Genomic DNA, 72,089 nt, shown 5'->3' on the forward strand with positions numbered 1-72,089 from the left:
AACTTTACTGCTTCGGTTAAGGCTGAATCGAGGCAAAATCCTCTCTTTTTATGCCTCGGTTCTCAACCGAGGCCAAAATATTAGACTTTTTGCCTCGCCTGAATATGCCTCGGTTCGAAAACCGCTGCCTATAGACCAAAATAACCGCTGTCGTTTCCCCTGACTGTACTAGTGAAGGGAAGAAAATCTTTGAAACAGAAATGCATAACAGAAGCAGAACCTAAATATAAAAGAATGCATTAACAATCAACATATATTTCTAAACTAAGCATCAAATCTGAATTAAAATGTAAAACATAAAACCTAAAATGAATCATCAAATCCTACTCTAAACAGAAGTAACTAATAACAAACATGCCAATATTATTCTCAAATAAAACTAAAATCAAATGAGTAAACACCTAAACTAATGAGTAGAAATAGATTGGTTGATTGGAATCATGAATCAGAATAAAAAGTGCCAATTTTAGTGTAGAAAAGCATTCATTTACCACTCAGGAAGACATCCTGGATAGTCATACCCACTGTGTGGTATTTAAGTTCCAAATCAGAACCTAGATTGGGTAAATGTCTACTTACTATACCAAATCACAACAAGTTCAATTCCTAAATCATGTTTCTAATCATCACCAGATGCAAAACCTAATCTAAATGCAATTGAAACATGTAATATACTCTAAAACATGCAAAACTCTAATCAAAATGAAATAACAGAAACAAAATACTAATTACAATGTTTTTCTTTCATTAGACGCATCTCCAAACTCGAGAAGACATCTCGCTATGTCATGCTCACTGTGGAGTCATGTAATTCCCTAAGGAATTTTATCTGTGTGTAGCCACAGGGTCCAAATCAAATTTTTCTCAAATCGAAATAACACAAGAAAGACGCTGACATCATCAAACAAGAACACAAAATAAATGGAAAAATCAAAATGAAAAAAATCACCGAACGTACAATACATAGAAACATCAGAGAAGAAATTTTACTAACAAAGAAGAAGGAATACACGAAAATGTACCAAACAAAATGCGAGCGGGAACGCAAGAATCTCGAAGCCGAAAGCGCAATAAAACCCTAAGCTCTCACGTTCGCTTTATCTATTCCTAAGACTAAAAACGTAAATTGAAAAATATATGTCTCCGTGAAAGTCTCTCCATTTACATGGCAAAAGAACCCCCCTTTTATAGGGTTGAAGAAAATAGAATAGAGAAAGAAAGAAAAAAAAATAAAACCTTCATCGTATCTTCTTCTTCATCGAACGGTTATCTTCACTTTGCTAATTAGGTCGCTTCTGCACCCTTTGATCACTTCAGTACTCTCGCCGATTGGACATTCGGTCAGCTTCTCCGGGAAGGTGCCTAGCTTGAACAATGGGAGCTTTCCTCTCGCCTTTCGCTTTGCTCTTTGCCCTAACTTGCGGGTTCCTCTTTCTCCCGAGTGAATGTGCATGCAAGATTGTGTTTTCTCAAAATGAGTTGCTACTCAAATGACCCGCAAAGGCTGCAGTCAGACATTCTCCAAAACGGCGTCGTCACACTAAGACGCAGGCCTAATCCAGCGCCCCAACTCTTCTGATACAATCAGCTCCAGGCAGCGGCCCAATCTCCACATCTTTATCAGAATCAACCAACTAAATTGTTGAAGCACAACAGATTTCCAGTGCAGGCAGACCAACCCAATTAATCAGCCAATGGCCCAATGTACTTCAGCCCAAAAACCTACAAAAATAAAATGAATTAAAGAATTAAAACAAAAAATTACTAAAAAAAATAACCTATTCTAAAAGTTATTTTTACTTTGTTTTCTAAAATATTTTTCTAAAAAATAAATCTAATTACTTAAAAACCTATTTTATTTGCATAAAAATAGAAAATTAACCAAATTTTTATTTAAAAGCTATTTTTACCATTTTACACTAAACTATTATATTTCTAAAAAATTAAAAGCTAAAGAACCTTAAGAAAAGAGTTTTATCCTAGAAAAATATGCAAATACTGAGAGTTATCAAAGAGATTCCCTAGATCTAGATTTTCCCGTATGTGTCCATATTGACAAAATCAATTATCATGCTATGAATGAGTTAAATAAAGCAAGTATAGAGTATAGAGGAAAAACTCTAATAATTAATGAACAAAGCATTTAAAATAAGAATCAATTCAATATATGAGAGTTTCAAAGGATTACGTCGTTTCCCCAACAACAATTGAAGTTTAGTTCACCATAGACATGGTGAAACTAGATGAATAATGGAAAAGAATGAAATAGAAAAATCCTAAAAGTTGAATATAGGAGCTTCCACCTCCAAATCCACCTCCAAGAGAGTGTTTCTGCGCCTCTTCTGTCAAAAGATACCAAGCCTAGGAAATCCAAATCCTTAAATAGAGCACAGAAAAAGTCTAAGCCCACGAGACTGGCGCTCAGCGCCCCAACTTAGGATGCTCAGGAGTGACTACGAAAGCATCTGCGCTCAGTGATAAACAAATTTTTAATCCTCGGCAACGACGCCAAAAACTTGTTAGCACTCGGCAAGTGTACTGAATTGTATCAATTAATAATAAAATTGTAAGACCAAGTATCATTTCCCAAAGGACTCACAGCCTAAATCCTAATCACTAGTTTACAATGTCTTCATTAATGTTAATGCCACTTTCTAATTTACTTTAAACCCGATGTCTCGGTGAAGAAAGCCTAATCCTAATCACTAGTTTACAATGTCTTGTCTCCCTAGCAATTATTCATGCATTACATTCGCACAGAAGCTTAAAGGCAACAAATCCTCCTATTCCTATGTCTAGGTAATATTGCTTCCGGGAGAATTTCCCCAGTTCTAGATTTACCTATATGTGTCCATATAGATAACATCAATGATCATGCAATTGAATGAGTTAAACAAAGCATGCATAGAGTGTAGAAGAAAAACCCTAACAATTAATGAAGCAAAGCATATAAAATATAGAACTAATTCAATACATGAGAGTTTCAAAGGATTACAACGGTTCCCGAACAACAATGCAGGATTAGTTCACCATAGACATGGTGAAACTAGATGAAAATAATGAAAAGAATGAAAGATAGAACCCTATAATTTGAAGAAAGGAGCTTTCGCATCCAAAATCCGCCTCCAAGGGGTGAAGAAAGTGTGATTTCGCCTCTTTCTGTCCAAAGATACCAATCCTAGGTCGACTAAACCCTTATATAGTTTATTAAAAATTAAAGAAAATAGGCCCAAGCCCAATTAAATGGCCCTCAACGACATTTTTGGCGTTCAACAGTAAGTGCGGCTCTTCAAGATGACACTAAGCTGTAGTTTTGGCCCTAGGCGGTGACTGCAGTGCTTCAGAATGTCGCTCAGCGGTAAAACTTCCGCTCAGCGGTGACTGCGACTCTTCTTTTGTACACTTTTACTTCCCTTTCTGAGTCCAGCTCCTTACTACTTCAACTTTTTTCATGTAATTCATCTTAATTCCTGCCAAAACAAGGAAAACCAAGCATAAAACCCATCCAACTCTCTTATTTCCAAAACTTAAGCAAAAACATGATTCCAAGCTAGTTTCTAAGTCATAAAGGTTGTTTTTAATATGAAAATTAAGTATAAAAGTAACGGTTTTTCAACCGTTATCACAACCCCAAACTTAGAACTTTGCTTGTCCTCAAACAAACAAGATGTAACTCAGTCTTCCACCATTCCATATAATGGTTCACCACATTCAAAAACTCTTTCTTTCAAAACAAGTAATTACTCAAATCAGCTCATAAAAAAGAATTCACTTAAGATGCACACATGCTTTGATTCAATTAAGCTCATTGTGGTATTCACATAGTCAGATAGTATCCAACAAATGCTATTCTCATGAATGATCAATTAACTAAGCATAGATGTAATCCTATGCTCATGAAATTATTCCTCACTAGATAAAGTGTCTCACTCAATCACACAAGTGTATATAGAGGTCACTCATTCACTCTACTATCACAATGTCACATGAATCAACTTTGCCTTTCATTTAACCACAATTAAACACACTCACAAGCAAGCATCATCACAAGGACTTTTCTATGGCTTATAATGTGGATGGGCTAAGAAGAAAATTGGTTTTTCTAGATCACAAAATCCTTGAGTTAAGAGAATCATCATTTAAACACAACCATTCTTTCTTATTCCCAACTTTCCTTTGCATTGAGCTTTTTGGAGGGCACTTTGGAGAACTCTTTAGAGAGTGCTTGAGAGCGTGTGGGGAGAGGGAGATCTGAAAGTGGCGGCCAAGACGCACCCTAGGGTATAAAAATGACCTAATGGGCCAAATCCCACTAAGCCTAATTAACAGAAGACCAGTCAACAAAACTGCAGCGTTCACGCTCAACGGTAATTCCCGTTAAGCGGCATACACGACACCAAGTCCCCTTCTTCCTAGCTTGCCCTAGGTGTCCTTTACCAATACCTTTCACTTACTCAATGCATTTAGTCTCTCACATAACTCAAACAATCAATCCCTATAATGCAACTAGAGCAGAATCAAAACAAACAAACAAAGATAAATTCAATCAACTTGGTTGCCTCCCAAGTAGCACTTGTTTAACGTCATGAGCCTGACCCAAAATCCTCCAGCACCCATCAGTAGGTGCAAATCTTACCATCACCCTTCAGTAGGTGTACCTTCTTAATATCCTTCAGTAAATACTCACCAACCTAGCATCCACCAATAGATGCTAAACCCAAATATAACAATGCTCAAGTTTCATATTACATCATCAAAATAAATAAATTCAAAGAAATTAATGTTTTCAAATCACTAGGGTGTCTCCTAGCAAGCGCTCTTTTAACGTCACTAGCTTGACCCAATAAAGCTCAAGTTCCTTCTTCAATGTTGGTGTTCCTCTTGCTTTCATCACACCAACTCATCAATTTCTTTTGGTCCACCTTTTTGACTCTCCTTGAATATGGAGCTTCAATCTATATCACTCCATTCTCTTTGAAATCTTTCACAACCCACAACTTGTTCTTGAATCTTACCGGTGTGCCAAGTTTGAATTGTGCATCCATCAAGTCATCATGAACCTTCCTTCCTTTGTCATCTTTTTCTTCTTCCCTAACCTGTGACAAGAAACAATTTTTACCTTTGATGATCGGCTTTGCAGCTTTCGAGCTAATCACTTGTGCATCCTTACATGCAGCTTTGTGACTAGCCTCCTTCTCTTGAATTTGCGACTCCACTTTGAAGACATTAAAGATCACCTTTTCTTCTCGATCTTGAAGAACTATCAACCCATCATCCACATTGATGATTACCTTTGCCCTTTTCATAAACGGTCTTCCAAGAATAATTGGGATCTTCTCATCTTCCTTCATCTCTATCACCACAAAATCCACCAGGAATTTAAGTTTGTCTATGCAAACCACCACATCTTCCACTACACCATAGGGTTTCTTGGAAGATCCATCCGCCATGAGCAAAGTCACCTTGGTTGGATTGACTTCAAGATCACCAATCCTTTGAAGCATAGATAAGGGCATCAAATTAATGTTTGACCCTAAATCAATTAAGGCTTCCCTTATATTTTCCTTCCCAATGACGCAAGGAATAGTAAAACTTCCTGGATCTTTCACTTTTGGTGGAAGTGGTTTCTCCAAAATAGCTCTGCATTTTCCCTGTTTATCACTAGTTTCCTCCTCTAGATATCTCTTCTTTGCGGGGATTTGCTTCATGTGCTTTGCATAAGCAGGAATTTGTTGCATAGCTTCAGTCAAATGTATCTTAATCTCCAATTGCTTGAAGATCTCTTTAAAATGCTTATATTGTCTCTCTTTATCAAATTTTTCACTCCCCTTAGGATAAGGAAGAACTCTCACTTTTCTCACAATTTTTCACTCCCCTCTTCTTTTCTTTGTCTTTTTTCTCATCCTCACCTTTTCTCTCTTCTTTTTCGTCTCTCTTTTCTAACTTAACTCTCTCTTTTTCATTCACCCTCTCATCACATATACTCACAATAGCTTTACACTCTTCCTTAGGGTTAACTTCAGTATTAGCCCCAAAACTCCTGTCAGGCATATCCTCCAACTTCTTAGCCATTTTGCCAACCTGGATCTCCAGATTTCTAATTGTGCTTCAGTGCTCTTGTGATTGGAGATAATCACTTGAATAAATTGTTGAAAAGTTTCTTCAAGCTTTGTTGATCTCTCATTTAGCGTAGATACTTGTTGCCATAGTGATGGTTGCTGTTGTGGTCTATTAACTTGTCTTGCTTGTCCAGCTTGTCCATTTTGACCTTGACCCATGCTTGGGTGAGGTTTCCACCCTTGGTTAAAGTTCCCTTAGCGGTATTGGGATTGATTTTGAAATTGATTGGCCATAAAATTGACATCTTCTAAGGCCTCCACTAGAAAAGCACATTGACCATTAATATGGTCACCACCACACAATTCACAGAGTTGTTGTTGAACCTGTGAAACGTTCTTCAACTCCTTTGGCAACTGAGCAAGTGTCTTTGTCAAATTCTCCAATTGTTGAGTTATGATTTTATTTTGTGAAGTAAGGCATCTTGAGATTGCAACTGTAGGACTCCCTTCTGTTGAGGTGGAGCTCCTCTTTCACTATGCATCTCGTTGTCATTAGTAGCCATGTTGTCTATCAATTCAAAAACTTCCTCTAGAGTCTTGCATTTAATATTACCTCCAGCTGAGGCATCTAGCATCAATTTGGTTTGTGAACCAAGACCTCCAAGGAAAAGAATGACTATTGTTGCTTCGTCAAAGCCATGAGTGGGCGTCTTTCTTAATAATTGTATTTATCCCATGCTTGACCTAGCGTCTCCTCCATGCCTTATCTAAACGAAGAAATTTCTTGCTTCCTTTTGTTAATTTTGGATTGTGGGAAGTACTTGTTTAGAAACTTTGAAACCACGGCTTCCCATTCACTAAAGTTGTACTCCGGGAAAGAATTCAAGCATAGCTTAGCATTGCCTCCCAATGAGAAAGGAAACAAACTAAGCTTTATAGCATCATCCAGCACACCATTGATCTTTACAGTGTTGCAAATCTCGTTGAATGTGGTTAGATGCTCATATGGACTTTCATGTGACAGTCCATTAAATTGGTTGCTCTGCACCAATTGTATCAATGCCGGTTTCACCTCCATGTTTGCAGCATTGACCCTCGGCCTAGCAATGCTGTTAAAGTGATCAGGGCCAACAACATTGGTGTAATCCGCCAGAGTACGTCTCCCATTGTTTTCTCCAGCCATCTCTTCAGTACTTTGGTTAGATCTTTGTGGTGAGGGTTGTAAAAGTGTTTCCGGAGAAGGAAATAATTATCTAGATGTTTGAATTCTCCTCCTCCTTTTACTTTCGTCTAATCCTTCAAGAAGAGGTTTCGTTGTTTTCTTGCTCCTAGTCCGAATTGTATCTTGCATACACAAGAAAACAAGACCCTAGAAACAATTCTTAGCACAAAAAGATAGAAAAGATAAAAAAAAAATAAAAAGATAAAACAAAAAGATAGAAAAGATAAAAAGAAAAATAAAAAAATAAAACAAAAAGATAAAAAGATAAAACAAAAAGATAAAAAAATAAAAAGATAAAAAATCATAAATAGTGTCAAAGTTAATCAATAATCACACAAATAGAATAGTTAAACCAGGAGTCCCCGGCAATGGCGCCAAAAACTTGTTAACACTCGGCAAGTGTACTGAATCGTATCAAGTAATAATAAAATGGTAAGACGAAGTATCATTTCCCAAAGAACTCACGACCTAGACAGTTATGTGATTTCTTCATTAAATTAGACTTGTGAACAAAATCATTGTGTTTGAATTTTAGAAAATAAAGATGAATGCAAGTTTTGATCAATTGGATTGAAAGATGCAAAAGCGATTGATGTAGAATATGAATGATTATGTTGGTGGGGTTTCCGACTTATCCTATCCACTCTCATGTATTCAAAAATTCATCTTTCTTCATTAATGTTAATGTCACTTTCTAATTTACCTTAAACCCGATGTCTCGGTGAAGAAAGCCTAATCCTAATCACTAGTTTACAATGTCTTGTCTCCCTAGCAATTATTCATGCATTACATTCGCACAGAGGCTTAAAGGCAACCGATTCGCCTATTCCTATGTCTAGGTAATATTGCTTGCGGGAGAATTTCCCCAGTTCTAGATTTACCTATATGTGTCCATATAGATAACATCAATGATCATGCAATTGAATGAGTTAAACAAAGCATGCATAGAGTGTAGAAGAAAAACCCTAACAATTAATGAAGCAAAGCATATAAAATATAGAACCAATTCAATACATGAGAGTTTCAAAGGATTACATCGGTTCCCCAACAATAATGCAGGGTTAGTTCACCATAGACATGGTGAAACTAGATGAAAATAATGAAAAAAATGAAAGATAGGACCCTAGAATTTGAAGAAAAGAGCTTCCACATCCAAAATCCGCCTCCAAGAGGTGAAGAAAGTGTGATTTCGCCTCTTTTTGTCCAAAGATATCAACCCTAGGTCGACTAAACCCTTATATAGTTTATTAAAAATTAAAGAAAATAGGCCCAAGCCCAATTAAATGGCGCTCAGCGGCACTTTTGGCGCTCGGCGGTAAGTGCGGCTCTTCAAGATGACGCTCAGCTGCAGTTTTGGCCCTGAGCGGTGACTGCGGTGCTTCAGAATGCCGCTCAACGATAAAAGTTCCGCTCAACGGTAAAAGTTCCGCTCAGCGGTGACTGCGGCTCTTCTTTTAACACCTGAAAAATCCCCTGGAAAAAGTTGCGTTGGTAAATAATTACTGGCGGTTTTTTCTCAAAATCGCTGAGAATGGCAAGGGTTTTGCAAAAACCACCGGTAGAGGTTTCGTAAAAACCGTCGAGAATGGCAGGGATTTTCCAAAAACCGCCCGGAATGGCAGAGTTTTCAAAAACCGCCGGAAATGCATGTCAAATTGTTTTTTTTATATATTATTTAGTTTATTATGATAAAAAAAGCTATAATAAAGAAAAACACGTAATAAAAATAGTAACATTTTTCAAATATACATTAAAGAGAAACATGTTCACCGAATGAAAAATGTTCATTAAAGAGAAACATGTTCACCGAATGAAAATGTTCATCTAGAAGCTTATGCACTTCTTCCATGTTCTGAATAGAGCTTTCTAAGCAGCTTTCCTGAGTCAGAGTTTTCCTGAGTAAGAGAGCACCGAAGTAGTCAAATAGTAAAAAACAAAAACTCAAAGGGCACGGTGACTAACAGAGAGCGAAGAAATATTTGATCCTTTAACCATTTTATTTTTCAACTTTGGACACTGATTATAGAAATATAAATTATAAATTTAATATCAGACTGAATTTAACCTAATAAATCAAAACTAAAATGAACAAATGATATATAAGATAATAGATGTTATACGTACTATGTAAGTGTATGAACCAGCAACTACAATTGGAAGTCGAGTTCCAAACAAGGATTGAAGAAATGTGCTTATTCTAGAAACAAACGAGTGTCTGAAACACTCGTGTCTTCTCATCCTACATTAATCAAAGCATTCAATTTCATTTCTATATTCAAAATCTCTAAAGCAAACAATAAAAATGAAAAAAGTTCTTACAACTCCTCCACCCATTTAAGGAACAAGTATAGCTGGAATCAGAACCATAACTCCAAACATTAATATTTTGTGCTTCACATTACCATGTTTTTCAAAAGAGAACCCTCTGCAGAGAGCAACTGGTGGTCATTTGTTTCATTTAGACCATCATAGGCATGCCACCACTCTAAATGACCATTTGAAACATTGCCTCATTCAAGGATGCTGCAATTGGACCAAAATTTTGACCATTGAAATCTGACTAATGTTCCAGAGCCAACTTCCCAAAGCTTTACGGTAGAATCCTTCTCGTAAGAGAGAAGAAACCTAGAAATCAGACAGTTAAATCACTACATGTCTACAAGCTAAGAGATAAGCTAAAAATCCTTCTCGCATACTATATTTCATAATTTCTTTTTAAATATGTTGATAATAAAGCTAAGAGATAATTTCCTATATATTATCTTCATTCAGGTTTTCATGTACACAACTTAAAATAATAGAGTAAGCACACACATATAATTACTTGCTGGAATATTTATGAAAATAGAATGTTTACCTGCAATGAATTAAGAACCACTATATAGAGCAAACTTTATTGTATGTCTGCATTGAAACAAAGAAGAGGTGCATATTCAATAAACATATATAACGTTAATTGTAGGATCCAGTTCCTATCACTAAACTAAAACACTTAGTTGAAGTACAGGTGTAACTTTATTAGTATAATAATTCTAATAATAAGAATAATAGAAAAGAACGCACTGCAGGTTTAAAAAGAGAGATGGTGATTGAGTAATTAAAAAGAGAATCTACACTCAAAATCAACCAAACAACAAAAGTAATAACCTCAATCTAGGCCAATACCATGTTGAAACCCATATAAACAAACAACACAATCCACTGTTCACAACCTTCCCACTGCCACCGGTAAGCGCCGACTCATCTCCAAGTAAAGCAGCATGAAAGTTATGAGCAATAGCATCTTTGCCAGTGTAATTCTACCATAAAAAACAGTCCCCACATATTAGATCCTATCAAACTAGATATAGCAAGAAGATATTGGATAGTGAAAAACCTAACATAATATCTTTGGAACTCCTTCATAAAACCGCCGAAAACTATTCGGGGTTATTAAAGCCGCAGGTAGAAAAACCCCTAATAAAATTAATTCTTTTTGTAGTGCTAATTCTAGTTCAATAAGAATAAAAGTGTGTAAGACTTTATTTTCATATTTAGTAGGGATGGTTCTAAAGAAAATATGGATTAAAATTCTAAATTATATATATATATATATATATATATATATATATATATGAGAATTTTCATTATTTAGTTCCATTTGTAAAACTTCATCATCTATGTAACCTTATTTTCTTACATTGTCTTTAAAATTTTGAAATAATTTCTCATGTAGAATAATAATGATACAAAACTTTTACTTAACACCAAATAATTAAGTGATATATATATATATATATATATATATATATATTATTAATATTTTCATCTATAAAGGGAAGTTTGAGTTATATATAAGGATTGGATTATCACTTGCTCATGAATAAAATTATTAATACAAAAGAAGAATAACTTCTAATATATTAAAATTTGAACAAAAAATTCATTATTTTATCCTTGATAAAATTAGTTTAAAGTCACGTCGCTTGTTAAAATGTTTTTAAATTACATTCATTATACGTGTCGCGTTGTTTATTGACTTTAATAGCAGTTTCTAAGAAGTCATAAGTATTACTTTCTATAATTAAACCTATCAAATTAGATTAGTTATAAAGTAAATTCTATTATTATTATTATTATTATTATTATTATTATTATTATTATTACAATTATTATTACTTTATTTTTAGGTACGTACTTGTCAGTAAGACAATGCATTAATTCTTGGATGGCGCACGTATAATAAGGAAATAATGGTAGCAGAGCCTACTACCTGCAAAGCAGAGTCTTGTAATAAAATTTGGAAAGTGGAGGTAGGTTCCTATCGTTTTATCGATATTAATACGTTCATTAGAACAAAATCAATATCAATATATTAATTGTAAGACACAGTTAGGTCACCATTCTATTAACTGCGGACATAACCCTATCCTCTTCACCCTCAAAATACACAGCTTCCAATATTCTTATCAATAGATTTTTTAAAATATCATTGCACATTGCTAATAGCTTTTACTGGAGCTTGCCACATATCTTGAAAATTAAGAGAAAACATGCAGAAACATGTTCTAATAAAAATGCCAAAAATAAAGTAAAAAAAGAATAAGAATGAAAATAGGTTCAACCTTTGACAGTCTACAACATTGTACACGAAGCAAGTGTGTGTAATTAATCCATAGTATTAATAATATTGTGGTGATAGGTATATATGCAGGTACACCATCATTGATTGATCTTTATACCTTACCATTACACTCCCTTTGGTCTGAAACGAAAAAGTAATTAAGACAACCTAACTACATTATTCACTAGGGTCTTATTTACAAATACGTGGAGGGCACGGGTTAATTTTGTTTGCATACTGTTCACTATTCAAGCTGTGGTCTCTGATGGATGAACAGAATATAAATAGTGAAGGACATGTTTTATAGTATGGAAGAGTACGTTGAGTGGGTCTACAGTGAAGAACAACAGAATGAATGAGTATAGCTTTGATGTTTCATTATGAAAAAAAAAAAATCGATTGATAGATTTTACTCCCTATTTAGTGCAGGATCATGAAACAGAAGAAGAAAACCCATTTGGGTCCCACCTTTTCTTTGCAGATTTACCAACCTTGGAAGATGATGGGGCCTGTACTGAAGACTCTGGATTAAAACACGACACAGGTGATTAATATATACCAAAATTTAGGTTTTCGTTTGGTATGTAGTTACCTATCTACTTATTTATTTTATTCAAAATTCCACTCTCACCATCTTCTCTAATTTTTAATTCAGTTTCAATTCATTATTTTTCGTATGTTTCACTTTTATACTTTTTTTTTAAATATCAATTTAATTTATGGCTTTTTAAATTTTAATCCTTCTAAATTATATTTGCTTATTATCAACTACTCGTGAGATATGATAATAATCATGCTATTGTCGGCCAGTAACGTTGTATATTAAAGAAGATTTAATTTCTAAAAATACATCATGATTTATTTTTAGTTTTAGTTCTTATATGTAACATCCCAAAAATACAGATAAATTATATGATAGAATGATTATATTTAATAATAATTCAGATCAGTCTTAAAATTTAAAAGGGCGTACAGTTATGGCCGACCGGCCTTACATAAAGAGTTACAATTAAACTATACAACAATTACAAGTCTGACCGAACATTCTATTGTTCGGTCTTAACTTCTACTTCTACCAAATTTTCTTCTTCCAGCGCCTCTTCCAGCAGCTCGTCTCCTTCTGCAACGACAAGGACGGACGTACAAAACCAGACAACACAGGAAATACAGGGTAAGCTTATGTAATTTAATTCAAGTATACACATACATTTCGCATATTCAAACACATCAAATACATTTCAACATACGTTTCAAGCAAGGCCTATTACTAGACTGACTGTCCGGACTGTATGAAATCTGTGTAGCTACGACGTTCGTCCACCCGGGTAGTGTAGTAACTAGAATACTTTCATCAGCTGCCACCTGAGGTTAGTCCTATCTGTCCAAAGTACCCCTAAGGACTAGGACCTCCTGTCGTTCCCACACATGACCTACCTTCCTCTACGTGAGGACGAGTACTCACGGAACATCAGGATGAACCGCCAGCTAAGCATTACCACATTCATACTTTACAAATTCAGTAATCATCCAAGAGTCGTTCCTCCCCGGAACGCTCGTTCAATATTCACAACATTTCATCCAACTCTTGTACTCTTCATCTTTTATTATCCATCATTTTAATTTCATCTTTATCACCAATTCCAAGAACATCCAATACCGAACGTTCAGTCCTCACTCAGAATGAGGATGAACACTAGGAACGAGACTGAGAAGTATCCCGTTCCAGAATAGAATAAGACCTAGAGGGTTACTGCTAGATTTAGGAATAAACCGAATACAATTATATAATATATGACGAACGTTATTTGCAACCTGAATCAATTAAATGAACTGCTCTCGTGAGCTCAAACCAACACTCAAAGAATATATCAAGTACGGTGGCTCTAAGCCGAAGACAATGAATGTAGACACGTCAAGACGTTAAATAACCATACTTAGCATAATTCACATATAGAAACCCAATGCCAGTCAATGACCGAACACGGTAAAAGGAAATTCTACTGAAGTTGGACAAACGCTATTTTATCAAGATTGATCAACTCTAAACGAGTACAGGCGCTTGGTATAAGACCGAGCACCACTCATTACGAGTGCTTGGTGTGAGACCGAGCACTAATTAAACTTATAATAAAAACATTAATAACAATAAATATAATAAGATACGATGGAGATAGTGTTTAAGAATAACTAAATATACAAATACATATATTTACAATAATGAAGTTTATCACTGAATACTTAGATGCAACTACGTTTGACCGAACGCTCAAGCACAATATTATCTCAAGAAGACGCTCGTCCTCAATTAGTATTCTTTCCAAATGAAAGAATCAAATTTCAAACAAGATTACTAGAAACACCGAACGGTCAAGGACCGTTCAATGACGAACGTACATTATCATAGGGAAAGTTCATATTCAGAATTCATTTACATTCAAACTCATTTCTCAGCATATCATAGCACATTTCATACATTCATATCATAGCACATTTCATATTCCTCATACATCAGCTCACCATAATTATCATATATCAAATAATCAAATATCACAAAATCATGCTTCATGCAACTCAAAGAACGTCCATGCAGCACAGTAAAACATACAAAATTAAATTAAATAAGCTTCCCTTACCTCTAGCGTGAACGATCGTCCTAGAGGCAGAAGTATGGTTTGCCTGACTACAATTTCTTCTACCATCAACGCTCAACCAACTCTTCAAACTAAAACAAATAACAGAAACCATGATTGGTTCAGGCAAGATGACAGCATGCAACCAGAACTTGAGTTGCATGTTCTAGAGAACGGACGGCTAAAGACAAGAAAACTTACCAGTTTCAGAACTTGAAACTGTTGGATTCAATTTGAAGCTTGGGACGCCGGGAGTATTCCTACGGTGCCTGAACGGAGATCGGAGTAAAGAATTGGTGAGTTTTAGTAGAGAGAAGGAAGAACTTTTAGAGAGAAGGAGGAGAAATTGAGAAGTTCAGAGTCTGGGAAGAAGGGTGCATGCAGAAGAGAGTGAGACGGAAGTTTCAGAAAAATCATTTTCTTCCCACGTCAAAACGAGCGTCCGCTCTTCTGCTGACACCTGCATCCCACTATCTGATTTCTGATCCTCGTTACTTGACATCTGACGTCCGTTCGGAGGGGTTTTGGGTGCGTTTTAATGATTCTGACAAGAGGGGTTTTGGGTGCGTTTAACGAGATCTGACATTATATCTTTCATACTTTGACATTTATATATTTTTAATCAACTTTTAATTTACTTATACATTTACTTCTTATTATAATTGATAAACTTTTGATTACAATTATTTGTATTGAAAGTATTTTTTTGAGTTAACAATAATTTTAGTTCTTGAATTTTAATTCAAAATTAGAATTCTTGTAAAAAACATTGATATATTTTAATTGACAAATTTTAAAAATTATGGATATAATCTTTTTTAATTTAATTATTTAAATCTTCCTAACGTATATTTAAGTAGATATTAAAGTATAAATGTGTTATAAAATGTAAACAATTTAAATGTTAATAAGAATTGTGTTTGATACGTAAAAAAAATTTAACTTTAAATTTAATATATTTTATTAATTTATTTTTAAAGTTTGAAATCAAAATATAAAAAGGAAGAAATAAAAAAATAAGTTTCAATTTTGGATCAAAGTTCAAAATCTGAAAAATATATTTAACTTGTTTTCTTGTAGTCATCCAAATATAGCGTCTAATATTTTTTGTTTTGACAGAGAAAAGACTAAAGAATTATACGTTTAACCTTTATAAGGAATGTTTTTAAACATTGGAATTATTAAAAGATGTATCTACGCACACATGTATTCGTCATTACTTATTATAATGTTTCTTAAATATTCTTTTATATACATACATACGTGTGTGTGTATATATATATATATATATATATATATATATATATATATATATCAACATTTTGCTATTATTTTGAAATTTTTTACTTATTTATTTCAGTCCTTTGTTGTTAAGTTATTTTTATCTATTATTAATTAATGAATAATTTCGTGTGTCTTTTATTTTCTTTTAACTTTAATCTATTTTAAAAGTAAAATAGTTAAAATATAACTTAATTTTGTTTTTGTTTTAGTAAATTATTGATGAAATATTCGAGTATCCACTTAAGAGAAAACTACAAACAGTCGTTTTAAATGTGGATAGGATCAACGAAGTTGACAAGACCAAAGGATCCACATAAAATAGTCAATAGGACCTTAAGGGCTGGGACCAACTCTCTAATGGGCCTTAGAAGTTAAAATTTTGGGAATTTCTTCCTACATGCCCATGTTTTCTTCCTGCACTTTATAATTTTTTAAATTCCAACTATGCTCTTGCTGAAATTAATAGAAAGGGAAAGTGAGGGGAATGATTTAGGTTTGTTCGGTGGTGGTGAGTGAGTATGGGTGGTGGTTGGTAGCTGGTTAGAGTGTGTTAATTGTGATCTTGGTAGTGATTGGAGGAGGTTGTTCGACTCGTTGTAATTCATTCTGTGTAAGTTTTCTTTCATGTTTGAATTATATTTTCATGTTTGAATTATTATAGTTGCGGAATGTGCAGTTCATTGATATTTTGGATCACACAATTCTATATTGAAAATATTAATTTTAGATATTTTAGACTTTTTATTTTAAAATTTAAATTTTCATTATGCAACTTAGAATATATAAACTAAAATATAAATTTGGAAAACAATCAAGAGATATTATCTTCGAGATTATAAAATTCAGAATATAAATTGACATTCTGAATTGTGAAATCTGTATTGCATGTTATGTCATGGATTGCACAATTAAGAATGAAGTTATACCTTTTAATTAGGATTAAATATGTTTTTAATAATTAAATTTTGACACAAACTTGAAATTTTTCTGTGTTCAAAATTTTTATATATTTAAGTTCTTAAACTAAAAAAATATATGGATAAAACATTTTAGTCTAATCATGTTAATTTTTTTTAATGTGTCAAGTGTGTTTTTTAAGTAACATTAAAACAAACATGTATCCAATAACGTAAATAACTCAAATATTCATATGAAACGTGTTTGACGTGTTAAAAAAAACTTAATACAATTGAATTAAAAAATTATATTTATTTACTTTTAAAGTTTGGAGATCAAAATATATTAAAGTTTTGGAAAAAAATAAATTCTAATTTCTGGTAAAAGTTCAAGAACTATAGAAACCAATTTAACCCTTTTAGATTATATAATATATAATGTAAAACGAGGAGGTGCATGAGTGAACGAGGAGCTTCAAATGAGTGAGAGTGAGGGAAATGTAATACCAACACTAATGTTGTGCTCGCTTGGAAGGAAAATGTTGTCAATAAAGAGCATTGATGTTTTGAAGAGATTTTTGATGATGATGCACTTGAAAACCTCAATAAACTTTCACATACTTTGTCGAAGTAATTTTTTTAGAAATTTTTTTATTAGGTTTATCTTTCAAATGTAAGTACTTAGAAGACATGTAACTTAATCATTTATATTGATTTCTTGCGGCAATAATCGATTATCATAGGAGATAATCGATTATCATAGGAGATAATCGATTATCATAAGTAGAAAATGCTTCGTCTCGACAATAATTAATTATCCCTAGAGATAATCGATTATCCTCTCAAAGTTAAAATTGTCCAGAGCTCAACAATAATTGATTATCACGTTTTCCAAAACTCATAACGACCTGAAATAATTGATTATCACTTAGGACAATCGATTATCTCTGGTAGTTGAGAGTTGTCTTCTCATTTTCTAACCCCTGGCCTATAAATAAAAGTCTCTTAAACCTTTCCAAGGTGATCTAAACTCTTGAGAGCACAAAATTGGTTTTGAGAAAGTTCTTAAGTTTAAGTCTTAGCTTGATCAAGTCTTGAGAAAGGAGAAGCTTGGTTTTAGTGTGTCTAAAGGTGCAAGCGGTTCTCTACAAGTTGATTAAGCTTGTGTCCATTTTGGGACGATTTAATCACTTAGTTTCCACTTGAAGACCGAGGTCATGAACAACGATGAATGAACATCTTGTCAGACCGTAATGGTGGCATCAAACCACGATCTTTAGTTAAACATTTCTACCTTACCTTTTTTATCTTGACAATACAATTGTGTCTGTGGAGATATTTGTTATCGACATACGATTCCTCATGCATCATAAAGGCTTTCTACAAAACAAAACTAAGCTAATAGTAGGCTAGCCCAAGCCCATTATAAATCAATTACAAAAAACAAATTCAAAGAAACAAACTATGTTACTACTCTGGTCTTAGTTCCACTATGCAGAAAAATCACGTGCCCAAATCTTGTTTTCAACTCTTTCTTGGTCTAAATCAAGAATTTGGTGAAGGTCCGTTCTTACAAACACATTTGATAACTTGGATCAGTGTTTAGTCGAATAGATTGCAAGAGAAAAAATATGCATTATAAAAGAAGCTTCCCTTTCTTGGGCTTGTGCCCTTGATGCAATTAAAAAGAAACTCTCTTTTGCTCTCTAGGAATAAACTGCAAGAGAAGTCACACCCAATTCAGCAAATCACAACATCCAACAAATTGCAAGTTATAACAAAAATAGTTTAAACAAATAGAAGCAAGATAGCTAAACAACTTCCCTATTAATGTTATTTCTAGCTGCTGGTTTTAGTGGACTTTGTTGTAGGTTCCTCCTTGTGCTCAACAACTCAACAAATCCATTCTTCACTTGTAGACATCCTACACTGCATTCTTGTAAACTGATGCACTAGCTATATGACACCAATTAAATCAGACTTGCACAACTACACCAAAAACAACATATACACCAAATGATAACATTGGCAGGTGGAAAGTAAAAGGTAGTCACAAAGAGACTTAGATTTAATTGCAGAGTCTATTTTAAAAAAATGATACAATTCAGGGAAAATGAAGAACAAGTTGGTTCACAATTAAATATGACTAGTACAACTTGCACAACAAATCAATGAGTTAAACTGGTCAGAATCAATGGACCAAGCTGGTTAAAACAATGTTCTAGACTAATCCAAAGTAGCAGGCCAATCTGATCAAACCAATGAAAACAATGTGCAGCAGTATGTGTAGTGACAATTTTTAAAAACCAAGCAAGAACAAGTCAAATAAGTAGCTCATGAAATCCGAAATTAGTAATTAAAACAATGTTGATGTAGAAATGAAGAAGCTCAAACTCAATCAGAACAGTGTTGGCAACTTTCTATCTCATCTAACAAGTTCAACTAGATCTTTTCAAATAAAAGTCAGCATTCAACAAGTTCAATTAAACCATGAAATCAACAATCCTTTTCAAAACACTTAATATACCAATGATTCAGCAGACAATTTATAAATTGAATGCAACAGAATGCAATAATCAGATTCAATGCAAGAAAACTTTCTCTCTTGGTCTAATCGAGTACATCCGAGCTTAATCAATATGAACAATGATCAGTCAACAAATAGTTAGATGAACTACAAATTCTTTCTCTCAAATACCAAGGAATTAGGCTCTAGCAGCCTCACAAAACTCACAACATCAGGTTTCTCTCTAGAAGCTTAAAGCACTCAAAAATGGAAATGTTTGGAAGGGAGATTCTCCCTTGGCAGTTCAAAGCTGGAGAATCTTTCAAACCACCACCATCTAAGATGCTACCAAGCACATAAACCTTCTTTCAAATTCTAGAAACTAGAGTGAAATAGCTTCTCTATCAAGAAAAGGCTAGGCTAAGATCAATGTTATGGACAAACAGGACACCCACAAAAGCAAAGGAATTGAAAGCACAGTACAACAACCCTCTAGATTAGATGAAGAAAGAAATTAAAGCTATATTAGGAACAACAGAAAAATTGCACATATGATAGACAAAATTAGATATATCAATCAAGGCAAGCAATAAACAAAGCTATCAAGAACAACTGGCACACAAATTAAACCTACCAATAGCTCTAGATCAGATTTTAAAAGCAAGAAAAAAACCAAACAAGTTGCATTTGCACCAAATTTAAACTCAGTTCAGAATTGGTTGAAACTGTCCAATAAAATGCCTAAGAGAAAAGGCAGTTTTGCTAATGCATCAGATTTCATAAAAGTCAATTGCACCGATCTTTTAGCCTTTTAGAACTATGTAAATCTTTCTTTTGAATTGTTGTACATGTAAAATAAAGGTTTAATACCTATTTTGGTCCCTCTTTTTGTAGGGTATGTTCCACGTTGTCCTCCTATTTTTCAAAAGTTCACTAACATCCTACTTCTCCCAAAAACGATGCACGTTAGTCCTTTTTGGTTACGGCGTTAAAAAGACTAACGGCACAGCTGCCCAGCTGGCAAAAACCTGATGAGTTGTACAGTTTTGGTTGACGTGTTAAATTGAATTGCTGATTCATCCTGAAAGCAAAGTGATTCATGGTTGTTTTTCCCAAATTTAAAAGCAAAGTTAGGGTTGTTGGTGATTCGTGCTACATTTGTTCTCAAATCTAAAAGCAAAGGTTAGGGTTCTTGGAGATTCATGCTACTGTTGTTCCCAAATTTAAAAGCAAAGGGTTAGGGTTAGGGGTGACTTCATCACAAAGTTGTTCTTCCTGTTCGAAGGCAACGTCCAAAGGATTTTCGCAATCCTCACACGGTGTTGTTTCGAGGGGAGTTGGGATAACCCCTATTTGCCACTGTGGTGATATTGCTGTAATGAAAGTTGCCAAAACTTCAAGGAATGTTGGGAGGAAACTTTGGGGATGTCATCATTACAAGGTCTTTTGAATACCGTAGTGACTTTTATGTCTATTGGATTTTATGTGTTCATACATTTTTGTGTTCTTGGTGAATAATAGGGTGGATTTTCAACTGGGATGTCATGTAATTTTTCAAGTGGTGTTCTGAGGACAACGCTAATGATAGAGATGGTACAATTGTGGGACAAAGCAACAGGATATGTGATCTGGAAAATAATGTCAAAGAGTTGCAGAGAAGGATAAAGTTCTTAGTTGGAATTGTGTTTGTTGTTATTGTGTTGAACATTATGACATTGTGGCTGTGTTTAGCTTGATCTTAGGTGTGCAATGTGCAATGTATGTTTTGTTCATGTAATGGCTTAGGTGTTTAGCTTCATGTTTTGTTGATGTAATATCAGTTGGTGTTGTAATATGAGTGAACAATCTGAGTTTGTGCAATAAAGTTTGTTTTAGTCCCCCCTACGTTTTAAAAATGTTAAATGTGGTCCCCCTTTCCTTTAAAAATTGTTCAAGGTGGTCCCTCTTTCCTTTAAAAGTTGTTCAAGGTGGTCCCTAACGTATATGACTGTAATACATATTAAGGATACCTGGCAAAAAACAGATATAATTACATAATATCACTACTTCCAAATATCACAACATAATATCACTACAACTATAATAACATATTTAATTAAAGTGCTTGATAGCACTACAAAATTAAAGTGCTTAATAATAGTACAACATACATAATTAAAGTGCTTAATAAGAATACAACATACACAATTAAAGTACTTAATAAGAGTACAAAATACATCCAAATACATCCAAATTTTCAGTTAAATCTATGGATCTTTTCTTCTAATATTTAACTTTTTCCTTCCTATTGGTGGAGTTAAATCTCGGATGGAATCTTGAGTTGGTTGTGGTGGGTGAGGAGATTGGGGACTTGATGGCTGTGAAGGTGCAAGGGGTTGTGAACTTTGTGCCTGTGCTGGTTCTGTTGGTTCTATGATGGCTGGACGTAAATGGCACACTTTTTTGTTGTGCCCCACTTCACGGCAGATGCTACATTTCTTTCGCTGCCCACCAACACTCATTTGGGTCCCATCCTTAGTTAGCTCCCATGGCTCCATTCTTCTTTTTTTCTTTGGTCTCCCTGGCATCTTCCTCTTAAGTGGTGGCAGTATATCAGGAGAACTTGTTTTTTCCCATAGGAGGTGGCCATTCACAGGATAGATGATGGACGCATATGTCTTTTCATATGTGGATTTCTTGAACCAAATTGGTATAAAAGTTTCTGGGTCTACATTTGAATAGTTCATTGATGCAACTGCATGACAACATGGGATGCCACTGATCATCCACTGTCGGAACAATCGGTACCGTTATAGAGTCGCGCAGCGGAATAAAATATAGATAGCGGAGAGCGTGTAACGATCACAACACAAGTTAAAATAGTCGGTTTCAAAAATTGATTTTCTTAGTGAACTTTTATCAAACAGTTGATGTGCTAAAAGTTTAAAGAGTGTAGAGTTCAAGAAAATCAACACAGAAAATTTATCCTGGTTCGAATCAAAAGATTCTACGTCCAGTCGTTAATCACTATGAATAGTGATTAACCTTTTTTTTACTAAAATATGGTTTGAAGATTACAATCAGATAATTAAAATAAGCAAAGAATAGAAAACACCTTCCTTCGACAAACGAACGGAAGAACCTGCTCAGCCAACTTGAAGAGAACCGCTCCGACCTTTGACACACAAAACGCGAGCTTCTCCTATTCACAAGACCAGGCAAGAGCACTCTATCACTTTGAGAACTTCCTCAGACAAACTGTATTCTCAAAATGGCATAGATCCTTTTCACTCACAAAGAGCTTCCCTTAGGCACAAAGCTCTAATACTCTCAATTGAAAAGTTCTTTCTAAGAGCTGTGAAGACCTCTATTTATAAGTCTAGTTTCGTGCAGGGTCAAAAACTGAAAAGACATCTCCCAACTGCCACTGATAATCGATTATCATAAGTGATAATCGATTATTTGTGTCCATTATGGGGTTTTCAAAATGGTGATAATCGATTATCCTGAGCAATAATCGATTATTCCAAAGACTTGGACAGAATTAAATGAAACAGTGATAATCGATTATTCTGTGTAATAATCGATTATTTGTGCAAGCAACTCTCTTCTAAACTGGCTCGTGATAATCGATTATTCCTCTTGATAATCGATTATTTGTGCAATGACTCACTAAATACGAAAACTTCTAAGAGTTTTTACATCATTACATTTTATCCTATACATTTGTTTCTACAAAATGCGTTTAACAAAGATGCATTTAGAGTCTTCAATTCTTCAGCTTTTATCATCATCAAAATTTCACAGTAGCTTCAAGATACCAATGCTCCTCATTGGTAACAATCTCCCCCTTTTTGATGATGATAAAAAATATCTTCTTGTTAAAAGCATTTCTAATTTCTTGCACAGATTTCATACTTATAAACATGTTAGTAATAACTGCACTACTTAAATTAGAAGTTTTCTCCCCCTTTTTGATCATAAGCAAAAAGTAAAAAGTGGAAAAACTCCCCCTCAAAATTTTCTCCCCCTCAAAATTTTCTCCCCTTGAACAAAACAATTGATGCATTTCAAAACAGAAATAAAATTGAAATTTAATAACATGAAAGAACAGAATACCTCATGGAATATAAGAAGAAATTCAACTCTAATTAAGAAGTATAAACAATATTAATTAATCCATAATAGAGATAAAAACAAGATATCTAACAAACTCATATATCTTCCCCTGAATGTAATAATCCCCTTTTAAAAACAGACTCTTAAAAAAATTTTAAAAAAAGTTTTTTTTTTTCTTTTTTTTTTACGCTGTGACTTAAGATAATCGATTATTACTTTAAATAATCGATTATGTGCTAGCCAAATTGTCAAAATCCAAATTTTTGAGGACGAGATAATCGATTATTACCCTTGGTAATCGATTATTACCCTTGGTAATCGATTATTTACGTTAATATCCGAAAAACACAAATTTGGGCCAAATTTTCAACCTAAGACACATCTAACATTCATAAATTATTTCAAAGCTCTTAAAAAATACCAGGATACCATAGAGTCTTCTTTTCCTTTTGAAAAATTAACCTGCAAAACAAAACAATAGAGTTTTGGTCCCCATAATCTCATTTGGGTCCTTTGAGGTTAGAGACAATTTACTTTATAACAGGAATCCAAACATATTTTCCATTTGGAACATCAAAATGTTTAATTCTACATTTGTTAGAAGTGTGCCCCTTTTTCATACAATAAAAGCATGTGACAACATTTTGGTTTCTATAAGACACAATTCCTTTTTCAACCCATACCCTACGGGTTCTTTTAATTTGGTTCTTACTTTTAAAAACACTTTTGTTTTTATAAACCTTTTTAACTGACTATTTGTAAATATTTGAAAGTAAACAATGATATAATAAATAAAGTTATTATAAATCATTAAAGGAAGTTTCCATTTTCATTCAAACAAAAGTTCATAAATTTTTTAATACCTAAACCTTTGAAAAGTCCTATAAAGTTAAAAGAAAAGAGAAAATAGTGGAGAAAATGCGTTAGTATTTTTTAGTATCCAAAAAATAATAATAATGTCACGGTGATTTTTGGTTTTTTTTGTAGTGACCATTCCCACGATTCCATAGCTTTATTCAAGCACTACGAAAAGCATGACAATAGTGGTTTCATATTGGCGTTGAATGTTTTGCAAATTAATTGTCAAATTTTATTTTAAAAAAAGAATTTCAATTTTGAAAAGGTAAATTCCAAAGCCGGGACTTGAACCCGAATTTCAACATCAAAATCAACTAGGTGTGCTATTGCGGATACTTTGAAATGAATGTACATAGAAAATTACTTTAATTATTTTTCCACTTAGTGTAGTGCATCAGACAAACATTTTTTGAAGCTTTCCACTGATATCACTTATTTTTGCATTCATACAAACTATCTGTATTTTTGCAAATGATTTTATATTCCTTGGTCAAAAATATATTTTCCATTAGAAGGAAGATATAAGTGATTTATTGAATAAATATAAACAAACAATAATGTCGAACATTTATAACTTTTAAAGAAACGAAAAATACTTTGTTACACAAAAGTAGATTAAAGATGTAGAATTTATTTCTAAATTACCATAGCTTTACCCAAAATAAATCTACTAGTCCTTTCTGGGACAATTTAATCACTTAGTTCCATCTTGAAGACCGAGTTTACGAACAACGATGAATCGACATCTTGTTAGACCGTAGTAGTGACATCAAACCATGATCTTTAGTTAGACATTTCTACCCTACCTTCTTTATCTTGACAATACAATTGTGTCCATGGAGATACTTGTTATCGACATGCGGTTCCTAAGGGAAATGAGACTATATATATGATGGTGATCTTGCGAAACTCTTGTGAAATTGTGAGCTATGCGAAGAAATGTTTTTTTGTGAAGCGTCTACTTATGTTGTCAGATATTATATTTCACATGTTAAAGTATGCAAAATAGTGGGATAGTAGTCAATATATTGTATCTCAATTTGTTCAATGAATTTTGATTGTTTAGTTGGTACACACAGGTAACAACTTCGTTAATCAAGATGCATGACGAAAGAACAAGACACTTAATTATTTGAAAAGTTAAAAGTTCACATTTAATGTATTTAAGAACATAAAAAAAATTGGTTTGGATTAATGTATATTTGTAAATATTTGAAAGTAAACAATGATATAATAAATAAAGTTATTATAAATCATTAAAGGAAGTTTTCATTTTCATTCAAACAAAAGTTCATAAATTTTTTAATACTTGAACCTCTTAAAAATCCTATAAAGTTAAAAGAAAAGAGAAAATAGTGGAGAAAATGCGTTAGTATTTTTTAGTATCCAAATAATAATAATAATGTCACGGTGATTTTTGTTACCAATAAGGAGTATTGGTAAAACCTGAAGATGTATTTTGATGATGCTGCAACTTATAGATTTTGGATGTAGTAGGAAAATATTTAAAAAAGCAACTTGTAGATTTTGAATGTAGTAGGAAAATGTTAAACATTGTAATTTTTACTAGAATAATCGATTATGGTTAAGCAATAATCGATTATCACAAGTCATACTTGAATAATCGATTATCACTTCATATAATCGATTATCACATTTTTGAAAACCTGTAACGGACTTGAATAATCAATTATCACTTACAATAATCGATTATTCATGGCAGTTGAGAGCTGACCTTTGGCACTCAGTGTACTTGGCTATATAATTTGATTTGGAGAAATAAGAAGGTAACGTTTTTGAACTGAGAAAGCTTAGAACACTGTGTGTCAGAGGAACGTTCTTAGAGAGCTTTTTGTTCATTGTTCCCTTGCTTGGTCTTGTGAAAGGAGAGGCTCGCGTATCGTGTGTGTCGATAGTCGGAGCAGACTCTCTTCAAGTTAGCAAGGTGCTCTGCCTGGTCTTGTGAAAGGAGAAGCTTGTGAATCGTTGGTCGATTGCTGGAGCGGTTCTCTTCAAGTTGGTAGAGTGGTTCTTTTCATTTTATTCCTGTTCATTATCTTGTAATCTGTTAAACCATTTTTAGTGAAAAAGGTTAATCACTATTTATAGTGATTAACGACTGGACGTAGAATCTTTCGATTCGAACCAGGATAAAAATTCTGTGTTGATCTTCTTATTCCCTACACTCATATTATTTTACGTATATCAACTGTTTGATTAATTTTCTGAAAGAAAATTATTTTTACTAAAAGGACCAAATTATTTTTAATTGTGATCGAACACGCTTTCCGCTCTCTGAGTTTTAATTCCGCTGCGCTATACTCTTCGAAAAATACCCCCTCCGATACCATCAATTGGTATCAGAGCTTGCTTTGATAGTTTTTCAACATTTGCGAAAATGGCCGGTCACAATCAAAACCATGTATATGCTGAGGGTGCTTCCATTAACAGACCTCCATTGTTTACTGGTGATAACTATGCTTTTTGGAAAGTGAGAATGGAGATTTTTATGGGGTCTGTTGATAGAGGTATCTGGGAAGCTGTACAAAATGGCCCTTATATTCCTATGAATACTGTTGATGGTGTAGAGACTGAAAAACCTTATTTTCATTGGACTGCTGAAGAAAATAGACGAGCTCAGTTTGATATTAAAGCTCGCAATATAATTTCATCTACTGTTGTACTTGATGAATTTTATAGAATTTCAGTGTGTAAGACAGCACAGGAAATGTGGGAAGTCCTCAGAGTCACTCATGAAGGAACAAAGGACGTGAAGCGCGCTAGGAAGAACACTCTCATTCAGGAATATGAGATGTTCAGAATGCAACATGGAGAAACTACCTCTGACGTTCAAAAACGATTCACTCATATTGTGAATCATTTAACAGGGTTGGGTAAGACTTTTGATACTGATGAACTTAATGTGAAAATTCTGAAATCTCTGGACAGGTCTTGGCAACCAAAGGTGACTGCCATCTCGGAATCTCAAAATCTTACTCAGATGTCAATGCCAATCTTGTTTGGAAAGCTCCGTGAGCATGAACTTGAGCTGAGAAGATTGACTGCTGAAGAGGATCAAGGCAAAAGGAAAACTCTAGCTTTCAAGTCTGAAATATCTAAAGGAAAAAGCTCTAAGAGGATCAAAGAAGATGATTCTGATGATGAAGAAAACATGAGCTTGATGATAAAAAAATTTGCAAAGTTCATGAAAGCAAAGGGAAAGGACAAGTTTCACAAAGATAGGAAAGAAAGTCCAAAATCTCCATCAAACGTAAAGTGCTTCGGTTGTGGAGAAAGAGGGCACGTAAAATCTGAGTGTCCAAAAAGCAAGAAAAGTGAAGACAAGAAGGAAAGAAAATTTCAAAGGAAAAAGAAAGCATACATAGCTTGGGAAGACAATGCATCTAGCTCAACAAGCTCAAGTGATTCAGATGAAGAAGCCAATATTTGTCTAATGGCTGACTCAGAAGATACTGGAAGCCAAGTAAGTGATTCCAGCTTTGAATCTAGTGAATTAGACATGCAAAAGGCCTTCTGTGAATTGTTGATTGAATCTGAAAAACTTGATGCTGCACATAAAAAACTTAAGAAAGAGCACAATGAATTAAAATTGAATTATGAAAAGTTGCTTGATGATGAAGTTGTCTTAAAAAATAAAGTTAGTTCTTTAGAAACAAAATTATCTGATGCAAATGCTACTATTGAACCTGTTGAATGCTTGTCTTGTAAGAATCATATGTTTGATATTGATATACTTGAAAACTTACTTGCAAAGGAAACCAAGAATAATTCACATGCTAAGATAAACCTTAAGAAAAGCAATGTTGAAAATAGAAATATGCATCAAATAAATAAGTCCAAAGTAAGAAGAACTCGTAGAGTTTGGGTTGAAAAAGGGACTTTTATTAAAAACAAAGTAAGCAATGCTTGTTGTTTTTACTGTATGAAGCATGGACACACATCAAACAAATGCAACATTAAACATTTTGGTGTTCCAAATGGTAAATATGCATGGGTTAAAGTTGTAAAATGATTTATACTTGCATGAACTAACCTCAAGGACCCATAATTAGATTGGGGACCTAAAACTCTTGCTAATTTGTTTTGTAGGAATCTACTAAGTCAAAGAAGTCATTGTGGTATCTTGACAGTGGATGTTCAAGACACATGACCGGTGACAAGAAAAGATTCATTTCTTTTGAGAAGAAAAAGCAAGGATTTGTGACTTATGGGGATAACAACAAAGGTAGAATCAAGGGTACCGGAGACATTGGAGGAGGAAATACATTAACAATAAGAGATGTGCTATATGTTGAAGGCCTCAAGCATAACCTCTTAAGCATAAGTCAATTATGCGACAAAGGTCTCAAGGTAACTTTTGAAAGTGATAAATGCACTGTTTACTTTAAAGATTCTGCTGATATTGCTTTGCAAGGTGTTAGGCATAACAATATTTATTTGATTGATATGGAAAGTGCATCTAATCATAGTATAACATGCTTAGTTGCTAAAGAAGAAAATCCTTGGCTATGGCATAAAAGAGTTGCACATATTCATATGCAACATTTAAATAAATTGATTTCAAAAGATCTTGTGATTGGTTTGCCTAAACTGAAATTTGAGAAAGACAAATTATGCACTGCATGTCAAAAAGGTAAACAAACCAAATCTTCATTTTCATCCAAAAGCATGATTTCAACATCAAAACCTTTAGAACTTTTGCATATGGACTTATTTGGTCCATCTAGAATTAAAAGTTTTGGTGGAAATTACTATGCTCTTGTAATTGTTGATGATTACACAAGATTCACTTGGACTTTCTTTTTAACTCTGAAAAGTGAAGCTTTCAAAGCATTTAAAATTTTTGCTAAACGTATTCAAAATGAAAAAGATTTGAAAATCAAAACTTTGAGAAGTGATCATGGTGGAGAATTTGAAAATGAGTCATTTGATAAATTTTGTGAAGAATATGGCATAGCACATAACTTTTCTGCACCTAGAACTCCCCAACAAAATGGTGTTGTTGAAAGGAAAAATAGATCATTAGAAGAATGAGCTAGAACCCTTATGAATGAATCTAATGTGCCAAAATATTTTTGGGCTGATGTAGTTAGTACTGCTTGTTATGTGTTAAACAGGATGCTTATTAGGCCAATTCTGAAATTAACTCCATATGAACTGTTGAATGGTAGAAAACCAAATGTATCTCACTTGAAAATATTTGGGTGCAAATGCTTTGTCTTGAATAATGGAAAAGATAATCTAGGCAAATTTGATGCAAAATCTGATGAAGCAATCTGATGCAAAATTTGAGACATAAAGTGGTTGCACCTTATCATTCGCAAACAAATGGGCAAGCTAAGGTGTATAATAGGGAGATAAAGACGATTTTGGAGAAGACAGTTGCTTCATCAAGGAAGGATTTGTCTCATAAGTTAGATGATGCATTCTGGGCATACACGACTGCAATGAAGACTGCTATAGGACTATCTCCTTTTCAGTTAGTGATGGAATCCAATTCCCAGCTGGAAACGTGTAGGAAGAGGTTCCAGACCAGAGGAAACCAGTAATGAATAATGGTGCAGCGGATGGATGAATTGATGCAGTGTTTGAGGTGTTTTAATGGAGGAGAGGTGTATGGGTGAAGCCTCACAGCTCAGAGGGCCTTCCTACAGAGGAAGGAAGCTTGAGGAAAGGAGAAGAAGTAGCAATTCAAAGGTGACTTAAGAGCACAAAAGCTGGAAAACAATTTCTGCAACATATCATTAAGCTCAAAAGTGAATCAATACAAGGAAAAGGCCCTCTTATTTATAGGTGAAGAGGAGCCTAATTTCTAATTCTAATTCCCTCCTAAATTCAAATTATTCAGATTTATTTTGATCAAGCAAAGTCCATGCCTCTGTCCAGCTCATCCAGCAAGGTGTGTGCTTCTTTCCACATCAGCCACTTCACGTGGAAAATGTTGGTGCATGCCGTAAGCACCTCCTTTTTGGCTCCTTGCTTGATTCTATTGATTAATCTTCTTGGATGGCTCAATCATAGTCTCCAAGATTTATTAATTCCTACAAAACAAAGTATAAGTGCTTTAGTTAAGAGAAGAAGGATTTTTATAAGTAACCTTCCATAGAAGCAAAATAGTATGTGGTCCTTCTTCTTCTTGAGTACTCTTTGCCATTGCTCTAGTAAGAGGTCCAATGTGCATCTTAGATGGTCTTCCATCAGACCCTCCCTCTTGAAAAAGATCTGTCCTCAGATCTGCTTCATCCTGTTGATGATCTCCTGTGAAAGGAATTAAATCGCAGATGTTAAAAGTAGGACTGACACCATAACTTTCAGGAAGGTCTAATATGTATGCATTATCATTTATCCTTTTGACCACCTTGAATGGACCATCTCCTCTTGGACTAAGTTTGGATTTCCTTTGAGAGGGAAATCTTTCCTTTCTCAAATGAAGCCAAACTAGGTCTCCTTTTTCAAAAACTATTTTCTTTCTCCCTTTGTTGTTGTATTCTGCATATTTTTGAGTTTGTTTTTCAATTTGGATTTTAACTTTCTCATGTAACTTCTTGATAAACTCCGCTTTAGAAGCACCTTCTTTATGAAGAAAAGAAGATGATTCTGGAAGAGGTAGTAAATCAAGAGGTGTGATAGGGTTAAAACCATAAACAACCTCAAAAGGAGAAAGATTAGTAGTCTTGTGGACTACTCTATTATAAGCAAATTCAATATGAGGTAGATGTTCATCCCAAGATTTGTTATTTCCTCTTAATATTACCCTTAATAATGTAGATAAAGATCTATTTACTACTTCAGTTTGCCCATCAGTTTGTGGGTGACATGTAGTAGAAAATAGAAGTTTAGTTCCAAGCTTTTCCCATAAAGTTTTCCAAAAATGGCTTAGAAACTTCACATCTCTATCAGACACTATAGTTTTGGGTAAGCCATGCAATCTCACTATTTCTTTAAAGAAGAGTCTAGAGATATAGCTAGCATCATCTACTTTGTGGCAGGGTATAAAATGAGCCATTTTACTAAAACGATCTACTACCACAAATATAGAATCATACCCCCTTTGAGTTCTTGGCAATCCTAAGACAAAATCCATGCTTATGTCCTCCCAAGGGGTATTAGCTATAGGAAGAGGTGTATAGAGTCCATGAGGCATAATTTTGGACTTAGCTTGTAAACAAGCTATACATTTAGAACAATGCCTTTGAACATCTATTATCATGTGTGGCCAATAAAATTTACTTTTCAAAATGTTTAGAGTTTTATCAACTCCATGATGGCCCATGAGTCCTCCTCCATGACTCTCTTTGATAAGAAGTTTTCTAATGGATCCTTGGGGTATACAAAGTTTTCCTTTATTAAAAAGATACCCCTCAGAAAGATAGAATCCATCAAAAGGCTTCTTAAGACATGATGAATAAGTGGATGCAAATGTTTCATCATTTTCATATAACTCTTTTATGTCATCAAATCCTAATATTTGAGATCCTAGGGTTACTAATAATGCATGTCTTCTAGATAAAGCATCCGCAACAACATTAGTACTCCCCTTTTTGTGTTTGATGACATAGGGAAATTGCTCAAGATATTCCACCCACTTTGCATGTCTTTTGTTTAGCTTTGCTTGCCCTTTAATGTACTTGAGAGATTCATGGTCAGTGTGTATGATGAATTCTCTAGTTACCAAGTAATGCTCCCAAGTTTTCAAAGCTCTAATGAGGGCATACAACTCTTTGTCATAGGTGGGATAGTTTAAGGTAGGCCCCCTAAGTTTTTCACTAAAATAAGCTACGGGATGTCCTCCTTGTATTAAAACAGCTCCTATTCCTACCCCAGATGCATCACATTCTAGTTCAAAGGCTTTGGAAAAATTAGGCAAAACTAGAATAGGTGCATGTGTTAACTTGTGTTTCAAAGTCTCAAAAGATAACTCTTGCTTATCACCCCAAATAAAAGGCATATCTTTCTTGACTAGCTCATTTAAAGGAGCAGCTATGGTGGAGAAGTGTTTCACAAATCTTCTATAAAAACTTGCTAACCCATGAAAACTTCTCACCTCTCCTACATTTTTAGGGGTTGGCCATTCTTGTATAGCCTTGATCTTCTCTGGATCAACATGTACACCTTCTTTTCCCACTTTGAATCCAAGGAAAATCACACTTTCTTGAAAAAAAGTACATTTGTCAAAGTTGGCAAAGAGATGATGTTCTCTAAGAAGAAGCAAGACTTTTCTGACATGGTTAAGATGTTCTTGAAGGCCTTGACTATAGACTAGGATATCATCAAAGTAGACCACTACAAATCTGCCTATGCATTCCCTAAGCACATGATTCATTAATCTCATGAATGTACTTGGAGCATTGGTCAAGCCAAAGGGCATGACTAACCATTCATACAAACCAAACTTGGTCTTGAAAGCAGTTTTCCATTCATCTCCTTGATGAATTCTTATCTAATGGTATCCACTTTTAAGATCAATTTTGGTGAAGAGATTTGCTCCATGTAATTCATCCAACATGTCATCTAGCCTAGGAATGGGATGCCTATACTTGACAGTTATGTTGTTGATGGCCCTACAATCTGTACACATTCTCCAAGACCCATCCTTTTTAGGGACCAACAACACAACACAGGGACTTAAACTCTTTTGGATCCACCCTTTGTTCAACAAGTCATTAACTTGTTTCTCTATTTCTTTTGTTTCCATAGGGTTGGTTCTATAGGCTGGCCTATTGGGTAGACTTGCCCCAGGCACCAAATCTATTTGATGTTCTATTCCCCTCAAAGGTGGTAATCCACTTGGTACCTCTTTGGGAAATATATCATCAAATTCCTTTAAAAGTTTTTGCAACCCCTTTGGTAGAGAACCAAGTTCATGAATGATTGAAACAAATGCCTCTTTGCAATAAAGAAGGAAATGAGGTTGTCCAAGAAAAAGATTTTTTGGAAATATTCAAGGTTTGAGGTTGGACAACTTCATGGGCTGAGGCATGGGTTACCAAATTCTTTCTTTCTTTCTTATTTTCTTTTTTCTTTTCTCCATCCAACTTCTTCTTAAGAATGATCTGATCCTCTCTTAGTTGTGAAGGTGTAAGAGGACACAAAATAATTTTCTTTCCTTTGTGTTGAATGGTGATTTTGTTGGTGACTCCATCATGTAAAGCTTGTTTATCATATTGCCAAGGTCTTCCAAGTAATATGTGCCCAGCTTCCATTGGTACTATATCACAAACAATTTGATCTTCATATTTGCCAATGGAAATAGGTACACTTACTTGTTCTTTAACTACTATTCCATCATCCTCTTTGATCCATTGAAGTTTGTAAGGTTTAGGATGAGGAGTAGTGGTTAAGCCAAGCTTTTCTACCATTCTAGAACTACAACAGTTGCAACAAGAGCCACTATCCACTATCATTGAACATGTCTTTTCTAAAACTTTGCATCTTGTGTGGAATAGGTTCTCTCTTTGTGACTGTTCTAATTCTACATGTTTACTTTCCAGGAGTCTCCTTACCATAAGTAAGTCACCATCACAAGGTAAAGCTTCTTCTTCTTCAGAAATGGATGTTTCAGACTCACTATATGAAGAACCCTCACTTTCACTCTCATGCTCAAGGATGTAAGTTGACTTTCTATTGCGGCACTCAGATGCATAGTGCCCTTTTTCCCCACATCTAAAGCACTTAGTCTCCTTACTCTTATGATCTCTTGAAGGTTCTTTGACTTTTTCTTTTCCTCTCTCTCTCTCTTTGTCTTCATATCTTGGCTTGGTTTGACTACCCTCCCTCTTATACTCTTTCTTATGGTAAGAACTATGAGGGTAATCTTTCTTGGTGGAGCTTTTCCTCTTTAGTTGTTGCTCAACCCTCACACAAAGTTGGACTAACTCATTGAGATCATTGTAGGGTATAAGTTCAACCCTATCTCTTATGTCATAGTTAAGTCCACTTTGAAACCTAGCTATTGTTATCCTAGGTTCTTCTCTTATCCCAGCCCTCAACATGAGTAATTCCATTTTTTGTCTATATTCCTCAACACTCATGTTCCTTTGTTGGAGTTTATGGAGTTTATCCATTATCTCCCTATCATAGTAGGCTGGTACATGCCTCCTCCTCAAGGCAGTTCTTAACTCATTCCAATATCTAATGGGAGGTAAGTGTCTTAGCCTATAATCTTTGACCAAGGCTGTCCACCAAATTAAGGCATAGCCTTGAAAGCTTAGAGAAGCCATAGTGACTCTCCTTTCATCATCTATTTGGTGGCACTCAAACAATTGTTCAACTTTCATTTCCCACTCTAGATATTCTTCCACATCATCCTTTCCATGAAAAGAAGGTAGATCAATTTTGGGCTCTCTTGGATGGTGTTCTCTCACTCTATGATGTCTTCTAGGAGGCATTTGGTAGTGGTCATCATTGTGATGACTACTATATTGCTCAAGCTCACTAGAAGATGATGATTCTTCTCTTCTCCTATGGGGAGATCTCTCTTTTCTTTTGTCTTGATTATTCAAAAGTTGACTAATCATGTCTTTTAGCTCACTAATCTCTCTATCCCTTTGTTCAAATTTTTGTTGAAATTCTTCCCTTAAAGAACTCTCACTATTGGGTTTGATGCTACCTTGCACACTTGATTGACTCATTCTTGTCAAATGAAAAAGGTTTTTACAAGGTTTTCAAAATATTTGACAAAGAATGAATGAAAAGATTTTCACAATTTTTCTTTGTTTTTGGTGAAAAATTTCTTAAAGAGATTCTAAAGGTGAAAGATGTATCTAAGTAGCCCCCAGGAAGAAGAGGTGAGTCACTAATGGACAAGCTTAAAAACCAAGTTCTTCCTTAGCCAGAGTTTCCTTAGAGTTATCTTTTACCTAAGTTTCTAATTAGAAATTCTTCAAATTCTTTTCAAATGTTATGGACCTATAACCAAAGAAAGGTTGACTAAATGCTATGCAATCCTATATATACCACGGAGACTTAAAAACAAAAAGATTAAGCAAGAAATTAAAGAAAGCAATAAAGATGCAAGAATGTAAATGCTAAACGGCCCTAAGTGAAAGTGCAAGTGACACTTGGAGCCCCTTGACACACTTCCACACTAAGAAAACGAAATTGCACTATTACAATGTTTAAATGTGATCTTGGAATTGCTTCAAGAGCATTTTCCCAAGTCACTTAGCCAAGAAATGAAAATCAACTTTAAACAACAAAGGTTCCGTGATATGTGGTGTAAACAAACTTAAAAGAAGGCCTAAAACTAATGTAAGCTTCACTCTCTTGCTGCTGCAGATTGCTACTCCAAAACAGGTTGCACTTCAAGCTTTTCTGGTGTATTTTTAGCTGCTGGAACAGCAGAGTTGCAGCTGCTCAAAAGCTCCCTTTTTGTTCCCACTTCAGCTCCCTTTTCACTTCCTAATATGGTGCCTCAGTAGGGAAAGGTTTCTGCTTCTGGATGCCTCACAATAGTTACCACAGCACCTCAAGATTCTAGTCAAACACACCAAACAGAATTAGCAAACTGCACCAGAATTTCAAACCAGATTTTTTTTTTGAATGTTTGACAATTTGGAAGCCAAGAATGGGAAATCAAATGGGGACAGGGATGGAATAACAGAAAGCACTCAAAAGGAACCTAATAATGGTACTAGAACAGATTAAGAAAGCAACAAAAATAGAAATAGCAGATCACAAACTCATCCAGACCAAACTGTTTGATATTTTACCAAAGTGTTTGTTAAAATTCCCCAATGAAAACCAGATTTGGTGTTTGGGGTTTTTAACTGCCAAAAACTGGATTGCACGATTCAACAGGCTTTTTAACACTTGCTCTGACTTATTTTGATCATTTATTTTCAATTTAAAGTAATGAACCAGCTCTTACTACAATCCAGAAATGAATTTGAACAAGAATGACCAAAACAGTTGCTGGAAAATGATTTCTGCACCAGAAAAAGTGGATTGAAATGGTGGTTTTAAACCCAAAATTGATTGGAAGTGATTCAGCAGTTCAATTGATGCATCAAACAACTTTGTATCATCATTTTAAAGATGTTTAAACATTGAAACAGCTAGAAAACAGATTGCAATGTGAATTCACTGGTGCACTTCCATTTTAAAGGCAATTTTAAGGTTTAAAAAAGCAAATCTGCATATAGGCTAGAAAATGACCAAATGAACAGTGCAAACAACTTTGGAATGACAATTTAAACTTGCTCAAATGTTGTAAATGCACAGAAATAGCAAGACTCAACAATTCACCCTTGCTATAGCCTATTTATGCAGCAAATTCCCACCAAAACAGCACCAGATTTAAGAACCTTGTGGATATAAGGTTGGACAGTACACACAATGACTCTAGAGAATGTTATTATACTGAACTAAGCTAGGATTAAAGTGCTTAGTATGAATAAACTCAGACTGGACTAAGCAAAGAAGGGTAGCACGGTGAAAAGCTAGAACAGAAAAAAAAAACAAACTGGACAGCAAAGGCTACTGGTTTTTAAGGCAACCAAGCTATGCTAGATGCATTTCCTTGCTTTTAATGGTCTGCCACACCTTTAGCCACTTCCAATAACAGCAAACAAATGTTTACCAAGCAGCAGAATCAAATAAAATCAGCTGAAACAGATTTCAAATTTTAAAACCAGATTTGAATTTCTTGAGCAGATTTGAAACTAGAATTAGTTTCTAGTGCTTTTGCTTCCATCACCAAGGCTAGAACATGTTCTCATTGCCTTATTTGGTTGATTTAAAACTTTTCCAGCACTCTAAACTCAAATAAACCAAAATGAAACCCAGCAGAACAGAAAACCAAAGTGAAACAGAATTAAAACTGCAAATATGGACTGCACAAGACTAAAACATAACTGGAATTGAAAATTAAAGATGGAAGAGATATAAACAAGAATGATTCACCGTTTAAAATGAGTAAAAACATGTATGAATACTGGAAACACAAAGAATGCAACAGGAAACACAAAATTAATAACTGGAAAAGCACAAAACAGAAACAAAATTACTCAAAACAGAACTGGAAAACTGAAACAGAGATCACAACAGAATATAGAAATGGAGTGCAAAGATGGAGGAATAGCTTAGCTCCTGGTGCGTGGATGACCTAAGCTCTGATACCACTTGATGGAATCCAATTCCCAGCTGGAAACGTGTAGGAAGAGGTTCCAGACCAGAGGAAACCAGTAATGAATAATGGTGCAGCGGATGGATGAATTGATGCAGTGTTTGAGGTGTTTTAATGGAGGAGAGGTGTATGGGTGAAGCCTCACAGCTCAGAGGGCCTTCCTACAGAGGAAGGAAGCTTGAGGAAAGGAGAAGAAGTAGCAATTCAAAGGTGACTTAAGAGCACAAAAGCTGGAAAACAATTTCTGCAGCATATCATTAAGCTCAAAAGTGAATCAATACAAGGAAAAGGCCCTCTTATTTATAGGTGAAGAGGAGCCTAATTTCTAATTCTAATTCCCTCCTAAATTCAAATTATTCAGATTTATTTTGATCAAGCAAAGTCCATGCCTCTGTCCAGCTCATCCAGCAAGGTGTGTGCTTCTTTCCACATCAGCCACTTCACGTGGAAAATGTTGGTGCATGCCGTAAGCACCTCCTTTTTGGCTCCTTGCTTGATTCTATTGATTAATCTTCTTGGATGGCTCAATCATAGTCTCCAAGATTTATTAATTCCTACAAAACAAAGTATAAGTGCTTTAGTTAAGAGAAGAAGGATTTTTATAAGTAACCTTCCATAGAAGCAAAATAGTATGTGGTCCTTCTTCCTCTTGAATCCTCTTTGTCATTGCTCTAGTAAGAGGTCCAATGTGCATCTTAGATGGTCTTCCATCAGTTAGTCTATGGAAAAACATGTCATTTGCCAGTGGAGATGGAGTATAGAGCTTTATGGGCAATAAAACTCTTGAACTTTGATCCTTTTGACACTGCTAACAGAAGAAGAAGGCAAATTCTTGAGCTTGAAGAGATGTCTTTGCATGCTTATGATTCTTCCAAGAATTACAAAGAAAAGGTAAAATTTTACCATGACAGGAAACTAGTAAAGAAGGTTTTTCATCCAACACAGTAGGTGTTATTGTTCAATTCACGTCTGAAGATTTTCCCTAGAAAATTGAAGTCTAAGTGGTCTGGGACGTTCACAATTAAGGATGTCAAACCACATGGGGCAATTGAGTTGTTACATCCTACTTCTGATGATCCACAAAGAAGTTGGATGGTTAATGGGCAACGTCTCAAGCATTATTTAGGTGGTGAGGTTGAACGCCTTTCCACAGTCTTGGAGTTGGTTGACCCTTGAGCATAATGGTGTCAAGATAGTGACGTTAAATAAGCGCTTACTGGGAGGCAACCCAGTTCTCTGAACTTATCTCTTTAGTTTATGATATGTTTAATTCTTTTTAATATGTACTGTACTTGGCCTAATGAATTATGCTTGAATGGTTTGGATAATGTGTTTGTGATGAGTAAGGTTTCTTGTGCTGCTTTATTGTGTTTATTGATGTTGAGATGATGCATGGTCTAGTCTTATAGACAGGGGGTTGCTCATGATTGTTAGAAATTGATGCATATTGTGGATAATTTGCGGGGCTCCAAAGTTTTTGATTGATTGAATGCTATTGCTTTGGAAGCATGATTGATTTTTCCTAATTTACTATGATTGAACCACTTGTTTGCTTGTTACACATGATCAAGGCCATGTTTTTCTTCTCCCTTAGAGCCAATTCCAATAGGTGAACCCAACAAAGAATAATGTTTCTCTTTATCCTTTGAACCTTGAGCCTAAAGTTGAAAGTTGAAAAACCCTTTTTGAAATCCTTACCTTGAGTTAAGTAGAGTATGTTTATATGGTAATGGAGAATGATTCAAGTTTGGGGTTGTGAGAAACCGAAAAGAACTTTGTGGAATTCATTAAAGAGCATTGAGCAAAAACAAAAAGCAAAAGAAAAGAAAAGAAAGAAAAGAAAAGGTTAAGCTCAATGCAAGTAAAGTTGGAAATGAGTTCAAAATTGGTTTCTCACATAAAAGAAGAAAGAGAGTTGATTGTTAATGAGAATAAATGAATTGTGGACTCTCTTAACTTAAGGATTTTGTTGTGTAGGAAAACCAATTTTTTTCTTAGCCCGGCCTCAATACAAGCTACAAAAAGTCCTTGTGATAATAACTTGCTTGTGAGTGTGTTTGATATGTGGTTAAATGAAAGGAAAAGTTGATTCATGTTACATTCTGATAGTATCATGTAAGAATGTCACCTCACTATACACCTATGAGTTTGAGTGGAACACTTTGGAGTGCTTGAGTGAAACACTTTTGGGTGCTTGAGTGAAACATGTCTTTTGCTGAGGAATAGTTCCATGCACTATAGGATAACATTCTTGCCTGCCTGTTGATCATTCATGAGTTTGCATCTATTATATATTGTGAATATGTGAGCACCACAGTTGAGCTTGTTTGACTAATGCATCAATGCATCTTGACTGATATTTTTATGATAAACAATTATGAGTGATTACTTGTCCTAAAAGAAAGTGCTTTGTGATATGTTGAACCATTGAGGAGTTGTTTAGGTTCAGTCACATGTTGTTTTGCTTGAGGACAAGCAAAGTTTCAAGTTTGGGGTTGTGATAACGGTTGATTTCATCGTTATTTAGGATTAAATTTGGATAATAAATGAACCATTTTTGACTTAGAAGCTTGCTTGTTCTCTTGTTTTTAGCTTATTTTAGTGAATAAGGGAGTTGAGGTTATATTTGAAGATTTTGTAGGAAACTGGGATGAATTGGAAGAGGAGTTAAATGTCAAGAAGTTGGAACTCAGAAAGGACCAAAAGAGCACCAGAAGAGAAGGCTGCTAAAGGTCGCAGGACGCTTGGGCGACCTTTTCTAGGGCCCTCAGCACAAGATGCCTCGCACTCACGCCTGAGCACCCTTTCAGGGACGCTGAGCGCCAGTCCTCAAGTAACGTTTCATGCCTGGGCGCGCTTCCTGGGGAGCTGAGCGCCACTCCTCTCGCAAGCTCGCCTTGGCGCCCTAAGTTGGGGCGCTGAGCGGTGTCAACATTGGCCTATGATCTAATTCAGCTGTATATAAGGACTTGGACGTCCTAGAGAGAGTATCTTTTGACATCACTGACATAAATTAAGATTTTTCCAACTCTCTGGAGGCAGAAGTGGATGTGGAAGCTCTCCTCCTCAATTTTTAGGGTTTATCTTTCATTCTCATTCCATTGTTCATCTAGTTTCTCCATGACAAGGGAGAACTAAAATCAATTTGTTGTTGGGGATGATGTAACCTTGTGAACTCTCATGTATTTGAATTGATTCCAATTTATGTATGCTTCTTTCATTAATTGTTAGGGTTATTCTTCTTTGCTCTATGCTTGTTATGTTTAACTCATTCATGACATGATTATTGGTTTTCATGATATGGACACATACGGGGAACCCTAGATCTGGAGAATTGCTTCCAAAAGCAATATTGCCCAGGGATGGGGATAGGAGGTTTGGTCGTCTTAAGCTTCTAATCATAATGCAGAATTAATTATTAGGGATGCAAGGGATTGTGGTATAGTAATTAAGGATAGGCTTTCTTCACCGAGGGATCAGGTTTTAAGTACTTTAGAAAGTGACGTTAACAATTGAATGAAGAAGATGAATTCTTATATGCATGAGAATAAACTAGGTGAAAAATTAGAAAGCGACGTTAACAATCTCATAATTACAATATCATTCATTCACCTTTGTGTTTTTCTTCAAGTGATAAAAAATGTATTCATATTTACTTTCTTGTTTTTGCATTCAAAATTATAAATTGTTCTTAAAAGCCTTAATTAGTTAAGTAATGACATGACTGTTTAGTGTCGTGAGTCTCTTGGGAAATGATACTTGGTCTCAAAATTATAAATTGTTCTTAAAAGCCTTAATTAGTTAAGTAATGACATGACTGTTTAGTGTCGTGAGTCTCTTGGGAAATGATACTTGGTTTTACCAATTATTATTATTTGATACGATTCGGTACACTTGTCGAGGTCTTAACACTGACCAACACATTAGCTTAGTTTACTCTTGGTAGAGATAATATAGATGTTGTGTTAAGGTCACAGGGCAGAACTATTAATAGGCAAGGAATTGGTTTTGTTAAAATAGAATGACTCAGTTTCGCACACCAAGAGGGGGTGTGAATTGGTGAAGTGTAAAAAACAAAAGATTTTAAAATCATTTTCACAAAAATTGATGCCTTTATACTTTTCTTGATATGCAAGGTAAAAGATTTTCAATGCAGCGGAAACTTAATCGAACAATTATAGAATGTAATCGATTTAATAAAAGAGAGTAGGGATCAGAAAATTCAAACATTGAGTTTTTATACTGGTTCGGCCAAGCCTACATCTAATGTCCTTCCAACCACGGGAAACCAATGCACTATACAGATCAAGCTTTTTACAACAAGGTTTTTATAGAGACCTCACATCAAAAATATAAAACACCTCTCTAACCCTCTAATCTAATATAGGTAGTCAACAACAAGACCAACAAATCAAGAATCCCCTCTTCTATCCTATAACCCCTTTGAGGCACCCTCAAAGTCAAGAACACACACGTTCTTCTTCCTGTAATAACAACAGGGAACTCAAACCAATCTTCACGAGATTGCATAATATGATCACGTAGTTACACCCAAGTGTGCATATTTGATCAGTCTTTGAAACACAACAGTCTTGTTCTTCAAGAAATCACAAGTTGTTGATCACCATGGTCAATCTTGTTTCTTGGAGATTTTCCTCTCTTTCAGTAAGATCATAGCTTTCTGTAAATGATATGAAATTGTTAGAATCACAAAAGTTCTTACAAAACTCAAATCTACGTTAATCTATAGTATAACACATATCAGTCGCATTTTAATCGATTGAGCTACTAACGTAATCAAATATAACAATCAGTTATAACAGAATTAGCAATAGTTAAAACAATAATTGAATGTACAATTAATGCAATCGACTATCATTTAATGCCTGGTCAACATATTTAAAAATATGACCCTTATGTTAGTTATTACCAGCATTTAACTGATTTTCAAAACATCAACTAACTTATTCGCATACATAGTGCATGCATTCGATTAAGTGAAATATTTTTGCATAGTTTTGAAAACTTTTCTCTTTGAAAAAGCTCAAAGCACACTTCAAAAGAGTTTGTGCAAACACACGAGTTTTAATCGATTCACCCCATAATGTAATCGACTTAAAATTGTTGTTTTGCCACACATTTAAAGTTCAACCATAGTGCTTGTGATTTTTCTTTTCCCGAAAACATATGTCATACATACACATATAAAATCAAATATTTCACACAGTGATATGCAATGAACAACACAAACATAGCTCAAACATGTTCTCAGATATGCTTTAACAGATTTAACACATTAAAGAAAAGCATATGACATGTAAACATAGAACATGTAACACATAATATACATGTGTTATTAATTATGCGTTGTCATCCTCAAAATCTTAGATATTACTAAGATTGTGGGTTAAGCTAAACCTGTGCTCCCCCTGTCAACAATCTCAACAATTTTAAGGCTAAGAATGGAAAAACTAACTCTAAGAAATTTATTGATATAAGCAAACCTATTTTACTGCAATACTATTGGCCATACAGTAAGGAATTGTTATTATAGGAAAATTGGTGTTCCTAAAGAGAAAATTCCTGTGACTAGCAAAAAAGGCCCCAAGTTTATATGGGTACCTACAACAAAACCATTTACAAGTTTTGCATGGAAGTAAGTTGATTCAGAAGCAAAGAGCGCTCAAGGATGCATTTAAAATATGAACATATCAAAGGTTCTAGAGCAACTATCTGTGATAACATTTGTTTCTGTAAACTCAAGCATCCATGCATCCTTGTTGTTGTTTATGAATGTATGTATAGTGTATGAATGATGTGTGCTTGTTTGTTTTAAGTATTTGGATGAAAAACATCTTTCACGAATTTTAACCGATTTCGTTATTAGTGAAATCGATTGAACTATTTGTATGTGCTTTATGTGTTATCTGAATTTTTGATGCAAAACTTAATCGACATCAAAATTAACAGAATCGATTAAAATGTTTTATTTTAGTTTTCAATTTCTGGAATTTTAAATGGACTTTCTGCTTCTAAAAGTTATGAATGGGCCTGATGCTCAAAATAATTGATGCACTGTCTTATAAATACTTGATGTATGATGAGTCAATATTTTCTTGACTTTCACTTAGCTTATTGTACTACATTTAATTAGGGAATTGTGCAAGAATGTCCATTATTTCCCCAATTTTGCTATTTGTGCTTATTTTGCTCAATAATTCTTATTTTGATTAATTTGAATGATCTCAAGCTAATTATTGTCATTATTAAATATAGGGGAAGTTTTGGAAATATATTTTGGGACATTAAAGGGCTACCACCACTAGTGGAAAAATACATTTCTATGACGACCTATTATGATGGATAAAAATTATCCATCATAATAGGTTGACTGGTGGCAGAATAGTAATAAAAATAAGACATATTATAATGTAGATTTGTAAATAAGTTATAATATGAAACGCGATGGCAAACTTGTAAATAAGTTTAAGACATATTATGACGTAGTTTTGTATATCAGTTATAATATGAAATGTAGTGGCAAACTTGTAAATAAGTTCAAAACCTTTTATTATGTAGATATATGCTCCTGTTGGAATATCTTGGTGTATTATGACGGAGATTTAGAAATCAGTTATAATATCTCTTCCTCTCTAATTTTTCACATTTCCCTCTCGCTATCTCTAATTTCATTTCACGTTCCCTGTCACTCTCGTTCCTCTCTTACCCTTGCATTTTAGAACACTCTGCGCATGTGCTTTTCTCGGAGATTGCTTGTGCCTCCGCTACCTCTTCAGTCATAAGCTTTCATTTATGCTCCATGTTTGGAAATTGATTAGAAGTAAATATTTTTGTATACTATTATTTTGATTTTGGGTAATATTTCAAGTTGTTGTTTGCCTGTAGAAAATAACTTATCCTTGGGTAATTTTTAAAGATTCATTGTCTATGAACTCATTAATTGTGTATCTCTAAGCTCCCTTCACTGTTGTGCAACTGTTCTTCTGATGAGAAAGCTTCATAAGATGCAGAAATTACAGTACAATGTCCGATGTCATTTGGATTGAATAGTCAAAGACAAAACAACTAAGAAAAAGAAAAATTGAATATACTCTAATTTTAACATCACACATCTGTCATTTTTTTAATAATTTATTATTTATTTGTTATTAGGCTAATATACACTAAATCCAATAAAAAAATACATAATTTGTGTCAATGTATCATTAACTTAAATTGAATTGTTATCAATTAATTAGTGAAGTAGCAAACAAACAAACCATTTAACTAACACAAAAGAAGGACTTCATTCAACCAAAAAAAAAGAAAAGAAAGGTATGCAGGTCAATACTTTCTAAATCAGTTTTCCTTCAGAAAAATTTAAGTTTTCTACAATTTGTTTTCTACAAAGCCTAACGTTAAGTAAATGTTAAAGTGTCACCACTTTCTTGGTTTCAGTTCATTGGCGCAGAACGTTAATATGGACCAAAGTTGGATAAATTCTAAACAAACAACAGAAGAATATGAGAGAGGAGTGGAACAATTTATTGAATTTGCTACGAGGAATTCAGCAAATAATAATGAAAGATTTTATTGTCCATGTGTGAATTGTTTGAACGAGCGGAGACTACCCATTGCAGTAATACGAGAGCATGTTTTTTGTGATGGGTTCCTAAGGAGCTACACCAAGTGGACATGGCATGGTGAATTAGTAGAAGTGACAATAGCACATGTGTCTTAAACTGAAGCAGAAGAAGTGGATTTCGTTATGGAAGATGGTTTGGAGCAAATGATCGTGATGTTGGAGATGATGTCATTGCAAGATCACATATGTATGAAACTTTGTGTAGTGATGCAAAAATGCCTTTGTATTCGAGGTGCATTTTAAGTACACTCGATTGTCGGCAATATTAAAACTATTTAATGTGAATCCAAGAAATGGGTGGAGTAATAAGAGTTTCACCGAATTGCATGAGTTAGTGAGTGACATTCTTCTTGAAGGTAACACGATGCCAACATCTAATTATGATGCGAAGAAGATATTATGTCCAATGGTTATGAAGTGTAAAAAGATTCATTCTTGTCCGAACGATTGTTTTGTATAGGAAGGAATATGAAAAGTTACATCATTGTCCACATTGTGGGTTATCAAGATACAAGAAAAAAGATGGTGCCTTCGAAGATGATGTGAGGAAGGGTGTTCCAGCAAAGGTGTTGGGGTATCTTCCTATAATTCCAAGGTTTAAAAGATTATTTGCTATTGTCAAAGATGCAAAACTCATTAGATGGCATGCAGATGAACGTAAAAGAGATGGTCAAATAAGGCATTCAACTGATTGTAGTCAATGGTAGACAATAGATTCAATGTTTCCATATTTTGGAAATGATCCAAGAAACCTTAGACTTGGACTTGCTACAGATGGAATGAACTCGTACGGTAACTTGAGTAGTAGACATAGCTCATGGCCTGTCATGTTAGTGTCTACAACTTACCTCCTTGGTTGTGCATGAATCGTAAATACATCATGTTATCTTTAATGGTTTCTGGTCCATGACAACCAGGAAACAACATTGATGTTTATTTAAGCCCGCTAGTTGAAGATTTGAAAATGTTGTGGGAGGAAGGCGTTGATGTGTTTGACGGGTACACAGGCTCCACTTTTAAGTTGCATGCCATGTTATTTTGTCCAATCAATGACTTTCCAGCATATGGTAATTTTAGTGGGTATAGCACAAAGGGTCACAAAGCATGCCCTATATGTGAAGAAGGCACGTGTCACCATCAACTTAAGCATGGAAAGAAAATGGTTTATATTGGACATCGAAGATTTCTTAGTGCAAACCATCCTTTTCGTAAATTAAAAAAAGCATTTAATGGATGTCAAGAAAATGAAATAGCTCCAACACCTTTAAGTGGATTAGAAGTATATGAACGTGTAAAGGACATCAATGTTGTGCTTGGCAAGACAAAAAAGTAAGCCACAACAACAAACATATGGAAGAAACGATCAATCTTCTTTAATCTCCCATATTGGAGAATGCTTGATGTGAGACATTGTATAGATGTCATGCATGTAGAGAAAAATGTGTGTGACAGTATTATTGGAACACTCCTTAATATTCAAGGCAAGACAAAAGATGGTATGAAGATTCGCTTGGACTTGGTTGAAATGGGAATAAGAGAACAATTAGCTCCACAATCTCATGGCAAACGAACATACTTGCCTCCAGCATGTCACACATTATCTAAACAAGAAAAGAGAAGTTTTTGAGTTTTTACGTGGTGTGAAAGTTTCGCATGGTTACTATCTATGGATTTCTTGATCCTATTATAATTCAAAGTGTAGGAAATAAATCAGAGGAGATGCAAAAGTACATGATAGAAATGTTTGAAAAAGTTGGTAAAGAGGTGTATTTAGCACCTTACTTGCATAAGTAAGTACATAATTTTTGAAGTTTTCATGACTAGTTTAAAAGTTTCTTTTAATTAATATTATTTTAACCCTTAGGGGTCATTGGCAATTCCTAGTTATTGTTCCTGATCGTTCTCTTGTAGTTCTCTTATGTTCCTTGCATAAGAAAGCTAACACATTGTCCATCAAAAATATATTAGAGGCGTAAGTTTTCCTTTCTATTTTGATTCCTTCCTATATTATTATTATGATGTAATGGATGTCTAAATTTTTTATAGGTCTTTGGAAGCTCATTCAAGGTTGCGGGGTGTTCCATCTGTTTCTAGGAAGAAAATCCAAATAATCACACCTAATGTAAGAGAAGTTGACCTTCCTTTGTTTTGTGTTTTGTGATTGTTATTTTTATGAGGAATTGGTTGTGTTGTTGGTTTTGTGAAATGTGGTTTAGCAAAATATACAAAGCTACATGGTGCAAAGGCTAGCTAGAGTATAATATGATATTTTGTGTCTTTGGTTTGAATGAGTCTTGATTATTTGTATTTAATTTGCAGTGTTGACGTCAATTTGGCAGCTATGAGTGTGGGCATTATGTAATGAAACACATGCATACCATTAGTTGTACAAACATTATTGAATCATGGAATAAGGTATTAAAATACTAACTAAATACTTCTCCAACTATTCATTACAATATTGTTTTAACACTATTATTTTATTTGTAGATCTTTAATGATTCATCTCCCATGGAAGTTGCTGACATTGAAGACATTTGAAGGAACTGGGCTTCTTTTAGTTTAAGTGTTAGAAGAAACTTGGCTACAATTCAATAGTGGATGTACATTAATGTAATATTTGGATTTATTATATAGTTTCGTGTATAAATGATGTATTAAATATTATTAGATTATTTTTAATGTTTGAAATGAATTATATTTTGTTAGTTTCATTAAATTTGTTTATTTGACGCTATATTGATTATAAATTGATTGGATGAGATGATAATACAGAAATATTATTATAATTTCATTAGATGTCAAATGTAATAATCATTTTTAAAAAAAAAAACATATATTATGACGTACTAAAGAATGTACCTTATGATATGTTGATCACATATTATAACGTACAAAAATATATACGTAATAATAGATCACATATTATAACGTAAAAACAAATCTATGTCATAGTATCTCTCGCCTTTTTATAATAGACAATTGAAAATTTGTCATAATAAACTGCGCATATTATGACGGACTTCAGAAACTACATTATAATATGTTCAAGCTATTATAACGTAAATTTCTACTACGTTATAAAATGCGCAGACTTACTATAACTCCCAGAACTATGTCCCCAATAACTACATTATAATATATCCTTTTTAGACGTTATAAAATGTCATTTTTCCACTAGTGCATGTCAACAAATACTCTCCACATAGGTGTTTTAGATTTAATTAGATTGTAATTTCGTTTTTAGGGCTTTTTGGACTCATTTTGCACTTTTTGGGCCATTTTTGGAAATTTAGGAGAGACCCAAAAGTGGGGGGCTGATTTGGCAGCCTAGGGTTTAGTGCCCAGCCGCCCCACACATTAGAGGAGCTTCTTCATTTTGTAACTTTCGGCTTCTACATTTTCTGGACAGAGAAGAGAGCCCCAAATGAGGTTTTTATGTTGTTTTCATGTATTGAACCGATCCCCCTTTGCAATTTCTTAGTTTAATTTGTTAATACACTCAAATTTCTTCTTCATTTACGTTTTCTCTTGTGTCGTTGCTACTGTTCCTTCCGTTCTTCATTGTTAATACCTCTGCACTTTCATTTTGCATTTCGTTTAGGTTTGTTGTGTTTAAATTGAGTTCGTTTTGTGCTATTATTTCACGTATTCATCCAACACGTCCGCTTTAGTTTTATGTTAATGTTATGGATTGTTGTTCGTTTTTTGTTTCTTGTTTCAATAGCATTTAACCTTGTTGCTTTGAGTTTCATTCTTCGTTTCTGGATTGCGTTTCTGGAAGTTGTTTCTATTGCTGCATTGACTGTAATACCATTCGGTCTCTAACATACTTCACTATTAGTACCGTCCAACTTGTTCTCGTTCATTTTTTTGATGTGTTGTAGTTTCAACATTCTGATCTAATTATCATTTTATTGGTGTAATACCGTTCGACTTTCTTTTGTATGAACTCATTCGAATTAATCGCAATTCAGTTCTGCATTCTAGTTTCCATTCTGTTACTCATTTTCGTTTCCCTTGTTGATTATTTGTACCTTTCAATTTCAAACTCTTCGTCCCTGCCTTTTTTCTTCTCCCTTATTCCACCTATACTAATTTTTACCGATCGGTTCCTAACACACTTACTGTTCGGACCGTTCAGTTTCCTTGTTAGTATGTTCGATTTCTAGCTCTTTCTTCCTACTTTTCTGCTCTTCTCGCTCATATCGGTTGTTCTTCTTTGTACCGATCAGCTTTTAACACACTTCATTGTTATAATCGTCCGATCATTGTTAGTACTATTCGACCACCCTAATAATACCGTCCGATTTCCCATTTTTGCTCCAGTTTTTATTTCCACATTTACTTCAACGTTTTCAACTTTGGTTGGTTGTGTTAATCTTGTTTTAGTGGTAGCTTAAGTGTGCTTTGTTGGTCATTAGCAAAATTGCATTTTTTTCCATGAGATTTCTGAGTTAGAACTGTGTTGTTACTGCTCTGATTTGGCTCAACATTCAATCTGTTTTGTGCTTGCGATTGGGTATACGCTTAGTTGCCTAATTGGTGTTTAATATTTGCTTAGTTGATTGGACTGTATGATGCAAAATTGATTGAACTTGTGCATTGCATTCGCTTAGTTTGCAATTATGAAAACATGGTTAGTCTTTGCTTAGTTGGTTAATTCATGTTGGATTAGGAGTTAGAGTAGTGTTGATTGTTGCTAATCTATGATTGGAAGCATTGTTATTGAGCTAGTGACCAACCGTTTTTAATAACTATTTAATCTGCATTTCTTGTTGAATTAATTTTATTTAACACAAAACTTTGCAATCCCCCCACCCATTTTGTGTTTGAACCTTTGACAAAGTAAGTTGGTCCTTGAGACGACCTAGGGGTCACTTCCTAGTATTATACTGCACTTAATTGTATATTAATTTGATTCGGGTACGACCTCAATCAATGTGAAAGTCTATTGTGAACTTAGTGTTTTCTAAACTGAATAGTTACAAACCCTAGAATTTGAAAGACGTTCCAGAATCTAGTTCAGAAATGGCTTCTTCATCATTATCATCAAGAAGAAAAGGGAAGGTTACCTGTGCCAGAAGGAATGTTGATCCTATAGGATGGATAAGTGATGAGGAGATTAGGGAAAAGTTTTTAAGTTGGAGAAAGATTAAAAACGTGGTCCCTCATAGGTATCAAGAACTTCAAATGTTCAAAAAGAAGGTTTTCATTTCCAAGAATGGATTGCAACCTAAGGTCTTACTGAGTTTGTTCAAATGAAGGGAGAATGCTACCCAAATTTAATAGAAGTCTTCTACACCAACCTAAGGAATTTAAATGGGGTTCTTCACTTAAGGGTAAAGGGTGTGAACATTGTGATCGATGATAATGTTTGATCGCAAGTTGCTGCGCTAAAGGCTGAAGGATTTCATTCTCATGTTCGTCACTCAGAATCAAATATGTGGTTGAAGTAAAGTGCTATATACAGGGATTGGTTGAGGTTTTCAAGAAGGTACACGAAGATTATATTTGCGTAGGGATTATATTTGCATAATAGCCTTAACAAAGACGAAAATATGGTTGCTAATAACGGTTGAAAAACCGTTATTTTTATACTTAATTTTGATACTAAACACACCCTTTTTTACTTAGAAGATTGCTTGAACTCATGTTTTTGCTTTAGTTTTGTTAATAAGTGAGTAGAGGATATATTTAATGATTTTATCACTAAATTCCCTTAATTTTGTAGGTTATTGATATGATTTCGAAGAAGAGCAAAAGTACCAAGAAGTTGGAACCGAGAAAGGACATAAACAGTACCCGACCGAACGGAAGGATGCGGGAGAATCCAAACCGAATGGTTAAGAACCCAGACCGAACGGTTACCGAGACTGACCGAACAATCAGATAAAGGAGAAGATAGAGACCGAATGGTTCATAGCAGAGACCGAACGGTGTGAAGGTGGTGGAACTAGGCCGAACGATGTGAGCAAGAAAGACAACTGTCGAACAGTGTAATTGAGGACCGAACGACTGCAGGAAAACATAGACAAACCAAACGATTTGTGAAAGGAGAAGCTGAATGAAGTGGTAGAAGACATGCCGAACGGTCAATAGTGTAAGACCGATCTGTCAAAAGTGAAACCGAACGGTCATGCGCTGAGCCCCAGTTTGAGTGCCGCAACTACCGCCGAGCACCGTTTTGGGGCGCTGAGCGCCGCCGACGTGGGCTTGGACCCATTTTCTGTTATTTTTCTGATATATTTTCGGCTTGGACTCATTTTTTGTTATTTTTCTACCCTATTTAAAGACTTTCACATTCTAGGGTTAGTATCTTTTGATGGCTTGAGCACAGAGACACACTTTTCACCCTTTGGGGGCAGATTTGGGGATGCGGGAGTCTCCTCTTCTCTTACTAGGGTTTTTCTATCTCTTTCATTCTTTCATTGTTCATCTAGTTTCTCCATGATAATGGGGAACTAAACCTTATTTTTTGTTGGGAAAGATGTAGCTTCTTAAACTCTCACGTATTGAATTGATTCTTAATTATATATGCTTTACTTCATTAATTGTTAGGGTTTTTCTCTTTGCTCTTTGCATGCTTTGCTTAACTCATTCAATTGCATGATCTTTGATTTTTTCGATATGGACACATACGGGGAAATCTAGAACTGGGGAAATTCTCCCGGAAGCAATATTACCTAGACATAGGAATAGGAGGATCAGTTGCCTTTAAGCTTCTGTGCGAATGTAATGCATGATTAATTTCTAGGGAGACAAGACATTGTGAACTAGTAATTAGGAGTAGGCTTTCTTCACAGACACATCGGGTTTAAGGTAAATTAGAAAGTGGCATTAACATTAATGAAGAAGCTGAATTCATATATGCATGAGAGTAAATTAGGTGAAATCTAAACCCAACAACAATATCATCAACTTCATCCATTCATTCTTGTGTTTAGCCTCAATTGATCAAATTACATTCATGTTTATTTTATTGCATTTGCATTCAAAACCCCCAAAAAATTTGTTCTTTAGAGTCTTAATTAGTTGAGTAATCACATAACTGTTTAGTGTCGTGAGTCTCTTGTTAAACGATACTTGGTCTTACCATTTATTATTACTTGATACGATTCGGTACACTTGCTAACAGTTGCATATGTCCTATCCTGGTTACTTCTTCCTGGAAGGTTTTTGTGCGACAAAATGAAAATAGAAGATGTGTTTCTGTTGAATGCAATCAAAAAAAGAATTCCAACCAACTGGGTTGAAGTGTTAAAGGACCACATGATTGAAGGTGGAATTAGACATGCACACAACCTGCCGTATGGAGTACTTATTAGCAAGATTCTGGTACTCCAAGGTGTTGATGTGAATGGTGAAGACAGACACTTGTGTGACAAGTCAAATGAAATTGGTAAAACAACTCTAACCTCTATTTGGTTGAAGAAAACTATGAATGACTGATGTTTCAAAGATGAGGAAATCATTCTTGTAAGCTCAGGAAGCTCACCTACCATAAATGAAGATCATACTAATTTCATTCATGAAACAAATTTTGAGAAGTTTGTTGTGGAATAATTGAGAAAGTCTGCTGAAAGATCTTTGAAAAATGAAAAGACTCTTCTTTGACTAGAAAAGAAAGTTGATGAGCTTTACCAAAAAGGCATCAGATGTGACTCTGCAACAAATGATATTGATGATTCTAATGATGATGAGTTAACATATGAAGATTCCAAGAAAACATCTTAATCGGAATAGGAATTTTTGAAAGGATTTTGTGTCTATTATGTTGTCTATGACTAGTTTGAGTATTTTCTTTATTTGTTCTATTTTGTTTTGTAGTAAATGGATTTTAAGCCATCTTTTAATTCCTGATTGTACTTATCTTTTTAACATCAATAAAATTATCTTTTGGCAATCAATCTATGATCTGTGAATGATTATATGAATTCATTAAATCGATTAATTGACTTGTATGATAGCAATTGAACATTTCATTGTTTCATCATTACATTGCATATTCATACTTGTTTTGTGATAATTGATTACTTCTCAGTTACATTGCATATGAACTAACACTTGATCTAGTCAAAATGAAAAAGATTATGCAGGAGCACTGAGTGATAACTGAGATGAAAGGGATATTTCATAATGAATTGTAGAACTGAACCGATTAAAGAAGAATCATAATCGATTGAATTTCGTCAAGTGGTTTGAAGTTTCTTATCTGCTAAATCTTTTACTTTAAACCATGAATTATGATTGCATATGTGTTTGTTCATCATAAATCTCACTGTTTAAAATTCGTTGTGTATCTGATATGAGTTTATGGATGATAACACTAGGTTACTATGTTTCAAGATGTATCTAAAATGCTCTGATATTTGTGATATTTGTTTGATACATTGCTTGAAAATGTTTGAATGATACATACTCTGTTAAGGGGAGTTTTGTATTATGTTACATGACTTTCACATGTGGACACTGCTGACAAGGGGAGCATCATGTTATTATGTTTACATATGTTGATGCATTGTCAATATCTCTGTATTTCAATTATGTTGATAGGGGGAGCACTGTGATAGCTAAACCCAATCCCTGTGATAATGGTTTTTGATGACGACAACACATGATTAATAAAAACACATGTGTATGATGATGACAACACTGCTTATGGTTATTATGAAATATATACACATATTGTGATTGTCATATTTGACATACATTTGACATATTGTATTGACTGATGCATACTACTTTGTTTGTAAAGTGATCATATTTGTGTATGCACAATATATGTTTTGAAATAGAAAAACCACATGCACAAAACGCATATATGCATGACTTAATCGATTATAGTGTTGAGATAATCAATTAGGGTCATCAGTTTGAGTTTTGAACTATGGAAAAACAACAAGTTTTGAATCGATTATGTTAGTTGGTAAATCGATTAAAACTCGTGTGTTTGCTCATATCATTTTCAAATGTGATGTGATGAGTTTTAGGAAAGAAAAGTTTTCAAAATTCTTCTAAGTGTCAAAGAATAATCGATTACATGGATTGTGTATTCAATTAAGTCTTTTAAGATTTGAAAACTCACTTATGCTTATCGAACTGCCACAACGGTCATATTTTAAATATGTTTGACTAAGCATTCAATGAAAATCGATTGTATTAATTGCGTATTCAATTAAGGAGCCAACTTAGTTGTAATTCTGTTACACTTGTGAAATGTAACCAATTACATAAGTTGGCTAATCGATTAAAGTGCGTCAGGAATGACTTAAACTATATATTGACACATTGATTGAATTTTTGTAAGACAATTGAGATTTACATTTTCATATCTGATTAATATTCTTTTGAGAAGTTTTACAGAGGTGGTCAAAAGCTCCAAGAAACAAGAACTTGAAGTGGTTTACTATTCTTAAAGATTTCTTGAGAGGCAAACTTCACTGAATTAAAGAGGCTGATCGTTATGCACAACTGAGGTGCTTGCTGTTTATTCAGGAGAAGAAGATTCACAATCTTTGATTTGTGGTTCCCTGTGCGTGTTGCTAGGAAGAAGAACGAGGAGTTCTTTGTACTTTGAGACGGTTCTCAAAGGGGTGTTTGCAGGAGATGATTCTTCTTGCCATAGGTTTTCTGTAGTGGCAGGAGTGGTCGCTATAAAAGCCTTGTTGTAAAAACTCAAATCTGTATAGTGTAATTGGCTTTCAATCTCAGGTTGATTGAAAGAACATTGGATGTAGGCAGTGGCCGAACCAGTATAAAAATCAGTGTTTAATTTTCTTCTCCCAATCTCTTTCAATAATATATTTTCCATCAGAAAGAAGATATATGTGATTTATTGAATAAATATACAAAATAATAATGTCGTCCATTTCTAACAGTTAAAGAAACTAAAAATACCGTGTTAAACAAAAGTAGTTGAAAGATGTAGAATTTATTTCTAAATTACCATAACTTTGTGCAGAATCAATCTACTAGTCGTTTCTAGGACAATTTAATCACTTGGTTCCCACTTGACGACCGAGATTATGAACAATGATGGTGACTCGCGAAACTCTTGTAAATTGTGAGGTGGGCGAAGAAATATGTTTGCATGAAGCGTCTACTTGTGTTGTCAGATTTTATATTTTACATGTTAGGGTATCCACAACAGTACGATATTAGTAAATTATCTAGTATCTCAATTTGTTCCATGAATTTTGATTGTTTAGTTGGTACACACAGGTAACAACTTCGTTAATTAACACGCATGACCAAAGAACAAGACACTTAATTATTTGAAAACTTAACACTACAAAAAATTGGTTAATTAGTGGAGGTTATTTTGTGGAGGTTATAAAAACCCTCCACAAATCAATATTATTTAAAATATTTATAATGAATTGTCAAACAACTGATAACAGAAGAGGTTTTTATTATATTTTGAAGAGAGTTATAACCTCTGCAGAATAAGATACATTTTTTCACCTTTTTAACTTCCCTCCTAAATTTTCCCGCACCTTCCTTCCTATACTTCAAATTTCCCCAAACCTTCCCTCCTATACTCCAAATTTTCCCACTTTCATATTTCCTGTTTCCCTTCTACTTCTGAGTTTGTTCCTAATTTTTTCACCCGACATCAATCGTTCGTAGTTCATCCATCATCAATCATTCTCAGTTTATGTTCTCACTTCATCAATCAGTGACATCATCATTCTCCGTTCATCCTTCATCGCTCGTCGCCCAGGGTTCAACTGCACTCGTCAGCCTGGTTCAGCAAACCAGAGCGCTCGTCGACTAGGGTTCATAACTTCGTCATTAACCCTAGGCGTTCTGGTTAGTTCATCGCTTCATCATTAACCCTTGTTATTCGTTGTGCATTTAACATTTATCAGTTAGCTATTTCTAATTATAGAGTTCTTTTAATTTTACTATCTGAACAGTTATGTAAGTTTATTGCTTTTGCCTGATAATTTCGCTTGATTACTTTTGCAACTAATTGTATTTGTAATGTTGATTTTGTAATAGTGCGCAACTTGATGATGTTGTAAAAGAACTTTACAATCGGAGTGGGAATACCTTGAGATTATTTTTTTCTTTCAATCTTGAAATTTTATACTCCAATATTTGATGGATTTGCTTCCTAAAGTGTTTTCAATTTAAAAATTCTATCTTGCTTTATCGTTGTTCTTGTTTTGTTATTGGAATAAGTTCTTTGTGGTTTTCATGTAGCAATGGTAGGAAGATTTGAAGAGGCTTTAGTTTTGTATGACAGAGCCAGTGCTCTTGACTCCAATAAGGCAATGCATCACTACTATAAGAGCACAACTTTGATCGATTTGGGAAGGTTTCTGCAGGCAATTGTTGAGTGCGAGGAAGCTATCCGGTTGCAGCCAATTATTGAGTGCGAGGAAAGCTATACTGAAGGAAACACAGGTTGTAGTATCTTTAGGCGCTGATTCAGCTCCACAACCAAATGTTTTTGGGGTTAGCTAGCTATGGTAGGAATTTTTGGAATATTTTTAAAACCATTTTGTGTTTCCTTATCTAAATATAGATAGCAAAGTACTGAAAGAGGGAGTAGATCTTCATACTGACCTTAACTAGCCTTAGTATTTTATTAGAAGAAATAGTGGCTAACACTGGGATATTGTATATTAAATAATAATGCATCTGTACTGTTTCACAAGTAATAATGATCTATGTTGAAAGTTCATAGTTTATTGTGTAATTTTAGTGCGGAGCAGACAAGATTTACTAGCTGGAATTGCTTTATTTTTTTCACTTGGAACAAGAAATACTTTGTGTTGAGTTGAACAAAACATGGGAGCCCGAAGCTTTTGCATCCCATAAAACACGATGTATTCAATTGTTAGAATTTTAAAATTGTCTTGGATGTTGTTCCTTTTGGCCTCTTTTCACCATCAGAACCTCAAACTATTCATGACCCTGTCCCTCTAATTCTCTCGAAAATCTTAACTGGTATGGTCCCTTTGTCTTTTTTTTTTCTTTTTTCTAACATACAAGTAACATCTGGGAGTTGTGTGATGAATCCTGAAACAGATTCTACAACCTGCTATGCTGCTATACAACTCTCTAAATTGGAAGATCGAAATAGAGGAAGTGGTTGATGCCCCTTATTCAACTTTAGTGTGCATTGCTTTACAAATGTGGGAAAATGGCATAGCCAGTCTTTTCAATTTACAAAAACAAGCAAGGCTCACTCTTTGTGCAAACATTTTTGTACAGAGGACAATCGACTGCTAGAGAGAATATAGAGGACTTTGGAAAGTTGATTCAGCTTGGACAACTGACTGCCAGTTGTAAGTTTGTATTTGTAAATTTCTTTTGTTTAGACATAGTTGTTACTATTGCATCATTGCTTGAGAAATCCGAATATAGTTAATCAGATACAATGGTTTAGAGAAAATTTAGTTTAAGAATACACTAATGATGTCAACTTGTAATTAATTCAAGCAAGACATCCAGTGGTATGGCAGTTATACTTTTCACTGCCTCATGTATAAAGAGAAGAGAGGTTATTGGCAGTACCACTCTTTATAGTCATCTATTGATAGAATTATTAACTTGGGCTTTGTTAGTCTAAGAGCATTTAATTCACATAGAAAAATAAATGCTATTTTAAGATTGTTAAATGGTGTAACTCGGGCTCTATATAATAAAATTGAGATTAAAGTTGAATGAACAGACAAAGTTGGGTGGATGAAAGATCATGCAATTTCCCAGCACTTTGAAGAGGTTGAATTAATGTAGGGGACTTTTTGCGTCTCAAATCTTTGATGCCTTTTATTAAGAGTTATAGGTTTATAGCTATTGTGTTTGATGACTTTGGTTGCTAGCCCTATTCTAAATGTGTGCTGACTTTGGGTGCAGATTTGATTGTAGGCAATTTGATCAAGAATCCAGATGGAACAGTTGCACCATGTGGTGGATATGTTGCTTGGAAGCAAAAATGGGTTTTCTTACTGAATCTAAAGTGCTGAAGTTTTGGCATCTAAAGAATATAAAGTTCCGCCACTGCATCGAATGGATGAAGTTGAAGACTTAGGGTAGAATAACATATTTTAGAGAGTTCAAAGATATAGTGATAATAAGATTTTCCCGTTAAATATTTTCTTTTTAACTTTTTGTATTTTTTTTATATCTACATTGTAATTGTCAATAAATGTACTTTATCTTTAATTATTAATAAAATTAATTTTTGTATACTTTTCAAATTTATATATTTTCTATATTTTGTTATTATGAAAAACAAATTTCACTAAATTAAAAAATTATAAATGTAGGTGGATAATTATGAATAAATGAGGTTTTAAGTCTCTACAAAATAATAGTCACTAATAGAAGAGGTTAAAATCCTCCACAAAAAGACCTCTACAATATAAATCGGATACCAGGGGCCATTAAAAACCTCCGCAAATTAATAGCTACGACTCTAATTGCGGGGGTTTAAGAAACCTCTGGAAATTAATTTGCGGAGGGTAAAAACCTCCGCAAAAGGGAAAATAAACCTCCACTAAATAATAGTTTTTTTGTAGTGTAAAAATTCATATTTAATGTATTTTAGAAAATGAAAAAGTTAGTTATGGATTAATGATTCTTTGTAATTATTTGAAAGTAAACAATGATATATAAATAAAGTTATTATAAATTGTTATAGAAACTTTTCATTTTCATTCAAACAAAATTTCATAAATTTTTTAGAACTTCGAGCTTTGAAAAGTCCTATAAAGTTAAAAGAGAAGAGAAAGTAGTTGAGAAAATGCATTAGTATTTTTCATTATCCAAAAGAATAATAATAATGTCAAGGTGATTTTTGGTTTTTTTGTAATGGCTATTTACACGATTTCGTAGTTTTACTCAAGCACTACGAAAAGATTGAAAATAGTGGTTTCATATTGGCGTTGAATGTTTCGTAAATTTATTGTCAAATTTTATTTTAAAAAATGAATCTCAATTTTTAAATCTTTAAAGAAAGTTTTCATTTTCATTCAAACAAAAGTCCATGATGTTTTTAAGACATAAACCTTTGAAAAGTCCTACAAAGTTAAAAGAAAAGAGAAAATAGTGGAGAAAATGCATCAGTATTTTTTAGGTTTAATAGGTTCGGAGGTCCCTATATTTGCGGGTTCGTTTCACTTGGGTCCTCCAATTTTAGAAGTGATCAATTAGGTCCCTAATTTAACAAAATTGAGTCAATAATACCCTTTCCGTTAAATGCAAGGGAATCTGAATGCAAATTAAACAGGTGGCATGCTAAGGCATCATTTTATTTGCAGGTGGCAGAGTTTGAGCTTAATACGTGGCAATTTCTGCAATTTTTAATTTGCATTCAGATTCCCTTGCATTTAACGGAAAGGGTATTATTGACTCAATTTTGTTAAATTAGGGACCTAATTGATCACTTCTAAAATTGGAGGACCCAAGTGAAACGAACCCGCAAATATAGGGACCTCCGAACCTATTAAGCCTATTTTTTATTATCCAAAACAATAGTAATAATGTAATGGTGATTTTGGGTTTTTTTGTATTAACTATTTGCACGATTTAGATTTATTCAAGCATTACGAAAAGCATGAAAATAGTGGTTTCATATTGGCATTGAATGTTTCATAAATTAATTGTCAAATTTTATTTTAAAAAAAGAATTTGAATTTTTAAATCGTTAAAGAAAGTTTTTATTTTCAGTCAAAAAAAAGTTCATGAATTTTTTTCAGACCTAAACCTTTGAAAAGTCCTATATAGTTAAAAGAAAAGAGAAAATAGTGGAGAAAAGCATTAGTATTTTTTATTATCCAAAAAATAAATAATAATGTCACGCTCATTTTTGGTTTTTTTGTAATGACTATTTGCATGATTCGATAATTTTATTCAAGCATTATGGAAAGCATGAAAATAGTGGTTTCATATTGGTGTTGAATGTTTCATAAATTAATTGTCAAATTTTATTTTAAAAAAAGAATTTCAATTTTTAAAAGGTAAATTCAACACCCGAGAGTTGAACTCGAATTTCTTCATCAAAAATTAACCAGGTGTGCTACTACGGATACTTTGAAATGAGGGTACAAAGAATATTACTTAAATTATTTTTCCACTTAGTGCATTGTATCATGCCAACCTTTTTCATTTTCAAGGTTTCTACTAATATGACTTATTTTTGCATTCATACAAACTGAATGGATTTTTGCAAATGATTTTATGTTTCCTTTCTCAATAATATATTTTCCATTAAAAAGAAGATATATGTGTTTTATTGAATAAATAAAAAATAATAATTCCATATTTTTCTATCGATTAAAGAAACTAAAAATACTGTGTTAAACAAAAGTCGTTGAAGGATGTAGAGTTTATTTGTAAATTACCATAGCTTTGCCTAGAATCAATCTACTAGTTTATTCTGGGATGATTTAGTCACTCAGTTCCCACTTGAAGACTAAGGTTATGAACAACGTTGAATGGACATCTTGTCAGACCATACTGGTGGCACCAAAGCATGATCTTTAGTTAGACATTTATACCTTACCTTTTTTTTATCTAGAAAAGACAATTGTGCCCATGGAGATATTTGTTATCGACATGCGATTCTCCAAGGGAAATGAGACTATATATGTGATGGTGAGTCACAAAACTCTTATGAAATTGTGAGGTGTGCCAAGAAATGTGTTTCCGTGAAGCGTCTACTTGTGTTGTCAGATATTATAATTTACATGTTAGGGTAGCACAACAATGTGATATTAGTCAATATCTTGTATCTCAATTTGTTCCATGAATTTTGATTGTTTAGTTGGTAAACATAGGCAACAACTTCGTTAATCAAGACGCATGACCAAAGAACAAGACACTTAATTATTTGAAAAATTAAAAGTTCACACTTAATGTATTTTAGAAAATGAAACAATTAGGTATGGATTAATGACTATTTGTAAATGTTTGAAAGTAAAAAATGATATAATAAATAAAGTTATTATAAATTGTTAAAGAAACATTTCATTTTAATTCAAACAAAAGTTCATGGATTTTTTAAGACCAAAACCTTTGAAAAGTCCTACAAAGTTAAAAGAAAAGAGAAAATAGTTGAGCAAATGCATTACTTTTTTTTTCATGATCCAAAAATATAATAATAATGTCACGTTGATTTTTGGTTTTTTTGTACTGACTATTTGCATGATTCCATAGTTTTATTCAAGCATTACTTAAACCATGAAAACAATGGTTTCATATTGGCGTGTTGGGAGTTGAACACTGATTTGAACATTGAAATTAACCAAGTGTGCTACTACGAATAATTTGAAATAAAGGTACAGAGAAAATTACTCAAATTATTTTTCCATTTTCAAGGTTTCCACTAGTATCACTTATTTTTGCATTTTTTATATTTCATTTCTCAATAATATATTTGCCATCAGAAAGAAGATGTATGTGATTTATTTAATAAATATAAAAAAAATAATAATGTCGTACCTTTTTAACAGTTAAAGAAACTAAAAATACTGTTTTAAACAAAATTAGTTGAAAGATGTAGAATTTATTTCTAAATAATCATAGCTTTGTCTAGAATCAATCTTCTAGTTGTTTCTGGGACGATTAAATCACACTTAGTTCCCACTTGAAAAACGGGGTTATGAACAAAGATGAATGGACATCTTTTTAGACCGTACTGGTGGCATCAAACTACGATCTTTAGTTAGACATTTCTACCTTACCTTTTTTATCTTGATAATACAATTTTCTCCGTGGAGATATTCGTTATCAACATTCGATTCCTCAAGGAAAATGAGACTATATATGTCATGGTGACTAACGAAACACTTGTGAAATTATGATGTGTGCGAAGAAATGTGTTTCCGTGAAGCATCTACTTGTGTTGTCAGATATTATATTCTACATGTTAGGGTATGCACAACAGTGAGATATTAGTCAATATCTTGTATATCAATTTGTTCAACGAATTTTTATTGTTTAGTTGGTACACACAGGTAACAACTTCGTTTATCAAGACACATGACCAAAGAACAAGACACTTAATTATTTGAAAAATTAAAAGTTCACAGTTAATGTATTTTAGAAAATGAAAAAACTAGGTGTGGAATGTTTGAAAGTAAACAATGATATAATAAATAAAGTTATTATAAATTGTTAAAGAAACTTTTCATTTTAATTCAAACAAAAGTTCATGAACTTTTTAAGACCCATCCATACCTTTGAAAAGTCCTATAAAGTTAAAAGAAAAGAGAAAATAGTTGAGCAAATGCATTATTTTTTTTTCATTATCCAAAAATATAATAATAATGTCACGTTGAATTTTTTGTAATGACTATTTGCAATTTCAATTTTTAAAAGGTAAATTACACAGTCGGGAGTTGAACCCAAATTTCAACATTGAAATTAACCAAGTGTGCTATTGCGGATACTGTGAATTTAAGGTACAGAGAAAATTACTTAAATTATTTTTCCAGTTAGTGCATTGTATCCCCCCAACATTTTTTCATTTTCAAGGTTTCCACTAGTATCACTTATTTTTCCATTCATACAAACTAACTGTATTTTAGCAAATGATTTTATACTTCCTTTCTATATAATATATTTGCCATAAGGAAGAAGATGTTTGTGATTCATTAAATAAATATAAAAAAATAATAATGTCGTACAATTCTAAAGGTTAACGAAACTAAAAATATCGTGTTAAACGAAAGTAGTTGAAAGATGTAGAATTTATTTCAAAATTATCATAGCTTTGTTTAGAATCAATCTTCTAGTTGTTTCTGGGACGATTTAATCACTTAGTTCCCACTTGAAAACCGAGGTTATGAGCAACGATGAATGGACATCTTTTTAGACCATACTGGTGGCATCAAACCACGATCTTTAGTTAGACATTTCTACCTTACCTTTTTTATCTTGACAATACAATTGTCTCCGTGGAGATATTCGTTATCAACATTCGATTCCACAAGGAAAATGAGACTATATATGTCATGGTGACTTGCGAAACTCTTGTGAAATTGTGATGTGTGCGAACAAATTTGTTTCCGTGAAGCGTCTACTTGTGTTCTCAGATATTATATTCTACATGTTAGGGTATGCACAACAGTGCAATATTGGTCAATATCTTGTATCTCAATTTGTTCAATGAATTTTGATTGTTTAGTTGGTACACCCAGGTAACAACTTCTTTTATTAAGACGCATGACCAAAGAACAAGACACTTAATTATTTGAAAATTTAGAAGTTCACATTTAATGCACTTTAGAAAATTAAAAAATTAGGTATGGATTAATTACTATTTGTAAATGTTTGAAAGTAAACAATCATATAATAAATAAAGTTTTTATAAATTGAAGAAACTTTTCATTTTGATTCAAACAAAAGTACATGAATTTTTTACGACCAAAACCATTGAAAAGTCCTATAAAGTTAAAAGAAAAGAGAAAATAGTTGAGCAAATGAATTAGTATTTTTTATTATCCAAAAAAATAATCATAACGTTGATTTTTTTGTAATGACTATTTGCACGATTCCATGGTTTTATTCAAGCATTACGAAAAACACGAAAATAATGGTTTCATATTGGCGCTGGGAGTTGAACCTGTATTTCAACATTGAAATTAACCAGTTCTGCTACTGCACATACTCTGAAATCAAGGTATAGAGAAAATTACTTAAATTATTTTACCCCTTAGTCCATTGTATCAGGACAACATTTTTCATTTTCAAGGTTTCCATTGATAACACTTATATTTGCAATCATTAAAACTGACTGTCTTTTTGCAAATGATTTTATATTTCCTTTCCCAATAATATATATTCTATCAGAAAGAAGATGTATGAGATTTATTGAATAAATATAAAAAAATAATAATATCATACATTTCTAATGGTTAAAGAAACTAAAAATACCGTGTTAAACAAAAGTAATTGAAAGATGTAGAATTTATTTTTAAATTACCATAGATTTGTCCAGAATAAATCTACTAGTTGTTTCTAGGATGATTTAATCCATTAATTCCCACTTGAAAATCGAAGTTATGAACAACGATGAATGGACATCTTATTAGACCGTACTTGTGGCATCAAACCACGATCTTTAGTTACACATTTCTACCTTACCTTTTTTATCTTGACAATACAATTGTCTCTGTGGAGATATTCGTTATCCACATTCGATTCCTCAAGGGAAATGAGTCTATATATGTCATGGTGACTTGCGAAACGCTTGTGAAATTGCGATGTGTGCGAAGAAATGTGTTTCCATGAAGCATCTACTCGTATGTCATATATTATACTTTACATGTTAGAGTATGCACAACAGTGTGATATTAGTCAATATCTTGTATCTCAATTTGTTCCATTAATTTTGATTGTTTAGTTGGTACACACAGTTAATTGCTTCGTTAATCAAGACGCATGACCAATGAACAAGACACTTAATTATTTGAAAAATTAAAAGTTCACAATTAATGTATTTTAGAAAATGAAAAAATTAGGTATGGATTAATGACTATTTGTAAATGTTTGAAAGTAAACAATGATATAATAAATAAAGTTATTATAAATTGTTAAAAAAACTTTTCATTTTCCTTCTGTGAGAAATAGAGAAGATTGGGAGAAAATATCCCTTGTGTATTTTGCATACACATGGGGTAGTTTATTTATATTGTAGGATATGGGCCAATGCCCTTAATATAGAATAGGCTGAGCCCAAACAACAGAAACACACATCTTAACATCTAACACTCCCCCTCAAGATAGAGCATATAAATCATATGTTCCAAGCTTGTTACAAAGATAATCAATTCTATGTCCTCGTAAGGACTTAGTGAATATGTCTGCCAACTGGTTGCTTGAGTTAACGAACTCAGTCTTGATATCTCCGGATATGATTTTTTCTCGAATGAAATGACAATCAACTTCAATGTGCTTGGTTCTCTCATGGAAGACAGGGTTAGAGCTAATATGGAGAGCAGCTTGATTATCACATATAAGTGTCATGTGAGTGACATCTCCAAATTTCAATTCACTAAGTAATTGTTTAAGCCACACAAGCTCACAAGTAGCTAATGCCATAGCTCTATATTATGCTTCTGCACTGGACCTTGCCACAACACTTTGCTTCTTACTTTTCCAAGATATCAGGTTGCCACCAATAGAGACACAATATCCAGAAGTAGACCTCCTATCAGAAGGGGAACCAGCCCAATCAGCATCTGAATAGCAAACGATTTTTGTATCGTTGTTAGGACCATATAGCAAACCTTTTCCAGGTGATCCTTTAATATACTTCAATATGCGAACAACTGCATCCCAATGGTCTTCACATGGAGAGTTTAGAAATTGACTCACCACACTAAGTGTGAAGGAAATGTCAAGACGCGTAACAGTAAGATAGTTTAATTTACCAACTAATCTTCTGTACCGTTCAGGATCTGAGAAAGGCTGCCCCTGATTTGGTAGGAGTTTGATGTTAGGGTCCATAGGTGTCTCAACAGATTTACAGTTCATTAACCATGTTTCCTCCAAGATGTCTAACGCATACTTCCTCTGAGATATGACAATACCAGCATTGGATTGTGCTACTTCAGTACCCAAAAAGTACCGGAGTTTGCCAAGATCTTTGGTTTGAAAATGGTGACAAAGGTGCTGTTTCATCTGAGAGATGCCAAGATAGTCGCTTCCTGTGAGAACAATGTCATCGACATACACTATTAAGTAGATACATCCAACACTTGAGTGGCGATAGAACACTGAATGATCTGCTTCACTGCGAGACATACCAAATTGTTGAACAACACAGTTGAATTTACCAAACCAGGCCCGAGGAGACTGTTTTAGGCCATATAAGGATTTGCGAAGACGACATACCAATCCAGATGACTCCCCCTGAGTAACAAAGCCAGGCGGTTGCTCCATATAAATTTCTTCATGCAAATCACCATTCAGGAAAGCATTTTTGACATCAAGTTGGTAAAGAGGCCATTGTCGAAGAGCGGCCATGGCAATGAATAGGCGAACATAGGTCATTTTTGCCACTGGAGAAAAAGTATCACCATAATCCAAACCAAAAATCTGTGTGTAGCCTTTGGCAACCAGTCGAGCTTTCAGACGATCAATTGTGCCATCAGGGCCAACCTTGATAACATACACCCACCTGCAACCAACAACAGACTTTCCAGATGGTAATTGGACAAGTTCCCAAGTTCCACTTTTTGGTAAAGCCCTTAATTCATCCAGCATAGCTTGACGCCAGCTAGGATGAGTTAAGGCATCACCCACATACTTGGGAATTGACACAGAAGAAATGGATGAGAGACAAGTGTAAAAAGATGGAGATAATCTGTGGTAACTAAGAACAATATAATGGGGGGAAGGGTTACGGGTAGAGCGTATACCTTTACGGAGGGCAATAGGCAGGTCAGACTCATTTGTTGGAGCTGGAGGAGACACAGGAGACGACACTGGAAGTGAGTCATGAGGGAGACAATTGCGACGACTATAAACCTGAAAGGGTGGTGGTGAAGGACGATCCTATGGTGAATGAGAGTCTAAAGAAGGAGGAGACAAAATGGGTGGAGCATCACCAGGAGGATCACTGATAATAGGAATATCAACATTAGCAGGTAGAGATACAGAACTAGACGATAGATGTGAAAAGTAAAAAGAAGATTCATCAAAAGTGACATCAGCAGAGATAAAATGACGATTGAGGGAAGGGGAAAAACACTTATGGCCATTTTGTGACCGTGTAAATCCTAAGAAGACACATTTGTGAGACCTAGGAGATAACTTATCAAGACCAGGACTAAAATCATGAACAAAACATGTAGACTCAAAAACTCTAAGAGGTAATGGATGTAGAGGGTCTTGAGGAAATAAGATAGAATGAGGGATTTTGTGATCTAGGACGGAAGATGGCATGCGGTTTATAAGATAACATGTCGTAAGAACTGCATCACCCCAAAAATGTGAGGGTACTTGACCATGAATTAGAAGGGTACGAGTTGTTTCAATAAGGTGTCTATTGTTACGCTCAGCCACCCCATTTTGTTGAGGGGTATAAGCACATGAGGTTTGGTGAAGAATGCCATGAGAAGCCATAAAATGTTTAAACTGTTGAGAAAGGTATTCACAGCCATTATCACTGCGTAAATTTCGAATAGAAACCCCAAACTGTGTTTTTATTTCATTGAAAAAAGATTGGAAAATAGAAAACAACTTAGAACGATTCTTCATTAAAAACAACCAAGTACATCTGGAATAGTCATCAATAAAGGTAACAAAATACTGAAAACCTAAAGTAGACTTAACACGACTAGGTCCCCAAATGTCATAATGAACCAATGAAAAAGGGGACGACACCCGTTGTGAGACACTACGAGGAAAGGAACTACGAGTATGCTTCCCTAACTGACAAGACTCACACGACAAACTTGATAATTTTGACAACCTCGGGACAAGTTGTTGCAGTTTGGCAAGACTAGGATGACCTAATTGAGCATGAAGAAGGGATGGTGACTCCATGATTACGCCAACATGTGGAGAAGGGCAGAGATGATAAAGGCCATGAGACTCACATCCTGTGCCAATCATGTGTTTCGAACTCCGGTCCTGCAACCAAACAAAATCTTTAGTAAATGAAATAACACAATTAAGAGTACGAGTTAGATGACTAATGGACAATAAGTTGAAGGGAGACCTAGGGACATAAAGTACATGATCAATGGATATGGATGGAAAAATATTAATAATACCAACACCATGAGATGAAAACAAGGACTTGTTACCAAGGGTAATTATCCGGACATGACAAGGAAGAAAACAAGGACTTGTTACCAGTGATATGATCGGTGGCGCCTGAGTCAAGGACCCAAGGTCCGAGGGAGTGAGAGTGAGTCAGACCAACAAAAGATGTACCTGTACGTGCAACAGATGCAGATGTAGTGGAACTAGAATGCTGACGATCCTCATACCATTTGCGAAATTCGTTAAAGATTGGAGGTTGTTCTACGGTATTAGATGGAGTAGGATGGTCTGCAGACGGTGATCAGGGAGGTGGATCAGAATTAGCCATTGCTACTAGTCGAGGAGGACGTCCATGAAGTGCATAACATCTATCAATTTTGTGGCCTAACTTGCCACAATGATCACATTTTGGACGTCCTTTACTTGGCTTGCGAGATCGACTTCGATCATCACGTTGGGCATCCATAACAAAGGAATCATCAGTATGAGAAGATGTCTCAATGACAGGTTTCCTCGGTATACGCAAAAGAGCAGAACAAGTAGAAGTAAAGTTGGGTATGACAGGAGAACCCAAAATCTGATCATGGACATGAGAGACATCATCAGAGAGTCCGTATAATGCCAACAGCATGAAGAACTTTGATCGTTGTTCCAATTCTTCAGCAGGAGTGGAAGCAGGAGGTAATATATTATTAAAATCATGAAGAAGGGCATGAATTTTACCCAAATATTTTGCCATGGGACCAGGATTGTGTGGACCAATAACAGTTAATAGGTCCTGACAAACACCATAAAGACGTTGAGTGTCATTTGTGTATAACAACTTCGCTTGTGCCCATACTTCCGAACATGTTTCATATGATTGAAACATTTGTTTCAGTGAGGAGTGAATGATGGACTTTATAACAATGCATAACTGAGCATCAATCTTCATCCAGCGGGAAGTGTCATCTATGGTAGCAGTAGTCACATTTTGAGTAAGGTGATCTAAGTACCCCTGACTTCTCAACCAAAGTTTGATGTTGGACGCCCATGTTGCATAATTTGTGCCATCTAACTTGTCAATGGACAAGTGTACATTCACATAATTGGTGTATATTCAGGGATCAGAAGATGAGCCACCAACAAAGGTGTTTGTAGACGAGGAAGACGCCATGGAGAGGGAGAAACCCTAAAAATCCAAAGTTCTCCGATTTACACAACGACCACAAATCTAGAAAGAAGGCGAGGAGGCGATCACGGCGATTCTGATCGGCGGCGGAACTCTCCGGCGACGAACCGGCACGCGCGATGGGAAGCGACAGCAGCGATGACTGTTGCGGCGGCGCGTGGAGGCGCGTGGGTGGTCCGTTCGCCGCGATCTTTGTACCACAGTGGTCACCCGGTCGAGACGATTCCGATGGTGTGGTCTTCGATCGATTCTGGAACTCCAGCGATGGTGGCAGCGGCGGCGGTGGCGACGACAGCAGCAACGACAGCGACAGCGGCGGTGATGGGTGCTAGAGACCGTGGAGTTGGCTGGAACTATTCCTATGCTCTAGATACCATGTGAGAAATAGAGAAGATTGGGAGAAAATATCCCTTGTGTGTTTTGCATACACATAAGGTAGTTTATTTATATTGTAGGATATGGGCCAATGCCCTTAATACAGAATAGGCTGAGCCCAAATAACAGAAACACACATCTTAACATCTAACACCTTCAAACAAAAGTTCATGAATTTTTTAAGACGGAAACTGTTGAAAAGTCCTATAAAGTTAAAAGAAAAGAGAAAATAGTTGCGCATATGCATTAGTATTTTTTATTATCCAAAAATATAATAATAATGTCACGATTATTTTTTTGTAATGACTATTTGCACAATTGCACTGTTTTATTCAAGCATTACGAAAAGCATGAAAATAATGGTTTCATATTGGCTTTGAATGTTTCGTAAATTAATTGTCAAATTTTATTTCAAAACAAGAATTTCAATTTTTAAAAGGTAAATTCCACAATCGGGAGTTGAACTCGGATTTCAACATTGAAATTAACCAAGTGTGCTACTACGGATACTTTGAAATAAACGTACAAAAAAAATTATTTAAATTATTTTTCCACTTAGTGCATTATATCAGGCCAACATTTTTAATTTTCAAGGTTTCCACTAGTATCACTTATTTTTCCCTTCATACATTCTGACTGTATTTTGACAAATGATTTTATATTTCCTTTCTCATAATATATTTCACTACAGGAAAAGCGTGACTTACAAACGACATATTACCGAAGGCTTTGAGGCCGTCAGTATTGAGATATTACCAAAGGCTTTTGAGCCGTCGGTAACTTTCTCGCTGATTTATGTCCAAAATTGGGGTTTTCGTTCCCCAATTTCATTTTCTTCACACTTCGTCGCTTTCCCCTGTCTCGTCCCTTTCTTCACACACTTCCCTCCCTTTCTTCACGCTCCGTCACTTTCTCGGTTAGTCACTGGTGGTGGTCCTTCATGGTGGTCACTAGTTCGTTGATCGCAGTTCGTTCACGGTGTGCTGGTTTGGGGAGACTAGGGCTAGGGTTCGTCGTGGGGGGTGCTGCGTTGAGGGCTGGTGGTGTCGAGGTTGAGGGACTTCGTTGGAGGGGCCGTTGTGGGCTTCTGTCGCTGTTGTGCTCATCAAGGGTTATCTTGGTTGAGGTAAGTTCCACAGAATTTCATTCACATTCTCATTTTCATATTTCTGAAGCCTAGACACTTATGCTGCCTTCATCTACTTTTCATTCACTTGTTAGTATTTTTTATTTTGATTTTGATTTATGTTTCATCTATTGATTGCACTATCTTGGATTTTAATGATCTTAGGGTAAGCAAAGATGGTTTTCTTCACATTCTTTAGCCTTATTATTTTTAATTTTTCATGCTATATTTAGCTTATAGTGTATCATATTTTCATTGTATTGAAAACATAGTTGTAGAGACAATAAATAGATGCAGCCAGACATTAATCGAAAAAAGAAAATAGACACTTATGGTAACAGAAAAGAGAAAAAAGAAATCAGTGCACTGCACCACTAATACAGTAGGGGAAAGCACAATTGTCCAATAAAGCAAAACAGAATTAATTCAGCTCCCCTCTAGGTGACATGTGTCTGTGTTATTTAATATTTGAGGTAATAGTGAGAAATAACATGTATCAAACACATAGCTCCCCGCAGTAATACTTAAAAATTGTCATCTGTAAAGCCAAATATAGGGAAAGAAAGCAAGCCTACAATGGGGCAAAAAGGACCTCATAATATAGAAATCTTTTTAGTTGTTGTGGCTTCAAGAATTGAGAAGAGACAACGTGAGTATCAGGAAGAGTAGGAAACATAAACAAAGCATAAACTGAACAATATGTAAAACACGACCTGAAGATTTAAGTGTGCATGGATATCACTCAACAATTTATAATTTCCACTTTAGCAAATGGGGATTTTTGAAGTAAGTATTCAACTATCCTGCCAACTCCCTCATCAGATATGTTTGTCGAAGATTTCACTTTCAATTTCAATGACTTCAATTGAACAAAACAAGGAATTTGAGTTATCATTGAACCATAAGTATAGAGACCCTACACAATGAGAGTTGATTGGAGACACACTTTGAAAGATAATTTGAAAATCAAGATTGACTAATGGATAGCAATTTGGCACATGGAACATATTATGGGAAACATCAAAAGTAAAATACAAAGGAAAAACAAAATAAAGTAACATACATGTAGAATCTTAAGGGTACTTGAAGAGAGTATCATTATCTTTACATAATCAGCGAGCACTTGCAACAAACTTATAAGGGTTGAATAAGTCCATTCAAAATGAGTATGAAAATAGGCTTCACAGTCAATGCTTACTTGTTCAAGAAAACAAAGTTTGCATGCAGAGAATTGGTGTAGAGGATCACGCATCATAGTAAGATATCTAAGGTTTGGAGTAGAAAGCACAAATTTGTAAGGTGCTTCTTGAATGGTACTACCAATGGTCAAACTAGAAAGGTTGGAACATAAATAGATTAAAAAGATGAAACATAAATCCAAAATCATTAAAAAGATAGTTGAAAGAGATTATGCATTTGAAGAGCTTAAAGAATGGCACTCACTTGTGAGGGTTCGTGTTTTTGGTATCTTCCTTCTCTTTTAACTTAATACAAAATTATAAGATGGCCTCGGAAGATAATATGCTCTAGATGACTGGTTATGTTCTACACACTACCTATGACAAATGCTCTGGGAATTGTTGCAGCAAGCTCATGGGGAGCTTTCCACATTAATTTTGCAGAGTTATGTGACAGGGAGCTTTCCCTCATTGCTTTTGAGTGAATCAATCTCATGCTTGGCAGTAGTTGTATGCTGAGTTCATTTAATTGTGCATTTGTTGAGTCAATTAGT

The 72,089-nt window shown here is 34.4% G+C and overlaps 2 protein-coding genes, 1 long non-coding RNA gene and 2 pseudogenes across 5 annotated transcripts; 2 read left to right on the forward strand and 3 right to left on the reverse strand.

The window, feature by feature from the left end:
• Nucleotides 1-1,683: 1,683 nt before the first annotated feature.
• LOC124847413 (uncharacterized) lies at nucleotides 1,684-5,738 on the reverse strand. Its single transcript, XM_088103646.1, has 2 exons — nucleotides 5,400-5,738; nucleotides 1,684-1,722 (listed from the first exon to the last, which is right to left on the reverse strand). The coding sequence occupies exons 1-2, from the start codon at nucleotides 5,736-5,738 to the stop codon at nucleotides 1,684-1,686; spliced, it is 378 nt and encodes a 125-aa protein (XP_087959772.1).
• Nucleotides 5,739-8,247: 2,509 nt separating this feature from the next.
• LOC148205199 (uncharacterized) lies at nucleotides 8,248-10,143 on the reverse strand. Of its 3 annotated transcripts, none has more exons than XR_015785055.1 (3): nucleotides 9,684-10,143; nucleotides 9,406-9,520; nucleotides 8,248-9,176 (listed from the first exon to the last, which is right to left on the reverse strand). It is a non-coding gene; the product is annotated as an uncharacterized LOC148205199 (long non-coding RNA). The 3 variants fall into 3 exon arrangements; XR_015785054.1 differs by having other exon boundaries at nucleotides 8,248-8,754; nucleotides 9,089-9,176; nucleotides 9,406-10,143; XR_015785053.1 differs by having other exon boundaries at nucleotides 9,406-10,143.
• Nucleotides 10,144-38,002: 27,859 nt separating this feature from the next.
• Nucleotides 38,003-38,479, forward strand: LOC148205200 (uncharacterized). Its single transcript, XM_088103655.1, has 2 exons — nucleotides 38,003-38,194; nucleotides 38,279-38,479. Exons 1-2 carry the CDS (start codon nucleotides 38,003-38,005, stop codon nucleotides 38,477-38,479), a joined length of 393 nt encoding a protein of 130 aa, XP_087959781.1.
• A 6,304-nt stretch (nucleotides 38,480-44,783) lies between these two features.
• LOC148205201 (uncharacterized) lies at nucleotides 44,784-46,575 on the forward strand (annotated as a pseudogene).
• A 20,937-nt stretch (nucleotides 46,576-67,512) lies between these two features.
• On the reverse strand, nucleotides 67,513-68,841 carry LOC148205202 (uncharacterized; annotated as a pseudogene).
• Nucleotides 68,842-72,089: the final 3,248 nt, after the last annotated feature.

This window comes from Vigna umbellata, chromosome 1 (genome assembly GCF_029865625.1).
Source record: "Vigna umbellata cultivar VRB3 chromosome 1, Vumbellata_1.0, whole genome shotgun sequence".
Classification (NCBI taxonomy): domain Eukaryota; kingdom Viridiplantae; phylum Streptophyta; class Magnoliopsida; order Fabales; family Fabaceae; genus Vigna; species Vigna umbellata.

Bases quoted from the DNA above. Each gene is read 5' to 3' on its own strand.
- LOC124847413 (XM_088103646.1), bottom strand. From the start codon at position 5,738: ATGCAACAAATTCCTGCTTATGCAAAGCACATGAAGCAAATCCCCGCA. The intron at 1,723-5,399 runs GTTTGCATAGAC...TTATTTTTGTAG, and splicing joins GTGTAGTGGAAGATGTGGTG to GTTTTTGGGCTGAAGTACAT.
- LOC148205200 (XM_088103655.1), top strand. From the start codon at position 38,003: ATGGTCTTCCATCAGTTAGTCTATGGAAAAACATGTCATTTGCCAGTG. The intron at 38,195-38,278 runs GTAAAATTTTAC...TCACGTCTGAAG, and splicing joins CCAAGAATTACAAAGAAAAG to ATTTTCCCTAGAAAATTGAA.